Raw genomic sequence first — 72,089 nt, forward strand, 5'->3', positions numbered from 1 at the left:
TTGCACTGCCATGTAAAGCCTTCTCCGTGGTGGGAGGGGAAAATGGTTGGGGGGGTTTGGGTGTGAGCTGAACACAAAAATGATGAAAAAGGAAAGAAACAAACCCAAAATGCGTCCCTATAGAGAGCTGGAGGACTCCTTAAATGTGCTTTTTTAAAAGGAAATATGGTATCGTTGAGCTGCAGCCTTAGCAAAACTAGGTATTGCTTGATGGTCCTGATTGAAATTTTTTAGTCAGAAATTAAATAAAAGACAGAGTAGGCCCCAGGGGCAGTGCTAAGGGAGATGTGACCATATCCAAGCTGTGAGAGTTGCTGTAAGGGGCAATGGAAATTCAGTGCAGGTGGTGAACTTAAAAAATAATAACAAAAAACAATACACCTCTGTGTTATAGAATGTCTTTCATACAACAAGTATCCCACAATGCTTTATATAGAATTAAAACCAGATTTAATATGAAGAACAGGTAATTTTGTTTACTTAAGGGAAAGAAAAACACAGGACATTAGACTGGACTAAAGCTGGTATAAATCAAACACGGTTCAACTGAAGTCAAGTGTCTGTAAAATGCACAGGATTATAATCTGACCCATAAAATTTATATTATGTAATTTTGGTCCTTTGTAGGAAGTCAGGTAAATGGTCTCCCCATTTTAATTGTACTTCCTTTTTGTCCTTAAAATGAATGTATTAATTTCTTGTGTTCCTTTATTTCCGCACCTAAGTTTGGAAGTATGTATTTGAGTGGTTTGAAATACACAAGACGTGGGCTGAACAGTAGTTTAAAATGAAAAAAAACCTAAATACCAAATAGCTTGTTTCTTTACAAGCATATCTATGCATTATGCTTTTGAGTTTGGAAGTCTGTATTTGAGTGGTTTGAAATACACAAGGCGTGGGTAGTTTAAAATGAAAAAAAAACCTAAATACCAAATAGCTTGTTTCTTTACAAGCATATCTATGCATTATGCTTTTGTTAAGAAAAAAAAAAAGAAGCTCCTCCCCAACACAGGTTTAGTGCTCTGTCCATCTACTTCTGATTTCTTTGGTCTGGAGCAGCACGTTGGTCTGGCAGCAGTTGGGTTGTTGCTTCCTCTGGAGGGAAACGTCTGTCAGGGGAGCAAAGCAAAACCTGTTTCCATTTCTTCAGAGACGCCGCAAACTCTCTTCCCTTCAGAGCAGTGAGTTACAAGATAGGTCTTGCCCTGTTGGAAAGGTACCCATTTCCATTCCCACTAATTTTAAATTAATGTCTGGAAACGTAGTTGAATCCAGCTGACTGATGTACTTCATACATAGCTGAATCCAGACTGATTTGAAAAAAATTAGTTTGGGCACCTGTTGTGAAATACCTGAAAAGCTTTGAGCATTCCTCCCTAGTTTTCTTCACATTTCTAGAGGTTATGAATATACGGAGACTTTGTTATTTGCATCTAAGGACTTGGAATGTGGCTTGCTTTTAAAATTTATTAGTTTAATAATTTTAATAAAGTATTAATAGATGTAGATTTAATTAATTTAGACAGAGTCTGCTTACAGCTTGGTCCGTTAGGTGCTGTGTGCTTCTCTTTAATACCACGCATGTCCATTTATTTCAAGAAGAGCTGAACAATACTTGCACAAGGTCATCACGTTGTGTTTTCTGTTGTTATGGATTCTCTTTGCATGTCTCATTGGTTTGTTCTGTTCTCTTAGCAATCCTCCCTTTGTGATCTTCCCTTATTCAGAGCAACTCTGGTGGAGAAAGCTCCACCACTGACTTAGGGATTTCTGTTCCTTCCTATGTAAAAGAAACACAGGTGAGATAAAAAAAAAAAGTTATAATTTGAGGGAGGTTGTTATTGCTGTCTCCAAAGTTAACAAACAAGGCAGTTAACAGATTCAGAGTTAAATGCACCATAGATTCGGAGTTGTATAAAGCGTTTTGGAGGAGGGGGCTGTTTGAAGTGTGAGTTAACACAGCCTCCTGTGCATTTTGATCAATAGTCCAGACCCACCTGTAATTTTATCAAATGTCTTAGGGGCGAGTAAATGACATTTTGCTTGTCCAATTTTTGTGGTAATCTTGCAAAACATGCCAACCTGAGTTTTTTTATGAAGTTTACGAAGCAGGGCAGATCAGGGCTGAGGCTTTATGGTGGCATATATGGACAATACCAGGAAGAGAGATGTGAGATTTAACTTAGGTGTTCTCTGCAGTGTATTTGTCCCCAGCCAGAAAACACAATGTGATTAGGGCAGTCCATAGCAACAGGAAGAGAAAATGCAGGATTGACTTCTTATTAGAAATTAGGAAGCTGCTGCCAGGTTGTGTTTCTCCAGCTCAGCTTGATCCTGCGTGATGGGTGGGCGGACACTGTCCCTCCTGCACACGTGTGTATATACGCTGCGTGTGCGTGTTTGGGTGGATTGCGTGTTCCTCTGTGGCTCTGATTTTACCAATTTTGTGTGCGTGTGTGGTGTTCATAAGGCGCTCTGCCAACTTTCTATGAAATTATCTGTTAGAGCTTTTCCTGTGGCCCTGAGAGCTGTTTGGGAGGGGTGAAACACCAGGAGGGCTGGGTGTCAAAAGTCAAGTCAAAAACAAGAAAAAAGGACTGGCTTTTATCACTTCCTCGTGAAATTGCAAATTGCTTTCTGATCTTTGAGAAACTTTTTCCTTACAAATGTCTTCAGGAATTATCAGGGATTAAGACAGAAATGTAATTTTAGTTTGTTTAAGGCTGCACAAAGATGGAAAAAAGGGAATGCTGTGAAGTAGGTAAATTTTTTTTTTATTCCTTACTCCTTGTGAAGCTGAATACAGAAAAAAGTGAAATTTCAATTCTGAACCTAATTTTCTGAAATCAAGTACTAATGAAATTGCTTCCAGCTTCAAAACCAGTAAATGTGAGCTCATCTGAAGCCCGAGTTAGAGCAAATGCCATGCTCTGTAGAGCAGTTTAGAATCCAGTCTTGGGAGCTGATGTGTCATTTCAGTTGTTACTTAAAAAAAAAAAAAAAAAGTAGTAATCCCCTAAAGTAAGAGGTCATCAGGTAAGACAAAGAAAAATCCGCCCTGTGAGATGGGACTAAATCCTCACAAACGATTCTAAGTTTTGAGCTGTGAAAAAAGACATAATATAGTCTTGGCTCTGTTTAATATAGTACAAGCCCTACCACTAGGACACAGTGCTAGCAGTCGCGTGGTGATAGACTTTAAAAACTTACCCAAGATGGTGTGGTGTGCGGAGCATTCTCTGCAGAGAGCTCCTGAAACCCCAGGAGGGCTTCTGCTCACTGTGGGCCGAAAGAGCACACCGCTTCTCCCTGGCGTTTCTTGCCTTAGCCACTGCTTTTTGCACTGTTGTTCATTTAGAAGAAATGAAATTTCAGGTGTGCATTTCTGCTTCACCCCTTCTGCCGTGTAAAGAGGTAGAGTAACTGCAAAGGATTGATGGTTTAGAGGAGGGACCTCTCAGGAGAGGGAGAAAACATGAAAATTCTCTGTACTCTTCCCAGCCAAAGCAGTATTCGTACATGAACACATGGGACAGCAAGAGGGCTGTTCCTCTCCCTGTCTTTTTTTTCCCTCCACCCCACTTTCACATGTCCAGGGGAAAGGCGAGGGCTTGCAGCTGCTCCGCTGCGGTACCTAAGTGCCCCACAGTGATGTTCTCTGCACTCAATCTTTTGCAAGTAACAGGGGAAAGAGCTGGGTTTACCCCAATTCTGCTAATTTTGTGTGCTGTGTCCCTGTTTACCTTCCTTTTTCTGAAATACTGTGTTTTGGTGCTGTGGCAGGGAGATGCAAGCGCCTTGGAGTGTGTGGGTGTTGTTAGCAGCACCTGGATGTTTCACAGCAATTGGATGTGTGCTTGTGCCAAGAAAGTCGAGAAGATGAACATGAAATAAGTCTCTGGGGTTGGTAGTGGCACTGTGGCACTGGGGAGTGTCACATTTAGGAATGGCACAGTGCAGCATCACCGCCTGGACAAGCTCTTTACCCAGGCAGGGGACTTTGCAGGCTGGGGTGTGAAGATGTGGCAGGATTTGTGTGCCAGTCCCAGACTTCCCCAGCACCACAGGACTAAATTTCTGAGCCCTTTCGGGGAGCTGGGGCACACGCTCCAGTTTGGCGGCGCAATTCAGGGAGCCCATGAGGAACCACCCAGACCCTTCAGTGGGGCTGGACCCCAGGCTGCGGGCTGGAGAGCGGGGTGGCAGTGGGGTACAGACACTTGAGAGAGGGGTCCCACCAGGCTGGGGGGAGAGCAGCCTCCGTGGGGGTCTGGGCAGGGGGGAGAGAGCAGCTGCGCAGGGTGTCCTGTTAGGGGAGAGGGGACACTCGCTGCTGGTGGCTGTGATAAGGGGGGGCAGTGAGAGGCTGACAGAGACCCCCGAGTGTGGGGGTCTGCCCCCGCTGTGGGTGGGGGCTGGCCCCGGGGTCCCCCTGCCGGGTGCCCAGAGCCCCTCGCCCCGCACCGGGGGGGAGGAGGAGGAGGAAGAGGAGGCGGAGGAGGAGCCCGGGCGGTTTCTCTCCTGCTGGCTGCGGAGGCTGAGGGGAAAGAGAGAAAAAGGAGGAGGAGAATAAAAAGTAAAGAGACGGGGAGGGGGGAGAGAGAGTGAGAGAAAACGAAGCCCAGCTTTTGCCGGTGCTGCTTGGATTGGATCTGGTTTGAGTTTCCTCTCTGCTGGTTTGTGCAAGAGAGGAGGAGTGGGGGGAGTAACTCACTCACTCTGCCTCTGAAGTTCCAGCAAACCTGCTGGTGGGGAGCTGCCGGGGTGCAGTTGTCTTGTAGCTTATTGCTCCCAGTTACTAAAGACTTGCCTGGACTTCTCGAGGACCTGGAGGAAAAAGCCATCACTTCTCAGGCAGTTGCTCAGTGCCTGTAGACTTGACACGTTTTTTTACCTAGGGGATTCTTTTTTTAATTCTTTTTCTCCCGTGTCTCTCAGAACAGCAGTTCCTTGAGTGTGTGGCATTGAAATCCATTGCTTTGTGTAACAACTTTGGGAGATATTTTTAAAAAACTTTTTTTGCCTCTCTTGTTTTCTTTGCCTTAAAAAAAAAAAAAAAAAAAGAAAAAATATAATCCTTTTGGGGGGAGGGGAGATGATCGTGCTGATGTGGAATAAGCGCTCCTGCTGTCTCCTCTTACTAGCCGCGGTCCTGATCGTGGAGAGCTCCCAGCTAGACAGCTCCAGCTCCAAGGTGAACTCCATCAAGTCCACCCTGATGGGGGAGGCTCCAACTCAGGCAACCAACAGATCTGCAGGCATCCACCAGGGACTGACGCTTGCTAGCAGTAAGAAGGGCAAAATGCTAGAGCAGCTGGGAAAACCTCCCAAGCACTATCACCGGCAAGGAGAGGTAGGACATCGCTTCATTGCTTGAGTGTCTGTCCGTCTGTGTGCTATATGCAAGTAATTGCTCGTCCTCCCCTCACGTTGTTTTCAAAGCTTTACTATGTTAAGTTGTCGGGGTCGTCTGGGACAATATCATCTCATAATTGGTGTTAAGAACTGTGCAAGTGGGAGTTGGAAGGTTTTAAAGCTTTCATTTTTCTCTGTAGGGTTAATAACTGATAGAAGAAATAGTAATCTAAAAAAATAATCTTCAGCATTTCTTTATTTGACTCCTTCAAAGGGCTGCTAGAAGTAGAGGAGGAAATGTCTTGTTAGCTCTCAGTCACTAAATGAATTGAATTTGAATAGGTGAGGAAAATTTGAGCATGAAGTGAAAACTGTGTTTGCAGCAGTGAAACAAGCTTGGTTTTAAAAATGATTGATATCTTTCTCCATGGTAAGAATCAAAAAGCATGCTGTCCCAAGTGGTTTTGTTTAGGGCACATTCATTTTCTTAATATGACAGAAAATAAATTCTAGGTTTCTTGTCCAGAATATGCTCCAGTGGTTGAGGAAGTTTTGCTTGGTTATGTCCACTTGAGATAAGCAGGGAGTAACAGCCCTGAATATGAAGTTTGAGCATAAGGAAGAAAGAAAATGTTAGAGAAACTATGGAAAAAAAGACCCTGACTAGTTTATGCAGTCTTCTTTCCTCTCTATCCTGCTTGGAAACTTGGAAGTCTGATAGAAAATTATCTTCATTCAACTATCTTTGTGGTAAACTATAAAGCTGCATTTTAAGCCATCAGTCCTTTACTTCCTATCAAGTCTCAACTTGGATGGTATGAACGTTGTGCATTGTGGTGTTGAAGGAGGTAGACTTCTTCTGAAAACATAGATTTTATACTATTGGGTATTATTAGTGCCTCCAAATACAGCTGCTTTTCATAAGCAATAAACAGCATAGCAGCAAGGGAGCTGCCAACATTCAGCACTAAAAAGGCAAAATACTCGATGCCTGAAGGGTCTGTATCTTGCCTACATTTTCCTTAAAGCAGCTGAGGAGCTGCAAATGCAAGCAATCCTCTGAATTGGCTAAAGTGTTTCCCATCAGCTTCCTAATAATTGAGTGTTATCATTTGGCTTTGTGTGCAGGCGTAATAACAGTGGCGGCAGTTTTGGTTTTTGTGTGTGAGAAATTTGCTTTTAAACTCCTCCATGTTTTCTTTCCCCAGCCACTCAATTGTTTTCTAATTTACCCAGAATTTGGTTGCCTCTCCTTACCTCTGAGCAAAGTTTAGTAACAGATGCTGAGCTGAAGTTTCATATTACTGTGCTCTTTCCTAGTGCACATTGTAATAATTACTGTGTTAAATCACCTTGAGAAAATACAGGAGCATGATGTGCTTTCTTACATGTTCTCCTTGGGTTTTCTTTTGTTTTCTATGTATTCACAAAAAGTAAGTCTATAGGACATATTTTCTCACCGAGTGTCATCTCAGTCTCATGAGTTTCAGTGTCGGTACTTGTGGGGCTGCACTGTACAGCCCCAAACACATATGATTTTTCCTTTTTGGGGAAGTCTAGCCACCTTTCCTCCTGTACAACATCCTTAGCACTTCAATGTATATTCAGCACAATGTTGAGCATGATTGATTATAATTCACCCAGTCCCTGGAAAACCAGTTGCGCTGGCCACCGGTTGCATTTGCAAGATTTGGGTTGTTCGCTGGGGACTTCTAGTTACTGACATGAATTCAGAGACCACTGTGAGACTCTGTAATGGTAGAAGAGATGTCACGCACGTTATGATGTACACACAAAGACCCCTGGAGAATCAGTGACTTTGGCTCCCAAGAAGCAAAGCCTGATCTTCCGCCAAGGGCTGTGGGTGCTGGTTTCACTCTCTCTCCCTGGGACTCCGTCTCCTCCACAGTTTCACACAGATGTAGTCCACGAAAACAACTCATTTGCTACCATTGATTGTAGATGTTACTTTCAACTGTCAGCCTGACGCAACACATTTAACACAGAATTGCAATAAAAAGAAAAAAATAAAAGAAGTAACTTCTGTGATAATATGTTCTCTTTGGTGATGCTTCCAGTTGCCCGGTTGGTAAGCTGGTACATTTTTTAACAGCAGTGTCACAGGTCTCAACCAATTAAGACATGACATTTTCATATTTTTTTTAATGTACTCTCTTATTAGACTAAATCTTGATTTATTTAGATTAGGGGACTTTGTGCTGAAGTTTTGCATGCCACTTGCTAAAAGAACAGGCCTATGCTTTTCTTTCTAAAACTGTCTGTTGCATTAGTGGGATTTATAATGTGTCAAAATAGGAGTTCCTTTTATATATTGGTAACATTAAATGGTGAGTCAAGTGTCGTCTTTGCAACTAGGAAACAGTTTTAGTAAGGATGAAGGGTGTGCAACTTAAAGGAAAATTAATAGAATTTTGCTGTTGGGACAGCTCTGAGCTGTGCATTCAACTCTTTGCAGATACACATAGTAGGAATCAGAGGACTCTCACCGAAACTGATGAAAGGACCATCAGCCAGCAACCTATGTGCTTATTCAGCTTGGTAGAGTAATGCACTTTCAGAATGTTTCTTTCATATGGTAATGTAACATTTTCAATTATGTTAATTCTCAGGACTAGGAGCAACTTGGGAGTCTTTAATCAGCAATAAATCTACGGATACAATAGTTCATGGCTTATCTGGAGTGTTGATGTATTTCAGCTGGTAGTTATAGTGCTTCTGCCCAGAATGGGAAGATCCCGCGCTCCTTTGTCAGGCAAAGTTCCAGTTCAAATTAATGAAAATACTCACATGAGCAAAGCAAGCTGATCCGGCTTGCTGGAGGGACTGGCAGGGCAAATGTGGATTTTAGTAAGACTTACGTTTTTATGTCTTTCTGAGGAATATTATTTATTTTCTGTTCTTATTCCCTTTACTGCCTTGGATCAGCAGAGAACGAGAAGTACTGACGTGCTAAATCGGTGAGATTTCACTGTCTTCACTGTTCTTCGCTGTCTCTCCTATTTTCCCCTTTCTGCGAACTGTTAATGTTTTCCCATTTGCACAGAGAATCAGAAAGTATCTACAGCATTTGCACAAGGGGAAAATATGCTCAGAAATAGGACTGTACAGTGCACGTTAGACTATGTTACTTTTTGGGGGGTCAGTGCTATACACTGTCTGCCATCAATTTCCTTCCAAAGCCTGATTTAGAGAAAGGGCTTCTAGGAACAGCTAACACCTCAGTAGTGTAGCCTCTCTAGGAAATTGTTCTGGACGTATCACCTCTCTAAATAAATACGATACAGTGAATAGAGTCATAAATAAAAAAGGCCAGATGGTGGATTAATTTTTCTGCATGTTAGGTGCAGCTTCCACTGCGTTAAGGCAACCTCTCCCGTGTGTGTGCTCTCGCTCAATTGTAGGGATGCAACTTGAAAGGGAAATCCCATGTATCATAGCTGTGATTGAAAGGCAGAGCCATTCTATCGATTGCTGGATGATGGCTCTGTAGCCTCTTTGATTCACTTCACCATCTTTTTAACTTCTTGCCTTGGGGTTATAGTCCTCTTTCCCCTCTGGGGCTTGCCCCCTCTGTCAGTGCTGGCGTTTGAACTCCTTCGCACTCAACCGTCTTTAAATCTGGTAGGCTGAGACCTACCAAACTTTATTTCCAGCCAGTTTCTTTAATCTATGGATGCTGTTATCTTCTGCCCTTTCCAAGTCCTGGCCACAAGCCATTGTGTCGGCTCTTTCCCCGGCAAGATGTGTGTCTCGTTCCCTTTGCTGCTGCGTAGATGGTTGGGTTTATGCTTCCCGCTGGGACTGTTCCTCCCACTTCCCCCATGTGCATGGCGGGAGCAGCAGCGAAGGGAAGAACTGGGACAGCCAAGAGAGGGGACCGGCACTGCTGTGGGGCTGACTACAAGATAATGAGGTCTGGAAAAGGGAGAGGGGAGTGAAAAGCTGGGACAAGTTTTAACATTGCAGAGGCACAATAGACAGATATCGACTAAGCCTTTGTATTCCAAATGTACTCGCTTTAATTTTAAATTTTTTTTAAACTCCATCACAGCTTGAGCTAAGAGGCTTGAGACCGCAGAAGCCAAACCAAAAAGGCATTAATCCAAATGGCTAAATTGACACTGATCTCATACCTATCACCGCATGGACGTACATGTGTTTCTTGAACAGGACGTAGTTACCCACAAGGACTTGCTAGAAAATGCTTGGATGGTGCTTTGTAGCAAGTAAAACAGCATGAGATGTAGTAATTGCTGCAGTGCCTTGAGAATGTTACAATAAAATGTACCAAAGACACCAAAAATGTGACCACAGTATCTTGAATAGCTAGCAACCAAGACAAATTATTTCTCCATGGGATTAAAAATAAATTAATTACAATACCTAGAAATTACATCCAGCAACAGCTTCTTCTTTTATTTTTTTATTTAAAGAAAAAAAAATATGGAGTTGCTAAATCTGCAGAGGTCACCAGAGAATGTGTTCTTTGCTCTTGCTGTTTGCTGTTAGGAATCTGGGAGACATACTGGTTTACTGGCAGCAGTCTTGCTAAATAGCCGAGCGGCTGGTCTCTTGATTGCAAAAATAGGATGCAGAGTATTATCTTCTTCCTTGGTCATGCTTGGTGTCCCCTTCAATTTCTTGTTATTATTTGACTTCTTAATATAGAGGAAAAGCTCCTGCAGAGTGGCTTTACTACAACAATTTCCTATTAATGTTGCAACAATGCCTAGAAAAATTCTAGGAGTCTGATGTGCTGTTGGGTGTGCACATAGGAAGAGTCAGTTTCTGGCTGGAAAGTCTGTCGGAGTGTAAGCACAATGCAAAAGATGATGAAGCATGATTACATTTTGCCCTCAGAAAAATGAGTCTGATTAACTCATTATGTTTGATTAACTGATGATTTACAGATGCAAATAGAGCACAAGTTTAATTTTGATTTTAATTATCTCAACACCGGATGTATCTTGCAAGCGCTCCGTATCTCATGGTTTGTCAGTTGAGCCTTTGGTCCTTTTACAGTTGTACTCACAACTGCCTCACCCTGGAAATGTCACTTAGGAGCAATTTAACTCCGCAGAGGAGGAGTCCCGTGAAGCTTCTGCTTCTGTTTGTTTCTCGAGCGTTGCTTTCCTCTTCAGGCTTTGTGCATCTGAGAATTTTTGGAAATATATCCAAACAAATTTTATATATGTGCAAAAACGTTTGCTTTGAAGCTGTTCTCCAAATTGAGATCCTCCTTTCCTGCTTGGGCTCGCAGAAGTCCCTGCCAGACTCGTGCTACCTCCAAATGCACACTAGTGGTGCCTGCAAAAGCCTTTATTTTCCTTAGAGAACAGGAACATTCATTTCTTCTTTTTTTGATCAAATATAGGATGTGCAATAACCATAAGTGTCCCCAAACTCACTTTTCTTCGGTATAATTTTTTCCCTTTTTGATTGAAGAGCAGATTTATTTTAATGGAAAAATTCATGAATACAAAGCAATTTTCAGATTGCAATGAAATGTGAAAATAGGTGAATTTGTGATACTTCCAGGCTCATTGCAGAATCCTTTGCTCTAGAAATAGCTACAGAAAATAGTGTTAGAGAGAGATGGCATAAAAGGATACATATGGTCATACTAAATGCCCAAAGCACAGCAGTTTTCAAATAAAATAATGAGGTTTGTTCAGCCTAGTTACAGTTTTCTTGGGATCAGCCCTAAATCCATCAATGTTTTATACATTTGTGTTCACACAAATGCAACTTTATGTATGAAAATTAATGGCTGGAAACACACAGTGGGATGGTGGGGTTCACTCATTTAGCAGCTATTTTGTTCTTACTAAAGGAAGGACTGGGGCAATGCTACAAAAAAAAAAAAAAAAAAAAAAAAGCTTAAGAGTTGTTGGCTTTTTCCCTCTCAAAGCGCATAAGCACACACAGTTCAGCCCCTTGGGACTTTCTTAAAGCTAAGCTTTGATATGATTGAATTTTCCTATGCACAGTAATGAATCTTGGAGACATGCATGTTGCACATATGCGGTGCAAATGGCACTGGTGGAGCATTGTTAGCGGTAAGCGAAGGTGGACTGTTCTGCACATGCTCGGGAATGAGGTGTTGCTTCACTCTGCAAGCCCCCTGCCTCATTCTCTGTGCATCATGTAAGTGTGAACCAGGCTGTGCATGCTTTTAAAAGCATATTTATCGGTCCAGTGAATGAGAGGACAGGGTTCAGTTCTGGGCGTTTTGGCAGCTTGCGTTGAGTGAAGCAGTGACTTGCTGTCAGCGTGATCTCTTCCCTGCGGGTCTGAAACGCCTAAAGAGGTGATCTCTTAAAGGAATTGCAGACACAATATGTTTATGTTGCAGCAGGAAACTTTTGTTTTTGGAGTCTCATTCTTAACTAGAACAGCATCAGGGAAAGGCATGTATCTGATGGAGGAAAAGCTCCTTTTGCACATAGCGGGGTAGATTCCAGACTTGTTTCTTTTGCTCTGTGTTCCTACAGAAAATGGTGCACCTCTTCCTTGACAGCCTGCAAAGATCCTAAAGCTGGACATTTGGCTGTAAACTATGTCTCTGGAAGTGAGTGAGGGAACTGTATGTAAAACCACTAACAGAAATGCAAATACTAAGCCTAACTAATCTAGTTGGTGTTAATTCATTTTCAGAAGTATCAGAAAGATTTAGACTGTGTCCAAAAAAAAAAGGTACTGACAAATGTGCTACCATCTTGTATTTAATGTTTTTGCTTTCATATGACTTTCTCCCCTCCTTTTAATGTTTTGTTGTTGTTGTTTGTTTTGGTTTGGTTTTTTTAAATGGCAAAACTCTAGTGTTTCATGAAGTACAGCCATGGTCGCCTGGACCACCAGTGTCAAGGGTTCATGTCAGCTCAAAAGAAGCCTTAGAAATCTAGGTCCTGTGTTTAGCTGGGGCTTGGGTCCCATCTCAAATAGCTTGGGTTGTTTTCTGAAGTCGCTACTGAAAATAGATTTTGGGCTTCCCAGTGCTGCAAGTTCTAAGGAAGACTCCACCTGCTCTTGTGGCTCAATTAACTGGTGTGCCCGAGTGCTTTCCCTGATTTTCTTACGGCAGGTGTGTTGATGTGGTGTGTAACACAGAGCTGCTTTGGCTTGAAAATGAGAACAGAGCCTGCCTCCCGTCCAGCTCATTGTGAATTTCTTGGGACACTCAGGATCCCATCTTCTGTCTTAGAAAAGTTTGTCTTTCTCTCTCTGGTACAGTATTAGGTTGTCCAGGACACAGAGACTGAGTTGTGAGTCTCCTACTTCTCTTTGGTAGGAGTATTGGGTGGATACTTATTTTCTTTTTCAAGCATCATCTTGCCTGTCATTCTTCAGGAGGGAGAAAAGGAGAGAGGAGGTGCCAAATGGCCATTTCCCCTTTTAGAGATAGACAGAACAACAGCATTCCTTACCAAAGAAAGAGTTACAAATTGTGATTAAATAGTTAATACATAGCTTTCATATAGAGAGACCATATGGTGAGTAATGTGAAGAGATAATAACGGCAGAAGCAGAAGGGAAGAAAATGCTGTTTACTATCCTGTGTTTGCATCAGGGAACTGGTTGCCCATTTGGCAGGCCAGAGAAGGTGGCATGGCTGGTGTGTTATCTGATGATAAACTCATGAGCGCTTACAGCAATAAACAGGCTGGCATCATTAGTCTTCCTTTTGCGGGGAGATTACCTCATTGACTCCCTGGGATGATGGGAGCCACCAAGTAAAAGTGAAGAGTTTTTCATGCATTTAGCAGAGCCTGAAAGTTTTACCAGACCTGTCATTCTTAAATTTCAGTTTGTCATCCACTCGGGTCATCATAACGACACCATCTGACCCACATAACCAACCACATGCCGTGCCGTGTGAGCTGAACACTGCGAGGTTGCCCAGCAAGACTGGAAGTTGTTCTTCCAGACCCTTTCAATTCCTGGTACCCCCAACACAGCTAAATTTACAATGCATGCTATCCAGGGAAGAACTGGTAGACCAGGAGGTTGCCATCCTCTCCCCACACCTTCTCCAGGGTGGAGCCAAGTGTTGATGATGCTTCATATACCATCTTAGGGTGAAAACTGCCTACCCAAAGTTAGCTTTAAATGTCTAATTTATATTTTGGTGGAGGGGCTAAACTGCTTAGCTGCATAAAATGTTTTTGTAATTGTTTGAATAAATACAGGGGTTTTAAAATGCTCTTCAGGAATGCTTGTAAACTTCTCTGCTTGGTTTTGTCCCCATTGCTATCTTCCAGACATCCCACTCCTCACCAAGGAAATGGCTTTTTAACCAGAAGAATCCTCTGGAAATTACTTTCTGAGGGGGTCCTTGCCACAGCAGCTGCAACAAATTGCAACTGAAGTTCAGCCCCGACTGTTTTTTCTTGCTAAAAGGATAAGTGACCAAGTGAATACTTGTATTATAGCTTCACAACAATTTATTAAGTATCAAATTGTAGTGTGTGATGTTGTCTAACTAGAAGATTAAGGTTTTTCCTCTGTGGAGGGAAATTTCTCTCAGACTTTGTACTAATGCTTAAGCTGAAAGAGGCTGGGAAAGTCTTGCTGATCCCAAACTGTCCTGTGGTTAGGCCGATTTAGGGTTTTTCCTTCCATGGAGACCTCGGCGCTGGGGCGCAGCCAGCGATGTCAGCGCAAGCAGAATATAACCAGCACGAGGCAGCTGAACAGAGAAGTCACGGCACTGCAGTCTAGTGCGTGCTGATCCACTCCCTGCTGGGTAAACAAGTCTCCGGGGGGCATTTTCTGAGCAAGATGGTTTTGAGTTGCATAGTTCAGATTATGCTAATTGGGAAGCATTTCTGGCATGATTTTCCAAATAAGCAACACAGAGCCCAGGGAGGTCAAGGAAGGATGGAGCAAAACCTGGGGATGGTACAGGCTGCTTCCTTGTGTCTTTGAGCAGGGTTTGCCAGCTGGAAAGGAGTCGCAGGTCTGTTTGCCTTCCCCTCAGCCTGCTGCTCCAGCTTCGGGGCCAGTACGGAGGGTAGGGATGGCGCTGTCCCTTCATTTCTCTAGAGAAGTGACTAGAATGGGAAAGAAGATGCATCTTGTATTACATGGGAAATAGGAGGTTCTATATTTTGGTATTGCAGAAATATAGAAAATGTGCTAGGTAGTGCAAAATTTTCAAACATTTCAGGCACAGGAACCCAGGCTTTCTTAGCTTATGTGGTTGTCTATATGCATGTGAAAATCTTGGTTTAATTATCTAAGCCACAGTGGTAGACAGAGATTAATTATAAATCATAAGTTAAAAGGCGTCATTTTTATTATTATTGAAGATGCAAAAGCTTTTTTTTATCCTTGGATTTCACTGGAAGTGTAGAAGAAACAACTGTCTGGACTGCTGAAGGTGGACAGTTATTGGGTGGCTGGAAGAATGAGTTTAAAAGTCAAAGTTTCTTGCTTAGTTTTTCCCCGCTTGCTTTCCTGATTTGCCAAATTAGGAAGCACATATTTGGCCCCACATTTGACAGAGATTTTGGATGGCTTCATTAAAAAACATTTGTAACATGTTTAAACACCTTCATGCATGGAGATGCCTGACAGGCAGAAGATGTTCATTGGAAATGCCAGTTGGGGTTTGTGTTATTGGTGCACTTCAATGAACTTGGGTTATGGAGGGTTTAAATATCAGCGAGCAAAACTAGAGACACCCCTCCGTCCCTGGAAAAGCAGATTTCTGATGAGCCTTCCTCAGGCACGCTGACCTTACTGTCACTGCTGTAGGTTTGAGGTTTGGATTTGTTCATCACAGTCACAAGGATGGTGCCTTTTCTTAAACACTGTCCTCTTAAGTTATCAGTGCAGGATAGATAAGAGAGTCTTTATTACAGCTACACATGTGCACCGCAGGTGTGAAGGCAACTCTTAAACTGTTTATGAGCACACAAAGCCCCACGAACAAAGAGGGCAGAAAAGAATGTTGTCATTTTAAGGAAAAAATATGTTTTAAGGCCGTGTTAAAAATAAAGCCAAAAAGGAATAGCAAATGGGCTGCAGATTGTCTGAGTAACAGGGATTAGCACTGGGAAAATCTTTCATTTTTCTGACCAGGCGTGTACCAAAGATGCACCCAGCTTGTGGAGATACCACTCGACACCTGGAGGGGGTACCCACTTCAGGCTCTTGTCTCAGTGAGTTATCCAGAAAATCCCCCTTCAATAGGAACAAACAGATGGAGAGCAGGATAACACTGTCTTAACTCTGCTTTAAAGGCTGTAGATGAGCAGAAGCCGGTGTGCATGTTGTATGGACAGGTACGATAGCAGTGTATGAGTTTTGGGTGTGGGGTGCTGTTGTCACTCTTGATTTGGTGGGACCGAAGCCTGTTTTGCAGCTAAAGGGTCAGAATGGAAGGGTCAAGAATGGGGAAAATGAGACAAAACCTATTATCTTCTATAACAGCCACATGATGATATCTTCACTTATGCAGGAACAGCTTTCAGGTCCACCGAGGGGAACATCCGTAATGGGTGGTGACAATTCAGTACCCAAAGAAGTGCTGTAACTCACTCCCCTCCAGCACTGTTTCCCAGCAGATGCACCAAAAAAATGCAGCCACAGACGCAAGCTCATGCTGCCCAGAAATGCCACACTTCATTTCCTTACTCTCCAAAACATGCTGCCTCATTGCCCGTCTTATCCAAGAGGTGCAACACGCTTCTGCGCAGAAAGCCATCTCAAAGGTTAGGTCCTGTTTATAAGTAGGACGGATTTAAAGAGTATTTATGTACCTAGCTCCCTGGATGTTTGCAGTGTTTTTTGTTTAGGTGTTCTGCATGCCTTTAGGGAGCGGGGTTGTGGCCTTTTCCATGCAGGAGAGAAATTCAGCTCAGAGGAAATCATGTGGCTGAGACTCCTTCACTGCAAAGCGTACTCATTGAGAAGGAGCACTCTTGCCTTTCATCATGTATGTCAGACAGTCAGTATTTGGCCATCAGAATAATTTGTTATAATTATTATTACAGAAAAAGATAAATCAGAATAATTTATATTGTCCCCTTGACGATGAAATAATGATATGAAATATGGGTGACAGATCTGTATCTCATGTACCAGCCACAGTTCCTCTGGCCCTTCTGGATGGGTTTTGGTCTCCATCCGGAGTAACCCTTTTCTTAAAGAAGTGCAATTGTTTTTTCAGTGTAAAACTGGACAAGGATGTAGAGATGTTGCAAGCAGAGCTGTAGCGTTTCTCTTTAATGAGCCTTTTCCTGACCCACCCTATGTAAAGCAGTTGACACATCATGTGTTGTGCAGCTGGGACGCCTACCCTGGCACATGTATCCGACACAGGAACGTATTGACTTCGGCCTTTTGGAAGCACCGGACCCATGCTGTTCTCCGGAGATGTGTCTAAGTCATTTCCCAGATCCTGTGAATATAGCAGCGGTAGGAGCAAAAGCTGAAGTGGAATTCACTAATTCACGTTTAGCTGATTCTGTGAAAACAGATTGCACAACAGAGACTGACACTCAGTTTCTGGATTTGATTTCCTCTCTCTCTGGTTTGACCTCCAGTGCTTCTTCTGGCTGTTGGTCAGTATTTGGGTCTCAAATTGTAGAGCTGGGGGGGATTTTTTTTGTTTGGGGTTTTTGGGGGTTCTTTTTTTTTTTTTTTTAAATGCAAGATTTTTGCAAAGTAGCACTTTAAATTTGAGTTTTGCCCATTGCCTTGAAGGGCAGGCCAGGTTCTGTGTGATGCCAGCTGGAGGGCTTGAAGTGCTGCTTCGGTGGTGCAGGGCTGAATTTCAGCCAGGGTGATCCACGCTGTGGAAACAGCACGAGCAGACAAGACCAGCCATGAGCACGGTTTGTGCGCTGTCGGTAGCACAACACGTGTCTGCTTTACCGCAGGACAGGGAGCTCTGCTGCTCCTGGTGCCGTTGACTTCAGCGAAAGTCTTTGTGCTTGTGTCCTTTGACCACTTGTTAGAAAAATTTCACACTGGTTTTATTTCTGACCCCCTTTTGTCCTAAATGACCCTATTGTCAGGAAATTAATTTAAACGGCAGGTACTAGAAGACACTTTGTGAACATTTGCTTCTTCTAAAGTTTATTTTCACAGTATGTTTCACCTGAATATCTTCCAGAACAAAAAGTCTCTAATGTCCCGACAACATGTGTGAGGCTGGGGCTTCCCTCTTCTTTCCAGCCTGCCTCACAAAACACCCTCTTAATGCTCAGCCTTAATCATATTTGTAAAAATAATGTTAAGGTTAATGTTTCAAAACAGCACTCTGTTGCCAGGCTAATGACAGACCAAAATCAAACGACACCACTTCTGGCAAGTAGTTTACCACTGCTCTCCAAATACTTGTGTGAACAGAGCTGTAGCTCAAATACAAAAATTTTAAAGAAACTGAATTGCCAAGGGATAACCCATTTCATTATTGATTAGAATAACTAATAACTGATGACTAGACAGGAAAAAATAAGCACGCCAGTTTTCAAAGTGCAGGGAGGCTATAACCAAAATTTCATTAAAATCTTTTGTAGACTGCTGTTCAATTTATTGGTAAATTGTCTGGAAAATGGGGATTACTGAGTCACTGAAGTTTTTAATGAGATGTATTCAGAACAGTAAGAACTTAAATGGAACACAGAGTTGCAGTAAATATCAGTATACTGAGCATCTGAGAAATAAAAACCACAGTTAAAATTCCATTTCTATAGGTATAAAGCAATGCACATGGCATAATGGGGTGGCAGTTAGTGATAACTTCTAAATTAGAGTCCTTTTAGCTATCAGCTAATGGTGAAGCAGCAGCAGAGACAAAAACTAAGTATTAAAAAAAAAAAAAAAAGCCAAGCAGAACATCAGAAACTCAGAACAAAACAGAGGGTGTTTTTACACTACGAAGTTCATGGTGCTGAATAACTGTTAAAAGGATACAGAAGAAATCAGGATTAGATGAGGAGGAGGACAGCAGGGATGATCAGAGCAACCGAACTGCTTTAATACAGGAGAAATTAAATAGGACATAACGCCCCAGTTTGGAAAAGGGATGCCCATGGGAGAACAGGACAGAGAGATATAAAATAATGAAGGGTGAGGAAGAGGCGAGTGGGGAGCAGTTGCTCAGTATTTGCCCTAGAAGAAGAGCCAAGAGCAGTGGGAAATTATCAGCCAGCCAGGAATGACTTTTCCATATTGTATAGCTCATCGCCACATGATGCTGTGGGAGCCACATGGAACTGCTCAAATGGGGATGAGACAGATGCAGAGATGAGAGATTGCACTGGTAGGTACTAAACACAGTGGTAAAACTTCCAGTTTCAGATCTAAGCTGCTGCTGGCTGAAGCTGGGATAACATATCTGGGAGAAATCCTTCTGTACTTGCCTATTTTCTTACTCCTTGGAGTATTTGCAACTAGCAGGACAGTGGCCTGACCGCTTTGCTCTGGTACATTATGGTAACTTTTATGTACTTATGTAGTTTATCAATAATTTATTGTTTTTATAAACATAATAAATCAATATCAATTTATATTTTATCAGCATCATAAATAACTCAGCTTGTTACCTCAGTTCATTAGGAGACTTAAGCATACGTGGGTCAATGTGAGCATTTTTGGTGTTTTGTTTACCTCAGTTAGGATGTGCATATATAAATATTTGTCAGGCAAATATTCAAGTACTTTGCTGGACTCAATCTTTGGGTCTATGACAGTGGGTACTGATTTTCATATCCTCTCCCATGGCCATTGAAATCAGTGGGAATACTCCCTTAAACTTCAGTGGGGGTTTGTTACCCAGAGACACTCCTAGACGACATGTTAAATATTCCGAAGAGATTGCTGCAGCGAATGGAAAACATGACTATAATGAAAAGGAAATGGAAAAATGAAGAAATAGACAAAGAGGCTTAGGAGAGATTTACAAAGTATGTAGCATGCACAAGGCGGGGGAGACTTTTCAAAGAATTTTGCTACCATTTAGGCAGCTACGTAAGTCAATACTTTCCAAAAAGTGTCAGATTTTCAAGTCGTTCGTCACTCAGAATGAAAGTTTTTGTTTTGGGGGCTCTTTTTGCTTTCTTTTGTTTCTTCCTCAAGGTCTTTTGTGCTCATGAGTAAATTCTTCCCTCCCAAATTCTCATTTTATGTAGGGCTGAGCATATTCATACTTTATAGAAGTGTCATAAATGCATCCTGTAATTTTGTAATGAACTTCTATGGTAAATTCTGTACAACTCAGTGAATTGACTTAAATTTGCCTTCAGAATCCACCTTCTTTTTTCTGCTCAGATCTCTCAGCCTGTATATCGTACACACAGTTATCTTTGAAGGCAGATTTCACCATAGAGAAGGTCAGCAAACTTGGACTCGACAGCAAAGTAAGTGTCACTTCCTCGTGAGCTCAGAGCAGAAGCAGTCAATCCTTCCTCCTGCCTCTTGGTGACATGTTTTCTAAGCTGATGAAAATATATAACTCAGGAAGACAAAAGTGAGATTTTTCTCCTTTAAATATACTGTCTGTTTCAGTGGTGCATTAATAGAACACTTTACTTGTGCAAATTATATTTCTCACTTCTGCGGTTAGAACAACTTTACAGCTTTCTGAAAAGTCTAACGTTTCCAAAGGTGCTACAGTTTTGATGGAAACTACTCTCACTCCAGGGAAGTACAGGGTCAGTGGGTCCATCTACCTGCAGCTGAGGAGGAGCAGCAGCTCAGGATTACAGCCAAACCCATGAATCTCGTACTTTATCTTTCAAATGTATTTTACCAGAGGTTGTAGGGAGCCTAACTAAAAGTCATGGTGTTACAAGTGCTGGGGAGGTGTCTGTCTCCGCTTTCACCAGCTCTCCCTCTGCATCAGGCAAAAGGGGGAATTTGCAGAATCTAAAAATATTGTGTTTCCTCCACTGCTCCCCCTAGCTGCAGGCTCCAGTTACCAGCTCTGATTTAATTAATATTGTTTGTATTTAAAAAATAATAATAAATTAAAACTCCTCCTTTGATTCACCCATGAGTGGAAGCCTGGTGTTTTTAGTCTAATATTTAGTCTGTAGAGTCATCAGCTATGCTAAACTGTTATGTCATTGATTTGAAAAATTTGCCATTGTATGCCATCTGAATTTCCCCATTAAGTGTAAGTGCTCCTCTCTGAAATAACTATATGATATTTTTAAGGTGCTCCAAACATTTGGAAGATGATAAACTAAATACAAACATTTACACAAGTAGAGTATTTTCAGAGAAGAAAGACACAGATGAAATGAATATAGAATAGTGTTAAACATCATAAAGTTTAATAGGAAGTACACAGGTTGAAAATGATACTGTTTAAATCAATATTCCTTTAAAAACAGTTGTTTATCTAAACCTGACTTAGAAATATTTGTTTTAAAAAGGTGCATACCTAACATATTTTGGACGTTTGGAATTCCATTTTTTAACAAATATTCTGGCTCCAGAATTCCTGGAAACATCAGAACTTAGTGAATGTTTTTAGTGCTCAGGAGGAAACAGAACAAAATGTAATGGAAACTGTAAGATTTCACTGGGACTGCTCCATTTTCCCATAAAAATTCTTGGAATAAAAAGCTGATTTTTCTTTTGAATCCTTCAATGAAAAAAAAAAATCTGCTATATTCACAATTTGTACAGATTCTAAGCAGAAGAATGTCACGTTTTATTGCAGATAGGAAAAGTATTTGCTTTGGGAACCTGCATTTGCTCTTGAATCAGCAGGTTACTGCTGCGTTCATTTTCCATCCTTCTCGGCTTTCATGCTCGCTCATCCATCTCTTTGCGATATTACATTGTTCAGTTTAGTAAACTCTTGAGTGTATAGGAATCTAAGTTCCCAGGACTCTGAATTAGACTGAAACTCAATTAGTCTAACAAACTTTTGAAACTCAGGCTGTAATTCCCTGTTCATTTAGATACTTAACAATCATTTAACCTCTTGTCTGTGTTTGTACTTGCTGACTTGTTGCTTTCTAGGCAGTAGAAGTCAGTCAACCTTCAGATCAGAAGCATGTGGTGCCCCTCCAGCAGACAAACATTTCCCACCAACGTTTCAAAGAGAATAAAAAAAAAAAAATCTAAATAAATAAACCCCAAGGCTGAAAAAGCCTATTCACCAAATATTGGTAAAGTAATTCCACAGGGAAAATAAATGTTCAGCAAAGTGATCTTTCATTTGAAAATTGGATCCAGATTTTACAAACTGAGAAGGGTGAACAACTGTGTCAAATGCAGGGCAATGCAGTTTCTCTACAAAGTGTGTTGCCACAAGGTACTCGTGTTCTGCTTATGGAGAAGTGCAATCTGGGCAAAAACTAAACTGTTTATCAGCTAACTGGTGAAATCACGGTATCACGAACGCTGTCCCTCATATAATATATACAATTCCTGTGTACCTACCATTTCCCAGCTAGTTCAATATGGTACAGTTCAGGACAGACTCATCAGGCAACACAACATTTTGAAAATGAAGCTTTCTGCTCTTTGAAGAAAGATGGTAAAGAGTCATTACGTCCAGAAGACAACAAAAATAGAGCATAAAGTTAGACTTTTGGGAAAATCAAGCATTCAGCTCCCTGTTTATCTTTTGTTCTAATGTGGTTATTCCTTGCTTAAATTCATTATTGTTGCCTTTATATTCTCTTTTCATGAGGAAAATAATTCACTTCTACTGTGCAGCTAAGTTTAGTAGTAGTAGTATGTTATCCAAGCAGGGAGGGAAGGAGGGTCGCATAGGGACTTAATGGCCACTTATCCTGTTAAAATGCAGTTTTAAAACTCCTGCCTCTTCAAGCAACCATGCATTTGTGAAATCCAAGGTTGTTGTTCTGAAAAGAAAAATCACTCCAAGCTGTTATAACTTGGAAAACCTCATTCTCCCTGAACTGCACTGATTTTGCTCCACCTGTGCAAGTCCTCTGAATTGCAAGGAAATTTCAGCAATACCATACTTGTAAGTTTGTGATATTTATAAGAGCTAAATACAAAATCCTTGTGCTCCAGGCTAAGGTGAATTTGCGCTGCAATCGACTCAGCAAGTGGTCAGTCAGGCTGTGGAAAAAGATTTTCAGAGAGTAACTAAAGCATTTCTGCCTTTAAAATCCTTTCAGGATTTTGGCCAAGAACATAATTTTAGGGATGGTATAGTAAGGAGAATGTCTCTGGCTTTCTCACTGTAATAACGTATCCGAGTTTGCACCTGGATATTATTTTTTGCATTATATCTGACTTACATCTGCATACATATGTGTATATATATATTACGACTATTTATGGTATGTTGATTAAGCAGGAAAGTTATGATTTCTTTTCTATTTTTTACCAATGCTCTGATGTTATTAGAACTGCTTTTGTAATCTCTAGTACCAGGAAAAGAAAAAATGTCATAAAAGAACATTTTCTTGAGAAGTTTTGATAAAAACACAAGACCTTCAGTTCTTGTTAGGGAGAGAAACCTTTGAGAAATTACATCTCTTCAAAAGTAGATTATTCAGGTTTCTAATTTTCATTATTCAGTCTTATTCACTGCTCAAAGCATAACAAATTTCCTTTTCTAATATATTTTGAAGATAAGTTTGGAATTAAAGTAAAATTATTGTGAAACAAGTTTCTTTAAAATGGCATAGTGTGCTTTCATGTGTATCACTTTCCAAGGTTTAAATTTGGTCAGTTCACAAACAGGATGAGGATGATTTTATCTGTTGGAGATGAAACCTTTCCTGGGATCAGGCAATGCACTTTTTCTGGTTCACTGATTCCTGAAATTATTTTAGTCAAGAATTTTGCTGGTGATGCACATGGTAGAAGAGATTTCAGTTACTTAAGCTGGATCCAGGTTAGCAGGAGTGATAAATGGGGGTGGGGGAGGGGGAATATTTACCATATGAAAGAAATTCAGAAAGCAGCTGGTCCTAGATGGATCTGATGGGACAATTTAACATAATCTCTCATCTCAGCAACCTGATTTCAGGTGGCAAGACTAATTAAGAGTTTTTGTAGCACAAAACCTAGTGTTCCTTAGGTTAAAAAAGCCCTGTGACAACGGTTGTGTTTTTCATCTTGGAAAAACTTTGTTGTTAGTACGATGTCAACAAGAAAAAAATAATATTCACTATTTTCTTTCCCCTAGTACTTTTGTCTTGCCAGCTCTCCCAGCTTTGTGGGCTGGGCTTGTGTTGCTTCTGTAAGGTGGTGTTCCTTCTGTGCTGTCTTCACAGCAACACACACCTTTTAATGGCCTTTTGTCAGAGCCACAGGGTTCCCGTGGAGAGACACTTACCTGGGACTGTTTGGAGAACAGGGCATTTTCTCTGTATTAAGACTCTGAGAAAAACTAGAAGCAGTAAAAGGATTTCCCGAGCACTGTTGGAATCAGAACATGATTTCTAGAGAATTGCAGCTGTCCTATCGTTCTTGAGCTATAATGCCACAAAACAAACTTGCATTAACTATGTCCTCATGGAAGTGTGTATCTTGGCACAGCTGACACGGAACAGTAGTTAGGGATATCAGCCAGCCTTCGATGTCTGTGTTTGTAAAATTGTATATCAGTTGAAATGGCCACGAAAATATGTGGTGTCTTTGTCCTGCTCCTCAGTTTTGGAGACAAATTTTAAAAGACAGCTATAATGCTTGTTTACTTGTGTAGGTCTGTTAGCATCTGCTGTTTCTGTTGCACGTTTGGCATGAGAATGCATTGGGAAGCATGGTTGTCGGTTATATAGAATTATTTCTAAATATCTTCTATCTTGGTAAGGTGAGGATGGGATGATAAATGTCCATTTGACGTGCAGTGTTGTGACTCACTGGGTAAAACTATTTCTGTGGTGTGACATCAGTAGATTTTCAAACTACATCAAGGAGATATTTAGCAACACTGCTGCTTTTTTGTGGCACTGAGAAAAGAGTAAATAAGTGTAAAGGAACAGCTTTTTAATGTTCTTCTAGGAGAATTTAAATCCCATATTTTCCAACAATGTGAATGTGGCTACATTTGAATGCAAAACCAGAAAGGTTTATAGTACATATGGTACCTATTTGAATTTTTTAAATGTCTAATTTCTGCTGTGGAAATGGAGGCCAGCTTGAGTTATTTATTGTGGGATGGAGAAGGAAATCATGACCCTTTGCAGGGACACGTTAGAATCCCTGTGCCATTCAGCCAGTTTTCTCCTGTCACACCTACTTAAATTTTCAAAAAGACGCTTTAATGTATTGAGTGTGCTCTGGATCATACTAGTTCCTGAGCGCTTATGACAGCTTTCAGAGATTGCTGGTGGCTCCCAGTAGATTGTAATTCTAGAAACAGGAGCCTGATACTAAGCATCACCACCTGTTCTCCATTATTTTTCTTCAGAAGAAAACAATGCAAGGATAAGATTACATACTAATGGAACCCATTTTCACTAAATAGGTACGTTTGGTCACATGTAATTTGGTGGCCCATAAAAGAAAAAAAGAAAATAGTAAGCTGTTTTCAAAAGAGAGAAGCAAATAAAATTTAAATGAAGAGTTTCCTAACTACGTTAACTAAACCCAATTCTTACATGGCAGGTACGCCAATGTGCAGTGTGTAAGTACATACAGATCCCCTGTTGGAATAGCTGTGTTTTCAATTTGATTTGTTGACATATCCTAAAAGACTTTGGACCTCATTCAGCTCTTTGTAAATCCACTACAGAGCTAGATTTGAACCCTTCTGGCATTTACACTGGAATTCCTATTTCTCCTTTGCTTAGAACAATGGAGGTCTTGTCTGTAACCGAGGTTCCTCTGCTGCCTCTCAGTAGAAGAAAATCATATATAACATTGTTGTAACAATCCTTGCAAATTATGCAGTTGTTTGTAATGTTCTGTTACCATTTGCCATATGCCAGCATGGTCCCATGTTGTATGCCTGCTGTACATTCATTGTCAAATATCTAGATGAGTGAAGGAATTTAAAAATGAAATCATCAATGCATCTCTGTATAGGTTTTAGCATGTGCATGGGGTATAGGTAGATGGTACATTTTTCAAGCATGAAAGCATATGTGTGTCTCCTTCTCTTGAAATCCTGAACATGGTGGAATTCATAGGGAATCTGTGATAGCCTGGCTCATGGTAGTCACTAGTCCTGGATGTGGATGCAGACCAGTCTCTAAACAGTACCCAAATGTGCTTCTTAGCGCTTTTTGTTGCGGTTTTTACTTTTGCCAATATGTTATTCCCAAGGCTGTTATAAAAAAGCCCATTTCTTTTTTTAACAAGTTTTTTCCTGCTTGTGCTGCTTGGTGATTCTCCTCTGAGAGTACACATCAGACTGTTGGTGGCCTTTCAGTAGTTCTGCTTCTTGCAAACTTTGGTAAAAAGCGGTTGGGGATTTTTGAAATAACATCTGTTTTCTGAAGTCTGTTAGTTCCTGAATTTTGAAATTTTTTTCAATGTACAGAGCTCCTGTGTTCTGCCATGTAGGGCAAAACCTTCAATCAGTAATCCCATCAGGATCGATGGGGCCATGCGTGTACTGGACACTTTGCAGGTACCTAGGTCATTTTTCTAGAGTAGGTTTGATGGCTGGATGGAGCAGCCTAAATGTGAGTGCTGTCTTAGCCATAATTACATATGGAGAAAGGCTTAGGATCAAAAAGTAATCTAGTTTGTTCTCTCAGAAGTGTTTGTTCTGTAGTATCGAACTGGAGTCTTAACTCTGAAATTGGAACAGGTTTTGCTCAGAGGAAGCAGAAAAAGTTTTATGGAGTGCTCTACAGCTGCTTTTTCTGAATGCAGTAATGGTTTTTAAAGTATTTTTAGATTTGCAAATGTGTCTAATGACTTTAATATTTATAGACTTGGTTAGTCTACAAAAGCAGATTACTTAAGCTTTGTAAGAGTTTCATTTCAGATGTACAAAATGGATTTTTGAGGACATTGTCAGACCATGACATTACTCTGTGCATAGATGAGCGGATGTGGTGTTTCAGAAAAATTGACACACACAATCTTAGCTTTTCTGTGAACAAACCACACTGTTTGTGTGCCTCTTTTCGAGAGTTTGTCCAAGTTGCTCAAAAATAACTTAAAGTGAATGTTTCCAACTACCACATAATTTACATTTCATAATATTTTTATGCTGTCATGTATTGATGACATGCTCTTCAAATCTTTTATCCTGTGTTGAGTATTTAATGAGTAAATCCATTGTGAAGCCCAGCAAAACCATGGGATTATATATCACAGCGAGGACTGCTCGCATTAGGGAGAGATTGCAAGATCATGCCTTTGTAGCCTTTTGATTTCCTAAATAAATTAAAACCTTTGTTCTGATTTTGGCTGGGAAAGCCCCTTTGTTGGCCAGACACAAAATTTCCATTCATTTGCATGAGTTTTTTTTCTCACCAAGCAGATAACAGCAATGCTGGATGGAACATCTAAAAGACAGCGCACCCAAGCAACGAGCGCTGTACAAAGAGCTTTGCTGTTATTCACGGAGCTTGCTAATGAAAACAATGATCCGGGAGAGTCATGAACAGAGTTCTGCCTAATGGAGTCTCATTAAAACAACAGTTTGCTGCTTTTCTTTTGAACTTCTCAAAAGTCTTTCTTGACTTACACCCAATTGGAATGATAAGGGTACTACTGCACGTTCCTCAGCAAATCGGTTCCACGCGGGCGTTTTTCCATTCAGATGTGTGTGTGTCTATTTACATGAAAGACGGGCCTAAGACACACTCTCATTTTCAAACCAGATGTACTTTGACTTGAAGACTTTAAGATAATTAACTTGAATGTTTTGGTATATGGTAAACAACTGTGGCTTAGCCATGAGTCAAAAGAAACTGATACTGAAAATAAATGAGGAAAGAAGATCAGCAAACATTTATATAAATAGCTGAAAGAGGTGCTGGGGAGAATCCAGGTGTTTTTATTTTGCTCCCAGTACGCAGTCCCTACTGACCATCACTCTACAAACAGCTGGGTTTTCTTGGTGTGACAGATTGTTGCACTGCTGCTAATGCTGAGATTCATCAGTGCCTTCGATTTTTGCTTCACTGAGTTGTATAATGAGGACTTAAAAATACAGGAGAGAAAGAGTGAGGTCAGTGATTGCAAAGGTGTGTGTGTAGACAGACTTGGTCCTGTGTTTAAAGAAAAATGGGCTAACTGCATTAGCATGTGCTGCTTCCTTTATTTTTCCAGACCTCATGATCAAACATAGTAAATCTTGTTAATAGAAGATGAGGAAATATGTGAAAAGATTTGTAGAGGGAAGTTTTGGAGCAGAGTGATTACATTCTCTCAAAATGTTCTAGAAAAATGTTAAAATAGCAATGGAGTTCCATTTGCATGTAGGAAGAGACTGGCTTAGAAAATGATGGCTCCACCTGGCATTTAGCCCCTCTCCCCTGTATTCTGGTGACCATTTTGCATTGACTCCCAGGAAGCGAAATTCCTGAATTAATGAGGCAGCAAGTCCCTGCTAGGGTGTGTGTCCCAGTGCCTCCGTTTTGAGAGATCTTAGTAGGCAAAGTGCCATTTTCTCCTGTCCCATACGGTCCTTTGAATTGTTTTCAAGGAAAATGCACTGAATTTAGGTGAGACTAACATTTTAACAGTGATACCTTGTGGGCTGATCTTCCTACTTGGGAGAAACTTCCAAATCCAGTGGGAATTGTCCCTGGTTTGGGACTGAGTGGTCTGTGGGAAAGGGCACATTTTCAGTTTTTTTTTTCTGTGTGTTTTCCCAAAATTTGCAAACACTCAGGTGAATTTAGACACTTGGATACGCCAAGAGCTGCCTCGCGGTTTTTGCAGCTCTTTGAGCAGAGTAACCGGCGCTGAAAACTGTTGGTTCAGTGCAGGTGGAGAGAAATCCCTGAGCCTGAGTGCTCTTCAGGGCATTGTGCAAGGACACCTTGACAGAGAAATGTGCTGTCTTGCTGGTTTCGAGTACAAAGTATTCTGTGCAGGCCTGTCCCCTGGAGAATTTGAGGAGTGGGAAAATGAAAAGGAATTGGTTGACTTGGGAAAAAGCCCTTCACATGATGGAGGAAAACCATCTAGTGTTTCTTCATTACTCTTCTGTGATGATGTACTTTTCATTCATGTTGGTCTGGTCTGCTTTTCTGCCTCCTTGCAATGTAACTAGGAAAATAATCCACTGCCTATGAGATGAATTATGCTTTGTGTACAGTAAAATATTACAAATATGCTCATAATCTCACAAAAGTAACATCAAGCATTTGAATAATTCCACTGCTGCTAGTTGAACTACCCAAGAATTAGTTATAATTATATATATATATATCTGCCTAATTAAGACTTCCTTTTTTTTTTTTTTTTTCCTCCTTTCTTCCTCTGAAGTGGCATGTGAAGTACAGGGCAAACAATAAATCATTTATCCTTTACATCTTCCAGCAAACTCTCTAGCAAAAATGTAAGGAAGGAGATCTTCCTTTGCTGTAACCACACAGCGTTGGTCAATGATTGGTTTTGGTGTGGGTTTTGAGAGCTCTGCACACATCCATGCTCTAAGAATTGTTTGGCAGTTGTTAAATAGGCTAAGTTAATCTGCAAAATATGTTTTAGGCGATCAATTTATTTATGTAAAGTATGCTTCTACGGGTATGACTAGAAAGTGGGACCACATTTTTTCATACTTGACTGGTAAACGTGGCCACCTTGATTTGTGCGTATAGATGAGATAATTGTTAAAGATACAGTCACATATATTTAGCACATCTGAAAGGAAGGGTACAAGTTCAGAAAAAGGAAAGAATCAGACAGTTAAATGGATGAGGACTGAAGAAAATTCCTTGTGTATTGTGGGCTTCTTTTGTGGCCTTGGCCAGCCATTTAATCTCTACTACCTTGGGTCCATCCATTTAAAAGAAAGAAGGAATTTTTAAAAAGGCAAACAAAACCAAACAACGAAAACCTTCAACATCTTTCCTACCCTTGTTTGGTCTTGCTTATGTAGACTACCTAGCAGTTAAAGTCACCCAGACACTGCCTCTGGGCATGGATATAACGCAAATAATACCAACAAGAGAGTTCAGATATGGGTTGACTATGCGTAAAATGCTTGCTAACGAAGCGTGAAGTGCCCTGGAGAATCCAACTCATGCAGAATAAAAGTTGTCAAGAAGGTGGTGCAATATTACCGTGGTTCCTGTTTGTTTGGCTTTCCTAACGAGTATCAGATATACGCGGAAGTTTTCCTTACAATAAAGTTGCGTGAACTAAAAAGTAGTATCAGGTTGCTGCATCTGGCTTAGCTTTAGAAGTGGAAATATAGTAATGGGATAAACGAAAGGGCCACCCACTATAAAGTGTGGGTGACCCGTATAAGGGGGAAAAAAAAAAATCTTTAATGGATATTTATTCCAAAGGCTGTTACAAAGAAACTGCTCTCAGACTGATGTAGTGCCAAGCATAGAGGATTAAACTTTTTAATGACTTTTTGTTGATCAACATCCAAGATATCTAGGAACAAAGGAGAGGTTCTGTAACTCCACATAAAGAATATTATTTTCAGACAAGAAGAGGGTGCTTGAAAACATAAGTTCAGAAGATACAGTAAAACGTAGCAGGGAAGAGGACAAATACAAGTCTCAGCTGCAGAACAGCTTATTTTGAGGGAGGAGAACAGATTTATAGTTAATGGTAAATGCCAGAATCCTAGGTAATTGCATGCTGACGACGACTAGAATAGGACAATGTCCATTTTGGCTTGATTCAGAAATTGCATTGGATTATTTCTGTTTCTTTGGGCTTTTTTTTTTTTTTGGTACCTTTATCAAAAAATTACTGTCCCCTGTAGGTAATGGACCTGAGTCTAGTTGGGTTTTTTTCCCTCTCTTTTTTTTCTCATTCCTATGACATTAGGTGTTTTTTTATGAATTAGATATTTTTGGAAATCCTATTGTCCTCTCTCTTCTGTGTTATGGTGCCTAGTGCTGAAGGAAGTCTTGCTTGAAAATGGAAAGGGGCCCATAAGATCGAGAAGAGGATGTAGTCGGAGTACAACATCTGGAGTGAAAGATGGTCCCTCAGTGGCTATTGCAGACTGAAACTAAGAGCAGTCCCTACTAACTCAGGGGCTGCAGACGTAAATGTAGTCTGAAGCCACCCTGTTCTTGCCTCCTGGACTGCATGTGCTCAGCTCGCTCTGCTGAGAATTGGGGTCTGGGTTTGTTTGAATTAATAGTGAAGTCATTACACTATGTAAATATGTTAGTGTTCATCTGGTTTTACTCACAAGTTATTCTTGCCTCGCTGTGTTGTTCCTGTTTTCTTGTTTGTGCAAAATTAACCAGGAGCCTTTTAAAAGAAAAAGGGTAACTAGTGTTGAAACCTTGATTGCTATGTTATTTACCACAGGCTGAAGTTGGGTAGGCAGCTCTAACTTAATCATGTAATAATAGTACAATTATTTTTTTAATGATTCTGCTAGGGTCCTTTCCTTTTCTGCCATCTTTGGCCTCCTTTGAGTAAAGTGTGATAATTTGCCTTAATAGCCTAGTGTGATAATTTTTCCTTTTACTCTTGCTGAGGAGACAGCTGAGCAGCAACATGAGCCCAACCACTTCACAGAGGTTGCCTGTGCCCTCAGGGGGCTGTGACCGAGCCCTTTCCCAGCACAGCTGCTCTTCTGCAGGTAGTCCCGCTGCCTGAGCACTGCTGGCTCCTCGTACAAGCAGAACTGCTCCTAGAATGCATCAGGACGAGGAGCCGTGCTCTCGTGCTGTAATTCTCCCTGTTGGTATGAAGGGGAAAGCCTCACGCTCCGTTATTGACTCGTCCTGTTTCTCAGGCTCACTCACGCTGATCAAATGTAAGAACTTAAGAAATATCGCCACTTTTTTTTTTTTTTTTTTTTTTCTCCCTGTCTTTAAAACTCATTAACCTCTGTGGCCATGTCTGTGAATTCTCTGTGGGGCATGAGGCTGCAGAGCAGGAGCCAGTGCAGGTACCCCAGTGCTGTTTGTTCTGATCTTAAAGCTGCTCTGACTGATTTTAGATGTCTGGTATCAGTCCTCTGTAGGTGCTTTGGCATGCAGAGGACTTGGTACCTCGGTTCCTCTTGTGATGGATCAGTCACAGCCATGGGGCTCACATAGGGCAAGAAAGGAGGGAAGGTGAATATCAGAGGGCAGGGGTGGTTTCTGATACAGGGGAAAGAACTGGGGATTGAAAGAGGCATATGAGCCAGGTGTTCTCACAGAAATGACCATCAGGGAGACAAACAATAATGCTGACATTCAGTAATGATGTTAGATTGCAGTCAGCAGTCTGCTGAGGTGGAGACTGTGGTTCATCCTTCTCAGACATACGGCATCTGGCTGTCTCTCCCGCTGACACGAACTCATGTGTTCAGGGCTGGCCTTTCAAACATGGGGGCCAGAGAAACTGCATTTTGAAAACTGGTGTCTTAAATGCTTTGTATTCTGCAATGCAAAGCATATTCTGCAAGGAATACCTAAGGACATTTCCAGGGTGAGGACTGCAGATGCTGCACAAATGTTTATAACCTGGGAGCATTCTCTCTGCAGGCGCTGTCGCAGACAAAGGGAGTTTTTGCACCGACTTCAAGAAGATGGGGTTTCTCCCTTGCTTTTTCTAGATTTTGTGAATGTTTAGAAGCAAAGGAAGTTTGTACCCTTAGTAGCTATAGTACAGAAGGCAAAGCTGTCATCTCTTTTTTTTTTTTCTTTTTTTTTCTTTCTGTGAATACATGGTTGCAGAGATGGTTCCCAATAAAAGCTCCACCTTGCAAGTGCATCATGATTTGGGGGTGTTCAGTCCCAGGTGTTAGAACAGTAAATCACTGCCAGTTTCCAGCAGTGTTGTTCTACTCCCAACCACAATATCTGAGTATCTACCTGTGGTTTAATGCTTGGTGCTTTGTGAGCCATGGGATCTGATAGTTGTTTCCATCTGGATAGTATTCTTAGATTAATAAAAAACTGCATACTTCTAGAGTTAATAGATCCAGAGAGAAAACTGGTTTTGGCAACCCACTGTTCATCTATCGTAGTAAACATGTTGATCAAAAAGCCAGAAGAATCTTACTCTGGAGCAGATGATAAATAGCCAGTTAGAAACTAAAAAGCTAAACCATCAGAAAAGGGGTAGGGAAAAGGCAGAGGTAAAAGGGCAAGAACAGCTTGCTGAACAGGCTGGACATAGACCAAAGTGTGTGCTAGCAAACCTTTATTCTTTGAGCAGTTTTTGGTGAGAGGCTTCCTGTCACATTGATTCAGTACTACATTGTTGCCTTCAAAGATTACCTAACGTTGTTGTGACGCTCTCTGTTGTAATGCTGCTGCTGGTAGTTCACCAGACAATATGAATCATATGCTTTGAGACAAAGTCCATAAAATTTTGGCTCAAACTGACTGTTCCCCAAACTTTTGAACCTTTAATTATGTCTCTGGTAAGGTACCAGTTCCATGGAGTAGGAAGCCTCCTTCAAAATCAAGCAGCATAGGAGGGTCGTGGTCTCTCCAGGTGTTGAGAACAAAGCGCTGCTATGTGATCCCATGGTCATGATACAAGGGAGAGAGGGAAAACTTGAGCAGCGGTGTATGCACAGTGTACGTGGGGCAGGAAACATGGTATGGTTCCTTTGCAGTGGTGTGATTCGGCAGAGTGACACCAACGTGGATCTGAGGTTGGTAATTTGCCTTAAAGGAGTGATAGGACAAGACCTATGGCTGTGCTGCCTTGGGAACTACAAGGTACGTGCTGCGTCTCGGTGATAGTTGCATGCTGTTCTGTTGTATAAACCACATACATCTGTGCATATTTTGGGCACAGTGTGCTGCCCTTTAAGTCATTTGGAAATAGAACTCATTCGAGGTTTTGCCTAGATGAGGAATTGAAGGTGAATCAAGTTGAATAAACCTTGTGAGGTAGATCATTTTAAGTGCCTTAAAGCTTTGAGTTTATACATACATAACACATGTAAAATTAAGGACAATTTAATTCAGACAATAGTATCTACCCAGGAATTTAATTGATGCACTTGCAGTCTTTCAGATTATCTTCTCTGTATGTCCTCCTGAAGCCAGGGCCAGCTTCAAACAGACAGTACCTCCTCCCAGTAAGACACAAACCGTAGGTAGTTCTGTAAGAAAACACGTTGAATTGTAAGCTGTTTTATAAGAGGTTCTGCTGTAGATCTAAAATGCTCATTGAAATCCACCACATGGGGCCACCGTATGAGTGAGATTTCATCCAGGAAAATCCTTTGGAGGTTTTCTGTCTGCACTGGAAGAGGCACCACTAGCGCTGGCTAGCTCTGTGCGCAACAGGGCAACGCAGCTCCCATTTTTATGTTAGGGTGTTTGACTCTTTCCTCCAGGTGCAGCTACACACTACCCCTAATGGAATGGGAAGTTGTTTTCCATCACGTTTTTTTTGGGAGAGGAAAGCCTCAGTCAGGACCCACGTGAGTCCCACAGCCTTGTCGGTTCGGAGGGACGTCAGTGAAGTTTGTTTTTTGGTTGTTAAGATCTGAGTTTTCTTTGGCTCTAGCAAATCATGAGAGCTGGACTACTGCACGTTTTAGAAATGCTCTTCCCCTGGTGGTCTAGCAGTGGATTGAGTCATTACTTTGAAACATGAATATTTATTGTCTTACTAATGCAGGCTTCTGGGGCCATTAGCCACACAGTTTGAAGGAATGATCTTTGGAGGTTGCAGTATATGTATCCAGTCTGTGAATCAGACCTCATGAACAGCAGTATTGTTTTAAGTTGAAGAGCTAAAAATAAGTTATTGCTAGAAGGAAGTGCCAGTGCTTCATCTAGAGGTAGAAGATGGTGCTTTTCTCTCTGGGTCTGTCAGAAAAGTGGGTCAGAGATGTATTATTTTAAAAAGAAGGAGGCTTGGTGAGAAAAATTGAATCATTAAATTTGTCATGGCAACTGAATGGAGTAAATCTGTTTCATTGAGACTACTGTGAGTTTTGCTTTCAGGAATGGTCTGTGCCACAGCAGTCACTGAGAGTTGAGAGCTTCTGGTGAGATCTGTCTGAGACAGGATCCATGTCTGGAGCTGTCTGAGAGCACAGCACGATTTCCTCCATGGGATAAATTAACCATGGCTTTTTGCTTGTGCACAGTGAGATCCTCGCTATCATCTATGCTTGTGTTCGGCTAAGAATAGACAAAAGCAACATCAGCGGTGCTGTGGGAAAACTGCATTGCTCCAGATGGCTGCTGATAAACTCTTTGCTCATTTGGGATTAAAACCAGTAGTAAATGACGGTCATTTCCCATCCACAGCTTAATGTACACATTTGTTTAGCAGCTAGGAGAAAGCTAGGCTGGAGTTTGTCAGTTAGACATGGATTTGTCTGGATACACTTGAGAAACTGTCAGAAAGTAGTTTATTTGCCTTGCAGGGGAAAAAAAACAACCCACAAAGATTTGTAAGTTTATTGTGCATGTGTGCACTCATTTGTTTGTTTGATAAAAAGCTTTGACCTCTCCCTTTTCCCCCTCCATTTCACTTTATCACATTTATGTGGTTCTGAGTGAAGAGCTCTTATTTCGCTTACTACAAAGGTTTGTATCCTGTGAGATCATGCTAGGTTTTCTCCTTTCATTTCATAGAGAGGATCTTCATTCTAGCTCCAAAGAGGTGAGTGGGACAAATCCCATATGTGATGGATTCATCTAGCCCTACAGGCCACATGTTGCGTGCAACTGTCCCACCAATGTTGATCTGCTAAAAGCCAAAACAAATTTGAGATCCCAACTCAGAATCAGGCCCATCCAAGGAGCCAAACAATGACTTGCATTCTTTGTAATTAGTCTTGACAGCACGCTATTTGGTTAAAGCATATGTTTGCATTTCCTAATTCATTGGCATGCTTTTACTTTGGATTAACTAATTCTTCAGAGAGAGAGAAAAGCAAAAGCAGACCTGGCATCCCTGTGGCTATTTCAGATGTTTGCTCTACGGGGACCAAATCCTTGCTCCAAAAGATAGTTCTGTCCTGTCCAAAGCAGAATAGGAAGGAGAGGCTCTTGCCATGATTGAGCCAGTTGGTTGCTTCATTGTGCCTGATGGCTGTGGAATATTAAGCAATATACACAGTCCCGAGGCTCTAGGGCAAATAAGCTCTATTGTTCATCTCTTACATGGAGGGTGGAAACTCTTTCCTCTTGCCTATAGTTCAGGCCGGTTTTGATCATCTAGTTAGCACCGTGGCTGTAGAGAGGTCAGCTGCCACCTCCTTTACAGTCACTATTTTAAAATTTATAAAAGTAGAATTGTTTGAAATAGAGAAAATAGCCTTTTTTCCTTAAGTAACAAATGAGTAATGGACTGAGTTGCAGGACTAATTAATTTGTGGTAAGCTGTCTTTACGGGTAGGTGTAAATATAAAAGATAATATAGGTGTGTTTTAAAAGCGAAGTCTTCTGACAGCAGAAAAAGATATTTCTGATGGATGTGATTGCATAACCTAGTGGCACAGGTATTTGCATGAGGTATTAGTAACTAGGGATTCTCTATGTACAACACTGTGTGTAGGAGCCTAAATTTTATTTCTAGCACACTGGTACCTAGGAAGCAAGACCATTCCTGGGGCAATGTATGTGTCCATTTTCTTGAGTCACTTGTCTCACCTTTGCAATAGCTACTGCCTCTTTGCCAGGTGAGTGATGCATGGTTGACCTGGTAGCTCTACAGTGCTTTTACTTTCTGGCTGTACAACTAACTGTGGCTTTTGTACTGTTCTTCAGCTCAGTCCTCAGTACCATCACAGGATGATTGTATGAGACAGAAGCTGGCTGAGCATCCATTACAGTAACTGGTGATATTGTCATTTATGTGGTACATGAGACTTTAGTTCTCTTTGTGAGCGCTGCTCAGCATCCCCAGTAAAAGCGTAATGAATAACCTCCATGCTGTTTCTTCTGCTGGGATTGGTAGAAGCTATAATCTCCTGCCAGGACTGACTCTGCACTTGGACTTTATGATGTGTTTAAATAGTAAAAAAAAAAAAAGTTAACTGCTTTTGGGGAGTCACTACTGATATCTGTTCCACCAAATCACTTCTTTAGGCACAGCTCCTCTCGGTGTTGAAGGTGGGTCTGAAGCCAGCAGTGTCTAGGAGTGCTTGTACTGAGTAAGTGATGACACAGCCTAGGTAAAGATGCCAGTGGCTCTTCCTACCTTTCTCTGACATAGCTACTACAGGGTGGAGTAGCTTCAGCATAGAAACAAATGAGACATCATAAGATGAGCAGCTGAGAGCCTGGTGACTAACACACTGGCTGGGAATATTGTCTTCAAATATTTGCTGGAGGCCATTCTGAAATTCAAGCCCTTATATCCCAAAGCTCAGTAAAGTGTGTCTCTACTTACCCTGCAGTGCATTACAGTGCCTGTCTTACTCTCCCCCTGCAGTGCTTCTCCATTATGTTTTATAGTGCCAGGCAGAGACTCAGACTGACTGACTCCATAGCACAACAGTCCCACCACTTAGTACCGCTCCAGCTTGCAGCGAAACTCTGTGGTTCAAGATAGCCATGTAAAATATGTACAATAGTAAGTGACGCCAGCAAAAATATCAAGAAAACCTCATTGTACCAAGAAAAGGTGCTAGGTTAGATCTCCTCTGCCAAAAGGGGAAGACAAAAGTAGAAATAAACCGCACTCCTCAAATAAAGGGAATGGCATTGCCGCTTAGTCGCAAGTTAGATAATCAGTCCCTTCCTCAGCCTCACAGTGAAGTTAATAATACAAAAGGAAGAGCCTTAGTAGGACTCCTGGAAGGACTTGTTCAACTATAACCCCCCCCCCAACTTTTCTCTATCATCTGCATTGTTTTCATTGAGTATCTCTATCATGCACTCTTGGCATTTTGAATATCAATTCAGGAAGTGCAGGAATGGAGGTTCATATTTTCTCATTCAAAAAGAAAAGTTTAACATGTACATGTTGTTGTGACCTGGCTGCCAAATGTTAGTCTTGGTGGGCTGATGCAGGGGACATCCTGGCACCGCATGAGCAGCACCCCTTTAAATATCCAGCCTGAACCCTCCAACATTGCAAAAAATCCAGTATATCTTTGCTATACATGTATCTTTTATACAAGGGTACAAAAGTAATTGGAATGACTGAGGAGAAAACATCTCGGCAAGCAATGCTCTTAATCAGACAACACATTGTGAAAATGGGACTCATTATCACAGGCAAATCTAGTTTGTGTCATGCTACGGGTGACTTGATCGCCTGTAATCCTGGCTAAAAAAAAAAAAAAAAATTAAAAAGATTGTTTAAATGCAGCTTCAGGGAGTGCTACATATTTTATCTCAGTTTCATCTGGTTTCCCATAATATCAAAGCTGTGTTTAGTGGATAGAGATTTACGACCAGAAAATGATATGTATAGCTGAAGAATGTGAAGGGATGATGTGCCTTGTAGAATTAGTTATCATTGCTGGGGAAGTAGAGCTGGTTTACAGCTTGCTTTTTCCCTCTCCATCTGGGACTGATTTGTGTCTTTGTGTTGTATATAGGAAATGTTCTCTGCAATTCTCTAAACGTAAAGACTGTTTCAGGCACGGTGGCGTAGGAGATTTTGAAAAACTTGACTCATGCATAGACAATTGTTAGCATGTACATTTTTACAAGTATGTTTTCTTTATGCTGTATTTTAAAAAAATATATACATATTTATACATAGACTGACTCAGCTGCTGCCAACAACGGGACAACTATGAACACATTTTCCCTCCTGTTAGCCAAGGCTATGTACACACTAGATTATTTTATTTTTGTGTTTTAATACTGAATGCTGCGCAGCAATAGAAATTACTTTCCTGGGAGCAGGAGTTATTCCAATGAATGTCTAGTGACTAGGAGGCAGACACAAGGCTATGTAGGCATTTTTGTTTCGAGCCCTCTGTGATTGATAGCTAGGATATCAAATGGATGGTGGTTTTTGAAGAAAGATCAAGGCACTGATGGCATCGGCATTTACAAGAGGGTTTTTTCATATAGCTGGCTGGCAGCTGGTCTTTGGGGGTTTTGAATGGATTTGCTAGTTGTTGTCTGAGCTACACAGAACAAGGAAATAATTTTTTATGTGCTGCAGTCACTTAACTAAGGTAAGTGAATGTTTTGGCTTATTTTTTCATTTCAAAAGTGTCATCTTTATTTAGGATGAGGCTCTAGAGTGGGCTAGAGCCCACTTTCCTTGGCAATTTTTAATGTAAAAATTGTCTTTGGTTACTTTTACCATTCTTAAAGACAGAGTTGGGAGTTGGCAATTAGATGCATATCTTAAAATATCTTTTACATGTCACTCAGCCTAAAAGCCAAAAGTATAACAGACGCTAGATATGGTATGTGAGAGCATTCATTAGCACCATTCAGGATCAGGGAACTCTTCTTTTAAAACCTACTTGAGGAACCAAAAGAAAACTGCAAGTAGGCTTCTTGCTGACAAGTTGCAGGTGTATACCACATGCCCATATTGGAAAAAAGATGTGGTTATGAAGGTCTTGATGACAGACAAGGGTCTAAAATGCCTTCATCTCCAGGTTTTAGCTAGTTCATCTGGTTTTTATTTGCATTTCCCTCAGCCAGCAGCGTTAGTATTTTCCAAACTCGGTATAACCATGTGCAGGTCTATATAAAATCGCTTTTCTGCATTGTAAGATCTTTAGTAAGGTCTCATTTAAGTTGGGGAAGCCTTATTTTTATGGTAACAATATCATAAATTTTAAATCAGTGTTAGTGATTTCTTGCTGGAAAGGAGTGATGAGACTGAGAGAAGTGCATTTTAGTTCCTCTTTGCTAGAACAGGTAGAGTCCACTTATGCCTGAAGAGAACCAAACAGGTGAGTGCTTGCGTTTGTCTCTTACTGCCACTCCTAGCTAAAAGAGCTGGCCGCCTTTGATGTTCTTCCTCTCAAGGATGAAATCAAGAGGAAATGTTTATTCTCAAGGGAGAAAGACTTACACATACGTCAGGTTTCTCCCAACATCTGCACTCCGGAATCATTCTTCAAAGACACGTATTCAGAGGGCAGAAGTAATGGGGCAGCAGCACTTGGGGAATATCCAGACAGCACTTTTGGTACTGTAAAGTAAATTTGGACAAAGAAAACAACTAATGAAATCACATGGGAAACAACATGGTTCCCACTCCCACTAACAGCACTAGAGAAACTTGCTTGGTTTTATTGTCAGACTTCTTGTTTCTTCTGCGATTCTCAAGAGAATGGCACAAAGAGAAACAAGAATTTCTCCATCTATAAGAACAATTTTCAGAGCAAATTCTCAACAGCCTCCAAGTTTTTCTTTTCTGAGAACAATATAATCAAGCCTTGATTTAAAATATTATTAGAAAAGTAATCAGCCACATTAAAAATTATTCAGTTGAGCTTTTTTTTTTTTTGTGAATAATTAATTGCAAGAGTCATTTTGAAAACAGGAAAAGCAGTACTTTGATTTATTTAAAATGCTGGAGAAAATTAGTTGGAGAAGTGTAAACATCATTTTCCAGACAGGGCTCAAAATTTTTTCTCATCTTTTTTATCTAAACAGATTCCTCAAGTATAATTTTGGGGAATGAAAAAAATCTATGATTAATTTAATAGGCAGTAAAATTAGATGCAGACAGAGAGCATAGTTGTAGCTGTGTGGGAGTCAGCAGAAAGGATGCTGGAATGTGGCAGTGTGTGTTCTCGTGTCTCCCTAAAGCATCATGTCTCTTCCTTTTGTAGGAATAAGTTTTTCTTTCTGTCTCTTTATGGGAGAACACAGTGCTTTCACACTCTTTTTGAAAAATTCATTTTTCCTGTAAGAATGCTCGTTTTGATGAATATGGGAAAGTTGTATACATGTGTGTCTGCTTGCAGGGAGTTATATGTGCAAAGCAGTTTGTGCTCTGTAATAGTCCATGCTGTTGTTTAGCGGGTGACAAGTTTAAGGTGTATACTAAGGCCCTAAGTGAAGTGAAGGTTATCAAAGTGAAATGCTGACCAGGGATGTCTGTTCACTTCCAAGGAATCCAGCTGGTGTGGGCCACTGGGCAGTGGTGCAACTGCAAAGGGGCTGGTACCAATGTGGTGTAGACATTCACTGTGACAACAGTGAACTATCAAAGGAAAATACCTCCTTGGAGTTTAAATTAAAATGTTACCTATTGAAGGGTATGTTTCAGGATTTTTACCGACTGAGTGGAGTTTTGTGACTCTGTTTATTCTTCACTGTGGAGTTTTAAGCTCTTGCCTAGGAACCAGAGGCCTGAACCCACAAAAATATAAGTTCTTTTGTGCCAATATATGTTTAACACAAGAAAAGATGAAACCACCAGGGAGCTGGCTGTATCTCCCTGATTCTTTAAGCAGATTCTTCACCAGCAGCGTAAGCTTAAAGATTGCTGTACGGCTGCAGTGAAGCATCCCCCCTGCATCTCCTGGCCCCAGGGAATGGTATCTCAACTCTCAGTTTCTTTCTTTGGGGGTTTCGGTGGTTTTTTGTGTGGTTTTTTTGTGTTTTTTGTTTTGGTTTTGTTTTTAAACAGGCTGCATACACACCTTGTACAATGCAGTGCTTCACCATAAACCTTTCTTTTACCCATCAGGCCTATCCCTGTACCAACGATAAGGAATGTGAAGTTGGGCGATACTGTCACAGTCCTCATCAAGCGACTTCTGCATGCATGATGTGCCGGAGGAAGAAGAAGCGCTGCCACAGAGACGGCATGTGCTGCCCTGGGAACCGCTGCAACAACGGTACATCAGCCATTTCTTGGTTTTCTTCCATAAAATCAGCATTTTGATAGCATCTATTTTTCTGAGTCTTCCCAGCAACAGTATTTTTTTCTCCATGACTGTGCTGCTTCTTTTTCTAAGCCAAGAAAGCTTCATTTCCTATATCATTCCACTCCATTTTATTTAATATTATTTCTATGTTTAAGGCTTGTGTACTATACAGACTACTGTGTATGTCTCTCGATTGCTTTTCCTCTTGTTCAAATCTTTGACTGACTGTTTTTCCTCGCAGGTATTTGCATACCAGTAACCGAAAGCATCCTTACACCTCACATCCCTGCTCTAGAGGGGCCACGCAACAAGAAGAATGGTCATTATGCCAGCAAGGATTTGGGATGGCACAACCTCGGGAGGCAACGCTCCAAGCTCTCACACATAAAAGGTAAGATGGCATTTACACTGCACTGCTTCGTTCCTTCAGGTTACGAATGGTTTATGGTTGGGCTTGATGACCTTAAAGGTTCTTTTCCAACCTAAATGATTCTATGCTGTTAAGATCAGCAAAGCAAACTAGAAATAGACAGTAATGTCACAGGGGGTGAATGTCTATCATGAGAATCGACAGCAGGACTCAAAAAGCGATGTAACATCAACCAACAGTTCCTGTGATTGAAATAGCATCTGCTTTCTTCTCTGTATCAGGGGTGGACTGGCAATCCATTTTTCAGTTGTGCAAGATTGCACACATCATCCTCTTGTACTAGTCATGTAATTAAGCACTTGTAATTCTGCTTACAGTCCTGTAGATGAATTTCTCCTTACTCTTAGGGCAGGGCTCATTCCTTACCCCCTAGAAACTTCCTAATTCATTTCCTTCCCTTGTGTTTACATCCTTCAAATAGCCCCAGATGGAAATATAATCTCTCTTGTGTTCTGAGCTTCATTTGCATCAGTCTGCACTGAATCTTCTGTACTCGCATGTTTTCCCATGAGGTAAAATAGTTTGGTTGCTCTTTTTAGGACATGAAGGCGATCCCTGCCTACGGTCATCAGACTGTATCGAGGGACACTGCTGTGCTCGCCATTTCTGGACGAAAATTTGCAAGCCTGTGTTGCATCAGGGGGAGGTATGCACCAAACAGCGCAAAAAAGGGTCCCACGGACTGGAGATTTTCCAAAGATGTGACTGTGCCAAGGGGCTGTCTTGCAAAGTATGGAAAGATGCGACCTCCTCTTCTAAATCAAGACTTCACGTGTGCCAGAAAATCTGAACGAGGATTGGGAAGATAGTATTAAGTGACTGTGGCTTTATGTATTTAATGCATGGCACAGTGGGAAATGAGGACTGCAAGTGAGAACAGAATGGCTAAAGTAACAGTTAGGGTAGGAGTAGAAGTCACATCAAATGCGTTTCTTTTTGAGCTGGTAGTAACCACCCGTGCAGCTGGCGATCTCCTACTGTGCAGCTCTTCTGTAAATAACTTCTACAGTTTGTGGGAAATGCTAGTATGCAAACACGTCCAGTGGAAATTGATGTTACTTACCTTGCTGTGTTGTCCTATGATGTTTCAGGGGTTCAGTATTAGGGCTACAGTGGGTTTCCAGCAGGGTAAGGACTGCTAAATAAATTGTATACATTGTATTCCTATAGGAAGCAGTGCATGCCAGGAAGACTCATCTGTCAACACATTATTGGTCACATTGCAGGTGTGAGAAATGGAAGTAAAGTTACTGTGAATGGCTGCGCGCCCTTGTCATTCAGGGCTGACCCTTCAGCAAAGAAAGCGCTCCTGCAGGACAAGAGTGCTATGGTTTGTGGGCCCTCGTGAAAGAGGTGGAAGCTTGCCATCTCACCATTTCCAGAGAGCAGCAGTTTCTCTAAGAGGAGGCATTTAAACAGGGTTTTGTTTCCTATGCATAGGTAAATTGAAATGCTTTATGTAGTTTAATGTCATAGTATGGCTCTTAATTGCTTGTATTTGCCTCAGTCTACTGCTAATATCCAGTGGGTTGAACAGATGAAGCAAATATGTGCATGCTGAATCCAGAATTATATACAGACGGTTGCTCATTAGTCCTAAATATACCCTATTTCCCTAAGCATACTTGCATTATAGACATTTCCAAAGGAAGTAGCAGAGCCTTGAAGTGCCTTAAGACGAGGAGCTATGAAGTTGTGTCACTGTTGCTGTTTTAAAAGTTGATGTAGACATTTGGTGACGTATTTACAGTATACTGCTACAAACTCAAATTTTTAGATTTTATTAGTAGCAACAGGCTACTGCTGGCCCTCTGCAGTAGTATAACAAAGTTGTTTCTTAGAGGCAGCAAAGAAAAAGCAGCTGGCTCTTGTGAGCCCATCCTCTCCTGCAGAAAAAGATGTAAGAAGATAGATGGTACGACTGGAAATGACTTGTTAAACATCATGCGATGTCACAGCATACCAGCCTCCAGCATGTATTCAGCCTGAACTTGATGTCTTCCCAGTCTGGACTGTTCTGCCAGGAATGATGGAGGTACATGGACTGGGGAAACAGCTGACAACTCTCCCATGTTTGTGTGCTGGTTGAAAGAAAGGACAGTCTATCCCTTGACTTGTCTCCCAGGTCTTTTCAAACTTTTTTCATTTTACTACTTGCAAGTATTCCTTTGTATAGACATTGGTAAAGAGACTGATATTTCTTTAAAGTTGTCTGATTCTATAATTGACCTACTGCTAAGTTGTAATTACCCATTTATAATTACCCAGTTTCATGTTTTGTAGTACAAGGGACTTTTCTGTTTAATCAGTTCTGAACAATGCGGGTACAACCAGTATGTAGTTTCACTTTTGAAGACCATATTACCCATATCTAAGACACCTTTTTCCACAGATATATCTCCACCAGTGGTTGCTTTAAAGCCCTATCTTAGCTACACCACGTGACTCGGACTTCCCAATTAGAGCACAGACCTCCTCTTGCCTTCATCTTTCATAGGAGTGTAAATAAGAAGAGTATTTAACACGCCTCGTTCCCTGCTGGAGTTAGTTTCTATTGACCTAGAGGGACTGCTCAGAGGCAAGGTCTTCTGGTTTTTAATAGTCTCAGTCAGAGTTTTATCTTGCAATCCTATCATTGTAGCTCTGCTTATTTCAGAGTTTTTGCCAATTCAACTGAAACAGGAATAAGGCTCAGAAATAGCATAATTTCAAGATACTAAAAAAAATACAGGAACCGATTTTGCAAGTGTTATTTACACTGACACAACACATACTCAGCAGAGGAGCTCTCATTGTGACTACACATTCAAGAAAATTATATCCAGAGTGAGCAGGGGCGTTGCAGAAATGGGCTCTCAGCAATTTTTAGCTCTTCTTATTATTAGCCCCCCCTTTTCTTCTTGCAAAACATAGTTATTTGGGATAATTTATTTACAGGAATTGTTTAATAAAATGTATTTTCTTATAGAGATATTTCTTACACAAAGCTTTGTAGCAGAATATATTTGCAGCCTGTTGACTTTAATGTAGAAAAATGTATAATAAGATTAAATATATTAAATGTCCTTTCCCATTCCTTCCCCAATATTTTACCTGTATTCTTTTCCTTACGTGCTGCTTAAGAAGAGTAGTTCTTTCTGGAAAGATATGCAAATTAATGAAAAAAAAATACACCTATTTTAGCTATACAAGAAGGAGGACCTGATTATACTTGTGTCTCAAAGCACTATTTGGTCGAGTTTTGGTAAAACACATGAAGGTCATCTTAAAATCCCCATGTGTCACTTCTACAAAACTGGTTTAAGTAGCAACTATCTATATGCTTCTCTTGGGACAGTTTACACCTAAATATTCAAGAATAAGTCTTCAAAATAATGGGCCCGGATGCATAATGTTCCATCAACCCGGTTAAATAGGAAATGTGCCCAGCCACATTCCCTGGATAGTGATACGTACCAGAGAGACTCACACCGGGTAGAGCTGGTATTCAGGTTACACGGCATTTTGCTATAGGTTACACCATACCAATGCATTGCTGCAAGATCTATAACTACCAGTCCTGAAATGGCAGATCACAGCATTCAACTCAAATAACATGAAACAATCCATATATCACACAGCTGAAAATATTGCTACTAAAACCAGCCAAGTTCTGATCCCAGGAAAACCCCTGCAGAGCTCAATAAAGATTGCAAAATAACGGCTGTGGTTATTGAGCAACGGTCCAATACCCTTGTTACTTGTTTCTGGTAACCCTTTGCTCAAACAGATGTGCATTTGTACGTGTTTGTATAAAATGAAAAGGTTTTGCTACTGTTACTTGCAATATTTTGTGGGTATGCCTCTGAAAATTCTAACACTTTTTAACAACAACAACATAGAGTTATGGGCATCTTCAGAGCCCAATGACTTCACCAGAGCTTAGACCGCCAAAGCCCTCAGAGATTTAATCTGGGAACAAAAACAATAGGCACAGGCGGGTCGTTGCACACCACAAATACCGAGCAGCATAGCTGAACTGAATAGCATGCAAGCAGTTTTGCAAGACTGAAGTTTGATTGTTTAGAAGCCACTCAGTTAATATTTTGGGGTAATATACATCAGTTTGAGAATAAAAGAACAGCTAAATTTGGAGATAATTGCTCTCACTCACTGTGTCACTCATCAAGGGAATTATTAAGAGTGACTTTGGCTCGGTAACAGTTCAGAAATCTGCTGTCATGCCACAAGTACTGAAGCGATCATTGCTGAACTATTCAAATACTCTTCCTATTAGTCTAGAATGCAATGCAACACCTCTTTGGAAATACTGATTAACTTTCCTAAAAACAATGAATTTCTATTCTATAACAGCCTATATTTGATTTACAGGATAAATGTGGGTATGTATCTATTACTGTACTATTTGCTTTATCTTGTTACTTTGCAACCTATAGTATTTATGATTTTAAACATTTTTAATGAAAACAATTAAAATAGATTTATGCACTTAGTTGTATAACAACACTTTCAACAGCATACATCCAGCACCAGACACCTAAAACACAATTCACTGGAATTCAAGCCATCTTCTGCATATGATGACTTTCCTGAGCATTGTCTCAATAACAAACACCATGAACTGTCTTGGGCAGAGGCTGAGAAGAGACATTCCTGAAGTGGTCCTTGTCAGCAACCCACCAGCCCTCTCTGCTTTTGCTTCAGAGCCCTGCATCATCACCACGAATAGGAAAGATAAATGCTATAAAAGAAAAATTTGTGGTTTTGATCCCTTCCAGCTTCCTTTCCTTATAGGAAAGCCATTAAAAAGATATCCTGAAGGTGAAAGCCAGCAGAAACTCACATAGCAGATGATACTCTAAGCCAAGGCTTTTAGGAGTCTTGAGAGCTGCCCTCTGACTTTCAAAAACTTCATTGCTAAGAGAGTTAAGTAGCCAATAAGACTGCACTTACAAAAAAAAAAAAAACCACACAAACAAAACCAAAAAAACCACACCTTAGCTCTTTGGATCGTCACTTGAGTGTTCTGAAAAATAACTGTCCATGGAGTGGGGAGGGCACCAAAAAAACCAAACCCCCAACACAACCTCACCTGTAGTCCCTGACAAAGGGAATGCAGGTGTGTGATGGGGTTTTTTTTTGCACTAGGCACAGTTTTGCTCCACACAAAACCATCATTAATTTTGCTTTTAAATCACAATAATAATAAAGTTATCCTTTCTTGCCTCGCTCGCTGGTCTGCTGTATGGCATCCTTCTGATGCTGCACTAGACAGGAGTGAAGGGACAGAGTCAGTCTGGAGGTCTGCGCTCCCTCATTTAAATCATAATGTTTCACTGAGGTTAACAGAAACTTCCTGCTCAAGTGCCATAGTATCTAACACAGATTTTAACATGCCCGCTACTACCAGAGAGTGCTCACAGCTCAACACAGACCCTACACCCATTCTTACCTTGTTTTGTCTTCAACTTTATACAATTTGCCAGCTGCTGAATTGCGGCACGTCCGCTGCCACCCCTTCTTCCCTTACGGATCTGCCAGCTTCTACCAGAAATACAGGAGGTAAGGTCAAAACATGGAAAACGGTGGCAGTGGGAACGGGGGACTGGAGAGTGCCAGCTGGAAGCTTGAGATGGCAGGGAGAGGGAGAGCTAACTCAAAATTTAATTAGATGTTCTTGCAAAAACAATGAATGTTCATCATGTCCCACCCAAGGACAGAGGAAGGGCAAACATCCTCTGGGTGTTCTGAGCCACATCCCCACAGCACTGACCCAAAGTGGGGGAAGCCTGACTGAGTGATTCTGGTCCTGCAAAAGCTGAAGTGTTGAGCCCGTGTCCCCTGGGCAGCAGCATACTCCTTACCTTGGTCCTCTGTGTATCCAAAGCCCAGTAATTCCAGAGGCTTTGGCTTGGTCACCAACCTTCAGACACATTGTTCAGGCACCGTTGCACTAGCTCGCAGCCTGCCCATGCCTAGGAATCCCACTGGAAAGCTGCAGAGAAGGAAGGAAGAGACAAAAGCAGGAGCCGGCTGCTGCACTGCAGCAGAACTCCAGCTGGCCCCAGAGCTGTTATTTTGACCACCACTGATGGGACTGACCCTGATGGATATACAGCCTTGGACGGAGCTCACTGCAAACTTGTTTATTCTGGCAGCTCCCTGTTTTTTTTGGAGTTGCTTATTGTTATAGCATGAGTGTCAATTACTTATTTACAAATGTCTGGTACCAATAAAATCTTTGTTTTTTACAGTACCGGCTTGCAGCTTGATTTAGAAGCAGTTTGCTGCTTGCCAACGTCCTAAAGCAGAGGAAATAATCCTTTAAAGGAAATTAACATTTTAATAAGCACAGGCGCTTTTTTTTTTTAAGGAAAAAGCTATTTAGAAAAAGAATAGTAGAAATTCATAATTAATACAAAAAAATACTTCCTGACACAAGTCTTAGCCTTTGCGTCCCTGGCAAAACTCATACCGTAATTCTCCACTGCTATTATCAAAACTGGCCAAAGAGTAGTTAACAAATCAGAAATGTATACCTGTGTGATTGCTATCTCATGTGTATTCCTGTTTTTTATTCCTTATAAACTATTCTTTATTTCTGGACTCTGTTTTTCATCAATATTCACTCAATAGGCTTGCGTACTTTTTTTTTAAATCAACTATCAATCAAACATTCAGTAATTCAGTACAATTTAAGCATAGTGCTCTCAGATATTGTGCCTTTCCTTAATGACAGGACTTTTTAATGGAGTCATCAAGGTATGTAGATACATACAAAGTAATGAATGACATGGCTCTGGAAGAAATTTAACAGGAATTTTGGAACGCATCATATCAACAAATCCAATGACCACTCTAAGCTTTAGAAAAATCCACTTCAAAATTATTTGGACAATATCTTTGTCTCACTATCTAAGCAGTTATGGATATTGTAGCACAACATTTAGAACAACGGATGATAAAATCCTCATCTCTGTGCTCTCAAGGAACTCTTCTCTTTCAAATAACATTTAACTCTTCCGTGGAGGTAAGTTCAGAAGAGGGTGATGATGCCTTTCCCAATGCAGCACACTTACCTGGCAATATTGTGTTAAGTTTGGAGAGCTACTGGATTAAGCTATCAAATTGTTTTCATTACCTGAAAGCTAGTGATGTTTATCCTGGAGCTTCCTTCTAACCTGTGTGGACATCAACATTTCTGGGAGGAACAGTCTGCAAGTCAGAAATTGTCTCCATTAGAAATTAATCAGAATGCCTGTAAATAACTGTGAAACAAGAGGTACTCCCTCTGCTACCACAGCATCCAGTGAGACATCAAAGTGTGTCATAAACTATGAATTTATCAGATCAATTTTCATTTCTTTGCACCTCTGGATTTTTAGTTCTGGCGTAGGCAGATGGGGAAACGCCACTACAATTCTCATAGTATCTCCAGCCTGACAACAAATAGAATCTTGCAACAATAACTCCAATTGCAGAGCCTGTTTCCATGAGATTCGCAGCTCAAAAAGTATACTTCGGAAAAGAATCCAGAATTCTTTATGTTTACCCAGGTACCAACTTTCAAGCATTTTGAGAATCACTTATTAAAAACTCTTGTAGAAATGCATGGGTATACAATTGCAATTACTTACCATGTGCAATTTATAAAATATGTCCATCTTCAAAAAGCAGAATAAATCAAATGAAGAAACTTTCCCTCTAAAATTTAATGCTGAAGACTAATTGTTACCCATGACAGAGTGCAATCATTTAGCACTTGTATTGCTCAGAGACTATCTTAATGATTTCAGCTAAAATACATAAAGGCTCTAGCACAACTCAGACGAATTCTGGAGTGACACCAAGACTGTAAAATCATCATCACTGTATTCATTGCACTGCTGTATAGCTTTCAGCATTTCCAGCAATAAGATTTCACTCTGGGTGTGTTGAGATAATTACTGCTTGAAAATAAGTAGTTATAAACAGGCAATTTCCATCACGATGCCATAAATCTGAGTTTGTAGCCATACAATTTCTGTATCGAGGTTTGTCATCACCATTGGTGGAACAACTCTGAACGAGCGAACAGGAAGACACTCATATTAAGAAACCTTGCTTTGCATGCAAACGTTTTAAACATGATGGAAGTACTTAAGTTGCATCTTACCTTTAATAAGGGTCAACTTCCTTAGTGTTGTCTTCTCCCTATGAACAAAAAGGTTCATTGGTACATGAATAAATATGTATTTAATGAGCTTCTTAGCTGGCAAATGCAAGTGTCGTCAGAGTAATTCTACACGTCCTGGAAACAGCACAGGAAAGTAGTTTTAATCCAAGAGGTTTTTTTGGATTTTACTTCCATTCCTGCCTTGGCTACTAGAATTTGCAGAACTTTTCAGGAATATTCCACCTTTAACAATCCAATTGCAGAATTTAAATCAAAGCAATTGCATGAAACGCAGAAGAACGCAGAACTGAACTGTGGTTTCTAATATCTACTTATCTACAAATTGAGTAGACAAACTGTTAAGGAAACATAAGATGAACTTCAGAACAGGTTGAAACAAACATTGAAATAAATGTTAGAATTCCTGTTTATTTCAGTACAGTCTGAGTATTTCCTAAAATACCTCTCTGAAACATAAACACTGAGTATATGGAGGTTGATTTACCAATGATCCAACAGGCAGAACGTCCTACAGAAGTCAGCGGGAGCAGTGGAGGTGCAGCATTTCGGTAACGTTATCTAACGTCCTTGTGTCACTACATGGCACCGGTCACCTTCCCTGAGAAATAAAAGCAAACCCAGAAAACACTCACTGCAGAACTGGAAAGACTTCAGAGATCAGCAGTAAGAACGTTGCAGGAATGGAAAACGGTTGCAGGAAAAGAGATTCACAGAAGAGAACAAGGAGGATTAGTTTGGGGGTCAAGGGTTTATTGGATATTTTAGAAAAACAAAATCACTGTGAAGATGACAATTAAATGCTATAAAATAATGAGAGGTTGAGAGAAGGTTACCTGATGCAATAATTTAAAATTCTTCCTGCCAGAAAGAAACAGTAGGTCATCAGAATATTCCTGTGCATAGTAAAATACTGTATTTTGCTCACTTAGCCTGTTTAAACACAGTCATGAACATTTTCCTAAAGCACAACTTGCACACAGTGCCAAATCATACTTCCCTCGAATTCATCTCAATGGGAAGTCACAAAGAGAGGAGGTGGCTTGTTCTGTATTTAAATACATCTGGCTTATCCCCATTTGTTTTTATCTGGATTTTTTTTTTTTCTGTCAGATAAAGGAAACATCTAGTACCTACTAATTTCTCCTCATTAAGGTACTTCTACCCTGAAAGCCACTCACATTTCGATCTTCTTAACAGTCTTTGTATCAGAGTCCTTTTTGCTGCAAGCACCTTAGCATTATAGAACAGCCGAAGAGAGGTAGGAGGAGGTTTTTGACAGCCGTAGTGGGGACACCTGAGGCTTTTGCATTTAGGGAAACTGATGAGACTGCTTGGGATTTTGCGATAAGTACAATAACTGCTAAAGTGATCAGCAGTTCAATGCTCATATCCACTTTGCTAACATTTAAATTACTACCTGTGGAGACAAATAGATGCTGTAGTTTAAAGCTCTTCAGAACAAGAGCTGGTGGGAAAACCTGGGCAAACAATTTTTTTATTATTTTCTTTCACTGCTTCCATTTGGGGGTAGAAAACATATTTGATCATGGTTTTTTATGTTTGGCCAAATCTAGATAAGAATAAATTTTTACTGCATATTTTTTGCAAAAAACAATACTGCAATCTTGATATAAGAAAATTTCCTCAGCTCATAGCAACAACTGTAGGCTCCAGCCTTCCTTGTCTAAGCTCCCATCTCAGAACTGGTTTCCAGTTCTTGCGAGGGTAACATTGGCAATGGGGAACAGAATGTAACTTTCCTTCTTCTGTTCTGCACAAGGGTCAGAAAATACATCATCTCTAGAAATAGTAGTTTTGAGTACCCCTGGGAATTGTTTTGTTTTACCCATTCCTCCACCCCAGCCTCCAGCAATCTGTCTGTACTTGAAGTCTAAAGTATTTGGTGCTGGGACTGACTTTTTGTTCTGTATTTGTACAGCACTTAGCACAAGAACATGCTAGTCACAGCTAAAGGTCTATTATCTTTTCTGTTTTTATTACCCAACGCAACCAAGCTGATGGCAGCACTGCAGTGTCTTCTCCTGGACAGGTAGAGCTGCTTTCTCTGTGGCTGTACATTTCCATCTACGATAACAATGCTCTAAAGCGTATCTTGCCATCACATCTGATATCATGCTAACAATTTTAACACTCCCATCCCATGAAAAACATCTGACTTCTCTATGCTGGGATTACAAACTGCTCCTAAAGTGATGCAGCAATTTAAATTCCATTTCCCAGATGGGCAAGGCAAACAAGCAGTAGATGGACCTTCCAGTTAGCCTTTTTTTTTTTTTTTTTTCAATAAATTATCCGTGGCAGTCATATGTTAAACTCATTTTTTAATTTTTATTTTTTTTTAATCTGTTGCCTGGAAAATGCAGCAACCTAACCCTGGGCTGAGGAAGGAAGCCTTCAGGGCTGTGAATTAACCCCAGGCTCTTAGGAGGAGTGAGGACAGGTGCAGGCTTTGGCCAGCTACGGAGATGGGGGAGTTGATTGTGAGAAGGGTCTAGACAGGACCATTAATTAGGAACGGGGAAGAACAGGGCATTTTGTCAAGCCAGTTTTAGAAACCCTGACCTTTCACCCGAAGCAACCTGGTCCAAGTCCAGCCACGACCAAGGGGACTCCAGCTTGTCCCGATGACGTGATGGTAAAATGCTCTGCGCACATGGTGGCTGGTGGTCTTGGACCTATTCCCAGAGAAGTAGAATTCCCAGCTCGGCTCAGCTTTGGTCCAACTGGCAATCCTTGTTTTGTTATAATGAGGCCCAAGGTGGATATAAGCTGGAGAGGCGCATTCTCTCTCTCCTCCTGACAGGTGCCTCTCCGAGGACCTGCTCGCACACCGGCATGACCACATGCATTGGGCCATAGATATCAGCTCAAGCCACACCACGCTGAGCTGGGTGACACAGCCTGGCCACCGCACAGCCCATGAGGAGGGGTCTCCTCGGGAAAGGAAGAGGTCATGCACACCTGCAGTCTTATAAAAAACCCAACAGAAGCATGGTGCATCCCATGCAGAAAGGCAGAGAGAAGAACAAGCGCCTGCCACATGTAGAAGAGGTTATGGACACGTCCTTGCTCAGACAAAGGGACAACCCTGACGCTCACAGACCCGTATGGGTGTGATTCTGCACGAGCCCCTAATCAGCTGTGCCATCACACGTCTATTTACATCACCCTTTCTACCGAAAAACCTAGATGCCACTTTCCTTTTTTATTCGCTTCTGCTAACAAGTTCATTTCTCTCAAAAAAGGCCTTAAGGATCATGCTCCTACATAATTCAAACAATTTTCAACTGCTTTTTAAAATTTTCAAATCTTGATATCATATTTCTAACACAAAGATATAATTGTAGTTGCAACAATTTTGTCCCTTAGAGCCCTTTTCATTGTTTTTCAAATGCATCCGAGCTAAGAAAACCAAGGACAAATTTCAAGGATGTGTACTTAGTGGCACAAATTTTGAAATAATATTTTGGAATTGGTTTTGATTGGTGAAGGGAGTGACAGGAAAAATAACCACTTTAACATAATACATTAAAAAAAAATATGAATATACTAGACAACACACAGGATTAAGAAAATCTTTATGGTTCCTTAGCTGCTCCCAGGCAAGGCATGTTCTAAAAATAAAGATCCAACAATCCAATATCCATATTTTGAAATCTTAGGCCTATAAATGAATTTAATCTTATATATCAAACATCAAGGGATAGATTTCTGCTCTGTTTTTTTCCTATATATACAGTAAGATGAACTAATCTTCTTGCTTCTGAATGAGATCACATTAAAACACCTATAATAATTTAACTGAACTTACAGTTCTAAGAGAAGAAACAAACTTCCTCGTATTCTTTTCTACGCAATAAGTGCTTGCAGAGACAAAACAATTTAGGAATACCTATTCACAAGCCCCAAGCTGCATGTCCTGACATGGGGGACACTTTTGATTTGTCATTTGACTGAGATATCTAATGAGGACAGATCAAGTGAGATTTTCAGAGACAGTGACTAGTTAGTAATTTTCCTGGCTTTGAGTTAAACTTTTCAACAATTTTCATTAAATAAATTCTTCTGATGACTGCTGTAATTGTTACATTGTGGTTGCGACACTTGCACCTGTCATACCATTAGCAGACATCCTTTCAGAACTGCAATTTGAATTTAAATCCTATCCATAAACTTCTAATACACTGGATATAAAAAGGGTCCATTTACTTTTGTGACACTTATGAATCCTGCATACCACACCATACTTTCTACTCAGGCGCAAGATCTTTTCTATACATTTCAAAGCCTCGAGCTTTCTCACTCAAGCTGTGAGAACAGCTTCTCGAGGTCCAGCCCAGAGGAGGGGAGAGGATGGGAGTCCTGGCTGCCACAGCCTGTTCCTCTGCCCTGTGCCAGGGGCTCAAACAGCCCCCTGCCGAAGGCAATGGGTGTCCCACAGAGGTGACCACCTCTGACTCAAGCCATGCAAGCTTTGTAAAAGAAAATTCAAGGAGGCAACAACCAGGCACTGAAGCCAGCAGAGCAGCTGTAGAAAAAGCTAAAGCAAGGACTGCTGACGCTAAAAATATATTTTCTGGATTCTGACTGGACTTAAACTGCCCTTGATGAGTGTCTGCTTGATCCAAGCCTGTTCCACTCTCATCTCAGTCCCTTCCCGTCTGCTGTGCTCCACAGCTGCCCTTCTTGTCTTCCTCTCCTCCCCTATTGTTTCCCACAAATCTCCCCTTTTCCTTGTCTTTCTAATCTCTGAATAATATTCCCTTGCCAAAAAGGGAGAATTAACACGTCATTTATCACCACCACACTGATAGCTATGTACTACCCGTCTCCCTCCCCTTCCCATTTTACCTATTTATATTCTATCTCTTCAAGGCAGGGAGATGGTCTCTTGCCCTACCATTTGTACAGAGTAGAGCAAACCCTGCCTGGCTGCGGTTGGTCTCTCATAAATAACACAACCAGGGAAAACTCTGCAAGAAGAAAAGCAAGGAAGCTTCCTCTCCAAGGACTTTTGCCAGTGATGAGAGATTTTCTCAGGCTGAACTCTGACAGAAAGTACCATGGTTTCACCATGTAGAAATTTCACACCATTAGTCATTTGACTGAAATGGGACAGCTGTCTATACTCCTAGCACAGGCTATAATTCTTCACGCATGGCCTAAGAAGATGCTTCCGTTTCTGAAGTTTACTACCTTTTCTCTTTGAATTTCTCCTTACTACTCAGACAGTACAGCTACAATACTTGGTTTCTGACAAACCTGAAAAACACAACCCGGACTTCCATTTCAAACTCATGAATGTTGTTGCTCAACGGTGTTTTTAAACTGAATAATTACAGCAAGATCCAGATAATCCTTTTAATGTAATTATAGCAGCACCTCACATGATCTCAGCTATGCCAAGAACATGCTTATCAGCATATACTTCTACAGAAACTCAAAAATAACCTACTTCTTAAGATATGTGGGGTAAAGTCACAGCTCACTAGAATGCTACAGAACTTTTGCCCCAAAGTCACCAGAGTTTGCCCGATTATTGGAGAAATCTCTGGTTTATGTTCAGTTTATAAGTTAAAAAAAAAAAAAAAAGAAAAAAAGAAAGAAACATAATGAAAAATTAGACAGTATGAGAAGAGCACAGCATTCTGGAAACCTGGGAAGCTTCCTTCAATAAAGCTATAAAACAAACCCCCAGCAGTGCTTGCCAGGTTTTGTAATGTTCTTACCCATTAGTTTTTCGAACAGGCACTTACGGGCTTTCAGGGCGTCCAACGGCACCGACCATCGTTCTTCTGCATGGTCCTATGCAGCAACAACCAAGGCGCCTGTATCGACAAGTGTCAGTGCAGATCCATCAATCGGTCACCATGCCTTCCCTAAGCCATCACCGAAACGTGCCTCAAAGCCTCCCATGCCAGACACCTCCATCTGCCTCCTCAGTCTTCTGGTTTCTTGACTTGCCCTTCCCTGAACCGTCCCTTTTACCCTCCTATGGACACTGTCCCTGTGGGTTTTATGCTCTTGGCTGGGTTTCAAGTTCCAGCGCTTCCCTTGCTTTTTGCCCTCCACGTGCTAATCAGGGGTTCCCTTGGGGGGCCCAGGATCTAGATGCCTGTTTAACTTCTGTCCTCAGCATTTCAAAACCGTTAGTCAGGGCCTGGACTGTGGCCATCAGAATACGAGTATTGTAAGGTAAACAGTAACTCCCATATTTTCCTCACCCCCTGCATCTGGAAGACAAATAATGAGTCCCACAGTGTATTGTTTATCCTCATCCCATATTAATTGTAGTTATAATGATAAGCTAATAGCTGCTTCCTGGCTATTAGGTGGAGCACAAAGAGGTACCACAAAGCACGAAGATGGGTACCCTAAAATGGGAGGATGGCAGACCTGTGCCTTCATGCACTTTGACATATTCTGAACCTTCCAATTAGCAAGCCTGGTCATTGGCACTCTAATGAGCTACCCATGACAGTCTGTATTATCTGCAAGACGAATACTTGATCCAGGACAACCTATTGTCAGTGCAAACTTCTACGAGTAAAAACTCATTAAATCCCCAGGTGACCGTGCCTCTAGCTGCATTGCTATAAATACACATCTCTGCTATTAAGTAGCCCAACTGTTAAACTCATCTGCAAGTACCGTGCCTTCGGCTCACCACTGGTAATTCATTCAGGCTCCCCTCGTCTTCATTTTAGATAATCTCAGGCTGCTTCTCCCTTGAGTGAGATTATACTTCATTTACTAACTCCCAGTCTGTGGGAAGGACAGAAGACAAGAGCTCATAGAAGACAGAGACAGCCAGAGAAAACTTGAAGACAATCTGCAGCTCTCCTGTCAGTCTCAGGCTTGAGACACTGGGGTCTATTAGTTTGCTTAAATTTTCTTTTGACAGCAGCAGTTTCCTGAGGTGTCCTTTATATTCTCAGATCACTGATCATATAACTTCACTTTTATACGTACAAATTATAACATTCTCTTTCATTTTAACTCCTCTCTTTGCTTACCACCATTAAATTTTATTGCAGATCTGCTTTTTACTCTGTATTGTGTAACTTGAAGCACTGACGTTGGAAAAAAGACAGTTTACCCAATATGCTGCTTCTTTTAGCTTTGTTTCTTTGTTCTTATTTACACTTTTCTCTGCTACCTCACCTCAAAATCTGTAGGCTACAGACATATCATCCTTTCATTATCACTGAATCCTTATATATTTTCAACTCACCTCATTATTAGGGACTAAATTTCTTCTTCCTTCCCCTCATGTTTTTTGGGCCATTGTTCTCAAGCTTGTTTTGGTTGGTCAATATTTTTTTCCCAAGTGTCTAAAAAAAAAAGAGAAAGTGCAGAAAGAGAGCTGTCACACATAGGATTAGACCTTGTCACATCAAGCAGTATGTTTGACGTATCTGTGACTATTATGAAGGTTATCGATCATAAAAATCTTTGGATCTTGGTTTGTTCCCATACACCACACTAAAGATTTCCTTGGGTTGCAATGGGAATCAATCCTTTTTAGGACTATTTCTTTATGGACTATGTGTTCATTTTCATCATGAACTGACACTGGAGGTTGCTTTTATAGAAAAGCAAAGAAACCGGACTTAAAAGGAGTAGAGAAACAGAACTATACCTAGTGTTTCGCCAAGATACAAAACAAAGACATGATTCAAGGCACTAAAATCTACAGTCACATCTTACTTACTAGATCAATATGCAAAAAATCCTGAAGAGTTTTTATACCACAGATTGAATAATACCATAATACCACAGATGAAAACAGCTTTACTGGGTAAGTTTTGCACAGAAGAAAGCTGTTTGCAGGAGAGGTTTGAATGACACAAAGAGAGCTCCTTGATATTTGATAAATTGAAAGTGCTAGGAATCCTGTGGGATGGCACAGTAGGGATGTTAAGCCATGAAAGGGGAAAACAAATCAGAAAAAAGCTACTGAGGAAGGTCAGCAGGGAAGATCGAGCAAGTACTCTCTAGGGACGTGTGCCCCCGAGCCCCTGGAAGTTAACAGGAGATTAAATTAATCTCCGTGTAACTGAAGGATAGAGTGAAGCCCAATAATTTCGCCCTTAGCTTCAGTGCTGTCAGGATTTCTGCTTACATCTATGCATCATAAGCCCAACCATAAATTTAGCCTTGGTGGTAAACTGCTCGGTCCACACTAGGAAGCGCCATCCAGAATCAAACCCGATACCGAGCTCTGCTGATTTACAACGTGTGTAGATCCACCAGTTTCAGACGAAAACCTTCAGCTTGGAAATACCAGAGGAATCCATGCATCCTACAAAGCATCTAGAGACCAAGAAGCTGGGGTCCTAACAGCCCTGGGGGGAAGCTCGGCCCGTAATTCAGGTGGTCTGAATCATCCCCTGGCAGGTCCCCCGGCTCTGCAGGGAGCACCAGCACCGAGGCACGGCAGCACCGAGGCACGGCAGCTGCTCCACCGCGTCCTTGGAAGGCCCTCTACACAGCCACAGAGGCAGCAGGGCATCACGCAGATCCTCAGGTTTTACTGAATGCCATTGCTTTCCCTCTGAGGATCACTTTCTCACTCTCACGCCATAAAATTAAAATGCATCATTGAAGAAACCTACATAAATTAATTTAATAGGGAAGAGAACTGCAGTCAGCTCTCAATTGTACGGTTCAAGTGTTATGTAGCTTGTGCACTGAGCAGAGAACAACTCTGGCACAAGAGTTGCATTGGATTTCCTCCCCTAAGCAGCAGATTCATTCCCTCTTTACTCCCCCCAAATGGATGTAGTAATGAAATAAACTATCCCAGGCCAGAAAACGCAGATGTGCTGCTCTGCGTGCTATTGACACCCAATGCTGCATCCACCGAGAGCGAAGCCAGAAATGTCCACCACACCCAAGCCATCTCTGCAGAATTAGACAATTGTGCCCTTCCTCCACCAACTAAAGCATGTAAGAATTACAGGTTTTATTAACTGTTTTATCTGTTTTCTCCTTTCTTCCCTATCAGACTATTTACCTGAATGAAAGCCCCACCAAACTTCATTTATAATGAAAAATATTTCTTCTCAGAGGCACTTAACATTTTTTCTGATAATTACACTTGGGCGCCTGCATTAGTCCATTTGCTGTTTTGCACACATCTCATCTTAGATCAAGCAAGAAATGACAACAGTTGTGGGGAAAGGAATGGCAGAGAAATAGTAAGGGAAAAAAGTGACTTCCAGAAAGAAAAATAAACTATTTCTTGAAGTGTAAGTCCAGGCTCTCCCCTTTGCTCCCTCTCCCTCCCTGCCTGCTTCTCTCACACACACACACCACACTTTGGGTAAATTGCAAAGCTTTGCACGGAATAAAGAACAGTTATTCTTACTGACAGTACTATATAGAGCCAGTAACTGAGAGTAACTGGGGTCAGGCCATTTGGGAAAAAGGCCGGTAGGATTCCAGGGTATATTTTCTTTCAGCACTAAGCAACCTATAGGGAGTCAAAATTTATCATTATCCTGCACTCATGCTTGAACTTATCAACTTTTTCTTCCAGGAACTTTGGTCCATATATAAAAATAGACTAAAGATATTCTCACACGCTGAAATGCTTGGCTTTTGTTTTTGCCACAGGCATTCAAACACAGAATGAACATAAGCACACATGGACATATAAGCAAGAATGTATAAGACACAAATCTATGGTCTAAGTAAATAAATTTTTTTCTAACCATGTGTAGCAGCATGAACCTGATAACTGATAACTTGATAACTGATAACTCGATAACTGAGAAGTTATATTTACACATTTGACATTTGCATGCAGTATTATAAAATTAATTTAAGTTTCCTTATAAAATAAAGATAATTATTCAGCCATAGGATTCTGTGAAAACAGATTTTATGGAGACACAGGACAAAAATCAAAGCTCTATGACTGCACATGGTCAAAAAACTAGAAGTTACACACTGGGCTTCATTGATAATAAAATAATGTAATAACAACAACATTAGCCTGTTGCTTCCCTTTTCACAGAGAGCAGCAGAAGTGACAAAAGATGAACATTGGCTGAAACACCCAGAAAACAAACACATCAACCCTCCAAACACACGCATGTTCCCATGGTATAAGGCATCCAGTTCCCCTGCGTACAACTGCCCCTCGACTTCACTCTCTTTTTTTTTTTTCCCCCCCAAACGATAAAACTTTTCTTCATGACCGAGTTGCTTGAAACATGGAAATTCACAGACAACTAATACATCCTCTCCCATTTTAAAACCAAAATCAATAGCCACAGACTTTCTCAAATTCTCAAGCGCTCCTCCTGAACCACAGGCACCAAAATCGATAGCCACAGACTTTCTCAAGTTCTCAAGCGCTCCTCCTGAACCACAGGCCAGTCATTTACTTTTAGTTCGGCATCAGTCCAGCAAAGCACTTACGCATGTAGTTAACTCTATGCACATGAGCAGTCCCATCGATTTCGGTGGGACTTCTCACAGGTCTGATGTTAAGCAAGGGCAAAAGTGACTTTCTGGACCAGTGCCACAGACTGAAAAGCCCTTACCGCAGAGACTGAATATTTTCATCCATAGAGTGCCTGTCACATTTTCTATGAATTTATACTTAATGATAATAATCACAAAAACCTCTGCTATTTCAGGTACGGTAGGGAATGGAAGATTTTTGTTGGACAGAAGAGAAAACAATCATCTATCCAAACTGGTATGACAGCCGCTATCAGGTATTGTTTCTGGGTTTCCTAGGACAACGAAAATAACATTATTGTGTTTCCACAGCAACACAAATTATTATGTCGTGAAGCAAAATACATTCACAGTATGCAAAAGAAAAAAAAAGTCTTTATATATAGTAACATAACAGATGAAAGATCCCTATCCAGCTCAAGTGCAGTTTTTCCTCCCAGTAACCTGCATAATAGAAAATCAATCTAGATTTTATATTTTTCTGTTTCTGCACTGTGCACCATCACAGAGCTACTTCACGTCAATGAAGCAACCCACAGTTTGTTGGGTTTTGAACACAGGATCTTTGCATTGTGTGACTAATCATGGGTATCAGCCAGAAACTGCCTTCTTCCTCAGCTTACACATGGAGCTTGGAAATGCTTTTCTGACCCATTCATTACTTGTTATTTGATAAATGTGTAGTACTACAGAAAGGACAACAAATTAAGCTTGAAACTGGAGGCACACTGGTGATTGTCTGGGTCTTGGCTGTCAGACTCAGGCCTAGAGAAACCACCACTGCTCGCGTACAGACCAGCACCGCGGCTCACACACACGTAACCTGCAATGTGCGAGGAGCGCAGTGCACACTAGCTGTGCTAAGCCTCCTTAGTACACCAAAAATAAACCCACACGACATGGAAAAGACTGTTCCAGGCTGAATTTGATGGACTTGTTAAAGCCACCTTGCTGGGACGATTTACACATACAAAGGCTGTGTCACACTTATGTAATATCTCTTACATAGATCAGGTACACAAAGGTTGTTGGTTGTGTCCCACCTAGCGCAAGCACCTGTTCAGGATGTCTCTGACCGAAATAGAAAATCATTATGCATCACAGACAAAAAACCACAACCCAAACTGTCACTCAATTCCTAGCAGAGGTGCCAGCAACTGAAAGGGTTGGAGCTGGAAGACCTGGCTTTCACTGAGCTGGATGATGACCCCTGGAGTTGGGCCAGCCAGTGCTACTCTAAAATCTTTGAAGACCAGGAGAAGTTGTGTTCAGCACCACTAGTCCACCCATGGGTGAACCTGTGCTCCAGCAGGATTGGATCAAGCATGAGTGGCATGTAACTGAACCAAATCTATCTCTGCTTTCATAAAGTCATAGCCAGCATCTTGCTAGCAGGACTCCATTCTTCATAGCTGTTTCGACAATGTAGAAAGGGTTGGCTGGCTGACCGGTTTGTGAAATGTAATTATTTCATTTTTGATGAGAAAAGAGAGATCAGGGTCACAGATACAAGTACTTACAAGTGCAAGCTATTATCTTAAGAACTCTAGGATTTAGCTAGGGAAAAATACATTTACTGGAATGAACACTGACAAGTAAAATATTTAATCCCCAAAGTTTTATTTCCCCCAAACATAAAATAATATCACTTTGAATGGTCCATAAATAACATTAATGGAGAGATTTTGAATGGGAAATCTCTAATGATATATGAGAGAGGACTTAAATAGGTTTAACTGGGCTCTCTCTCAAACTTGGCAACCGTCTTACAAATGGTTTTTGTTTTTTTAAGCAACATTATAATCCGTTATCTGTTTGGATCAAATCCTAAAGAAGCTTTTTGTTCCAAATTTGCAGACGTCTCCAACGCAGAAGCAACTACAGGAAAAATATTTCTTACTGCCCTACCAAGTTTAGAGAAAAGATTATTTCAGTGCTCGGTGCTATGTTGTGAGCTCTCTACACATGCCAATCGATGATTATGCAAAGCCTCATTTGTGCTTCAATGTAATGGACAGCAAGGAAACCTGCAGAGCTGCTACCCAAGTCTACATCCAGAGGGCAAATGGATTACAGTGTAATGGACAGCAAGGAAGCCTGCAGAGCTGCTACCCGAGTCTACATCCAGAGGGCAAATGGATTACATGCTGCATTTTTTTTAATTACTGTTCTAATACACTGCTATTAAAAAAAAAATTGAGATATGTAAGTGCTATCAATCACATTTTTGCAAATAAAATAAGAGAAGCAGAAAGTTGGACAAGCTATTTCTCCAAATTAGCATAGAAATGTTTCTCCCCCTCCAGCTGAAGCCTTTCTTAAAAAAAATTGAGATATGTAATCACATTTTTGCAAATAAAATAAGAGAAGCAGAAAGTTGGACAAGCTATTTCTCCAAATTAGCATAGAAATGTTTCTCCCCCTCCAGCTGAAGCCTTTCTAGCCATAACTCGAGCAAAAGTAGCAACACTGGGACATAAACCACAGGTCAAAATTTAAGCTCATGTAAATTGACAATATTCTCTCAACATGATGATTTGAAGCAAAATAAAAATTCCATCAATAATGAATCATCAGCAGAGGTTTGGTTTAGGATTAGAAACAGGAATAAAATAGTTGCTGGAGTGGGAAAGGAGACAGAAGCACTGTCTTTAAAAGCGTGCAATGGACTTATGTGGTAAAGACTTTAGCCACTCACATTCACAGCAAAATTGTGCATTCATCTCACATTCTGCAGTCTGCATGCTGAAAAATTTTGAACCCAATAAAATAACTGTTAACTTTACTGAACTGGTGATAATATATATATGCCATGGCTTACCCCATTGAAAATATAAAACTGCATCTAACATAATTTAGACAAACAATGCAGAAAAAGCATGTAGAGTAAAAGTAACAAATCTAAGTCTCTCTAACTAGCAACCACTTAAGCATATACAAGAAGAGAGTTGTTCAAGAGTACAACTATGGGGGAAATTTTATAACAAAATATTAGAATAAATGAAATTATTTAGATTTGTATTTAGCATGCACTATCTCAGTTAAAATGCATTATGAAGGAACTTGCAAGTCAATCATTAAGAGGTCTTAATTTCAGCATTAGTAAGAATCATTATTAAAAATATTCAAAGAGATTACTACTCTGCTATAAAGGTTCTGAGTTACCTAGATTTTATGCTTGACAAATATTTCAGCACCATGAATACAAATTAAGAAAAAACTCCACAAGCAGCAATTCCTCTGCTCCCCCTTCCTATAACTTCCACTTCCAACGTAACTTTCTTTAATCTTTAGCAAATGTTGTACCTGAATTTTTCTTTCCAAAACTATCTATGTTTTTGGAACGGGTTCTACCATATGATTCCCCAAATTGTGCATTACTCTGTGTGCATTTGTAGAAGTTTTTACACATAAAAACTGAAAAAAATGAACAATTCTAATATAGCCATGGAAAACATGCAGTAAAGATGTTGATTTAAGAATGCCAAGAACACAAACCTATCCATATTAACTCAAAAAAGCAAGCAATAAATATTGATATAAAAATAATCCTGTGTTTTGTGTTTGTACTTAATGTATTTTGTAACCAAAGACTTCTTAACTGGTGAGATCTTGCCTAAGGATTCTGAAGTCTGAAAGTTTTATATTTGAGTTGGCATTGTTGTGAAATAAATACTAAATGGTAATTGTAAAGATTTTCTGTTTACAAATCCACACACGCATGACAATGAGTATCTTTAAAGACTGGCCTGTTTGTTCTCTGCTATTTTGATCAAGTTTTGCAACAGCATGTTTAGGGTGGTAAGTAACAGTCATAGCGTAATGAACTTATGGAAAACACATATGTACACTAGTTAAAATCTTTTCCTACAGATCACATTTTCAGTGAGATAATGAAAGAAAGGATTTTTGAGCAATGTTTCTGACTGCTCAAAATTATAGTCAACTGAAATATATGGCCTTACTCCAACTAAGCACAGGCATTACATTAAGCACATAATTGCACCTTTCAAAATACAAGGAACAAGGTATATATTTAGAATTTAATTGCCCCTTTGCACAACCAGGAAAATACAGAATTTCTGTACAAATCAAACTCTTGTGCAATGTATTCTGTAACAATAACCATAACAGTCAATTCAAATGAGATCAACTTGTACTTTTAGTGTACAGATGTTTTCTGTCCCTCAATCAATAGTATTTTTTTCTATTTCAGTGTAATTAATCATCTAGATAAGATAAACTCTGTCACCAATGAAATAATTTTTAGGGGAGTCAAAATACTATTCAAGGGATCTGTTTCTCTAGATGTTTACACTCATAAAAAATAAGAATTACTCCTCTGAATAGACTTACCTGGGTACACAATCAGCATGAAACAAGACCCCAAAGGCAGTGTCTGAAAAGACTGTTTGCAAACAGGCTTTCACTGCTGCTGGTTTTTCTCATACCACGAAATTAAATTTGCAAGGTTCATTGTTCTTTAACAGCCACCATAAAATAGAATACGTTCAGCATCATATTTTTTTCTTGTGTTGAAGTGCAGTATGGAAGAAAAAAAATACTGAGCCTTAATTGCAACTGTTAGCCATCACACAATTTCATATGTGTATATAAGCTTCACTACAGCCAGTTTCATCAGTTGCTGAGCTTCATATAATAAGGACAGCAATCATTAGAAGACTCTTACCCCTCCCAGAACCAAAAACACCTCTCAGAAGCCAAATTAGAGTTATTGGAAATAATGTGTACTACAGCTCCTCTATTAAAAAGAAAGATTTTCTCCGTAGGTTTTAAACATTCTTATGACTTTTCAATCTACTTTTCACAAAGTTTTGTATTTTCTGTGCTTTTGCCAAAGTTCTTCCATTGATCTTGCTGTGTGTAGTGATTGCTTTGCTTTCAGAAAAGCATTAAGTGCTTTCAGAAAATTTAAGTCTCTAAATTAAAACTGCAAACACATGTCCCACTTCCAAAAAAGCTGTCTGCAAAGCCACCCAGGTAAACGGATTTAGAAGAGGAGTTACGTCTGGTCACGTTGAATAGCATGTTTGAGAAAGAATTAAAGAGAATGGGATTGCACATCTTTTGGACAGGTTATGAAGGATGCAGACAGAAAATGAGAGCAGGCAGCACACTATGCTTAATAAAAGAGCCATAGAGCTAAGGAAAAAAGTCATATTTCTCCTTCAGTCGAGGAAACTATGCATCCTATATTTGTTCTAATCACCAACGTTGCTTCAAAGGTCAATCTGCTACATGAATGTTCTCTCCTACTTAGGAGAACTTGTAATCCCTCCTATTTTTTACAACTCCAAAGAAACTAGGTTTCTAAAATTAATGTGTCCCAACATATTACACTCATGTTCTGACTTTTTCATCTTCAGTCCCTTCGGTGGAAAATACTGATTGTTTAATCGGCTGTTCAAAGCAGTGACCTTCCAGCTCCTTTTGTAACCATTTCAATGAAATACTTAAACAGAAAGAAACTGAATGAAAAATTAGCTACACCCATTCAGGCCCTTTTGAACCACACTAAATTATTACTGCACAAGTCCCGTGAAGGTTGTTTGCGAGTCTCCCCGCAGTAATAAGTGATATGATTAAAGCAGTTCCAAACCCTTTTGTAGAACAATTAAAGTCTTGGTTATAACTCTGGAATAAAAAAAATCCCCTTTGTTTTGTAAGTTGCGATCAAATTTATGAGACATTGTTATAATCCTGATGTTAATAACTCACTTTATGGAAAGTCCCATTAAAGTCACTTTCTGTGGAGTAAAGAAAACTGTTCTGCCAGAGGAAGATACCAGAATATAACTCTGATTTTTTCTCACAGTTCAAAGCCACTGTGAAGTGTTTGCTGAAGGTTCAACTTTGCAGCACCTTGAGCCCAATTCCATTGGAGCTAAATTCAATTAAATTTTACACCTTTCTTCAGAGAAGTGTTGGATCACATCCTATCACAAGACAAATTATTCCCTACGATTAACACTTGGGAAACAGCATTCTATTCTCAGTACCACAAAAAAAAAATTGTACAAAGGATTGAAATACTATTAAGACATGAGAAGTAAAATTTAAAAATTAAGCTTTGAACAGGACAAAGATACTGTTCATCAAGTATATTGTATAGCTAAAATCTTATTTTTATGTGCTTGTTTTGATTAATCAGAAATACTGATCTGGTATCCCAGAAGATTAAAGTTTCCTTATGTCTAACAATGGCAATAAATCATCCGCATTTTTAACACAGAAATGGTTTTTAAAAGTGTTGAGTTCCCTGTGCTTCGGTCACAGAAGTTCAGAATTTTCCTGCATTTAAATGAAGATCTTTGTCATTTCCAGCTTTCTTCAAGAATCTTTTCTCATAGGTCAGATTAAGATATTTCTAGTGTGCCAGAACCATCATTTTTTTTCGTTGTTTGTTTAAATGAGCATTCCTGTAGGAATTCTGTAAAATGTCAGAGTATAAAAAAGTTTATCTGTCCTTCGACTGGAGCAGGACAGCTTGAAAATTCCTAAATTCAACCGCAACCAGTAATTATCTTCCTGCAGGGATTCCTGCAGTGCCTGTATTCCTTGATTTCACTTCATTTTTAAGCTATTACAGATACTTTTTTATGAACGGATGTATCTTCACAAATACTTTACGTGCCTTTTGTGCTTCAAAATATTTTGCAGATTGAATCCTCCTCTTTCACTCAGAAGTTTCTCCCATCTTCTTGCATAATCTATTTGTTTAGCTTCCCAAAGATAATCTTGAACTATTTAACTGGAAAAAACCCCAAACACCACACCTCACAATGGACTAGAGTATGACCTAACTCGCACTATATAAATCATAGCTAATGATACTAAAATTACTGCAGTGAAACTGATATCAATTCAGTTAGATAAAAATGGACTCTCTTCATATACTTTGATTAAGTTACTCTCCTTGCCTGTTAGCTGATGGTTCAAGTTCTCTTTTTCTTGCTTTTGTTGTGCATTTTTCTTCCTCTGTCAGCCTATAAAGCACACTATAATTATGGGTATCTTTTGAGTGCACTTTCACTGGTGACTAATGATGTACTGATGAAGTCGAGCCTGAAGCCCACACTGAGTGCACGAGTGGAAGAAACAGTGCTGATAATCCTGACTGAGGGAGCCTCAGTCAACAGCACTGGTCTGCTCAACCTGCTGAGTTTCAGTACCCATCACAAAGCTACCACATAACCGGTGTGCTTACTCCAAACGTGAACTATTTCTCCCTGCTCAGAACCAAAGACTTCATGATTGGTCTGAAATGGTCAGCCCACTAAGAGGTACTAGTCATAAAAAGAAAAAAAAGAAAAGAGAAAGCAGGAAAAAAAAGGGAAAAAGAAAAAAAATTTTAAAAAAGAAAGTAAATGAAAAAAAGGAAAAAAGAAATAAAGAAAAAAAAAAAAAAGGAAAAAAGAGACAAGAGGGGCTCACAGCATCTAGCTTTATGTCCCTGGTCCAAAGCAGCTCCCAGGGTCACAGCTGCTCCAGCATCGCTTCTCCCTCTGCCTAATCGCCATGCCTCAGATAATTGCTTGCATCTCAGGGGATGAATCTCCCTTTGCAAAACAACAGGAATCTTTCCAGCGGCACCAACAGGCACTGGATGAGCCCCTTAATGAGGAAAACTACTAGAATTGCTAAAAACATCCTAAATTCCATCTCTACATGAAAGCCCTCTAAATTAAGGTACATTTTCTGCCTTGCAAAGGACTTGCTCAAACTTGTGTAAATCAGCACAGTCCTTGGCTCGCACTATTTTAATAAGACCCATGTGTATTAAACCAGATTATATGACACATGTTAAGGTTCATGTTTGATATCAAATTAAGTATCTGGATGATTTATGGAAAAGAGTTCACCTCCCTTTCCCCCACGTGAGGTTTAAGACTAATCTTCAACCAGATCTTCCAACACTTTCTGCACTTAGGCCTTCCCCACTTGAAACTTCCAATGTTGTTTTTATTATCACAAGAGACTGATACCCAGCCTAGCATCTGTTATTATTCCCTTGCCTTCTCTCCCTGGGAGGACGTATGAACCTAGCATATATCACTGTGATTACTGGATGCTGCTAAATTCCTAGAAGAAAGCAGCATTGCTTTCCTCTGCCTCGTAGAAGGATTTGATTGTGCTATTACTCTATGCACTAATGGGCTGCTTGGCTATAAAGGGAATTGTTGAGTACTTTCTTTAAAAAAAAACCATAGCAATAAAAACCCTACAAGTTTCATAAAATAAACGAACACCCACCATTAGCTCTTGCCCACAAGGATCAGCGTGACAGCTGTACTGACAATGACAGACATTTGGCTAGAATCACTTTGGGAGGCAAAAGTGTGAGTTACACCTCCCTCTATCCACCAACATGCTGTGCTTTAGCATCTGTTACAGAAAACAAAGGCAGGTGATGCTATAGGTCACCCACAGCCCCTCTTGTCATTTCCACTGATGGAGAAGCTTCACAGGTCACCAGGGATATTATCAGAAATTATCTCCTCAGGCTGAAACAGGAATTCACTACTTGACCAGATAACCCTCAGCCTGCCTATTTTACTCTTTCCATGTAATCAGTGCCATGCTTTGAAGTGCACTTACCCATTGCGACCCTAAAAACTCATTTCCATTTGTTCTTCATTTGGATGCTGCAATAACCTGATTCCTGATGTCTTTATTTAGGGCTTCCCACTGTAAATTCCAGCCCTGGCTCTTCTCCTACCCCCTTACATTTTCTTTTTGCAGCATTCTCCACAGTGCTTTTTTCTTAAAAATAAACACGTCTGTAGGTATTTAGCCGATATCCTAAATGAAACATGACTTTTTTTTTTTTTTTTTTTAACAGCATATGCACATTTGATTTTCCACTGCTTACCATTTTCCTCCAGTGTGGAAACCAGCCTGCTGAGGACCCTGATGCACAACTTTCCTTCTTCCTTGGAATGTGGTATAAGTGGGTACAGACAGGTATGCCACAAGCTCACATAGGCAATGATCCTATCCAGAAAAAAAAAAGTTTAAAAACAATAAATACACCTGAATATAAATACACCTTCAGGCTTGTGTGATGAATTTGAATCAATGCACAGACCTGCCGTTAATTGTGTGTCATTAGTTTCAACAGACACTGTCCGCAGCAGCTGCCAGCAAACTGTAGTTCTACCATTGTCTGAGCTACTACAGGCCAAAAAAAGGTGTTCTAGTAAGATTTATTGCCTGAATAGCCAGACTGCACTGAAAACTTTGGTATTTACACAGGATTTCAGTATATGCATATCAAAGGCTCATATCCCTATTTTACATATTGCTCTTTCAAAATAATCTGACAAGGGTTAATCTGACAAATTCCTCTCATGCTGAGACCACTTGCTGTCCTGTAGACAAATATTCTGTTATTACTCTCCTCTACTGTGTACATACATTTTTTCCTCCTCACATGCAAACATGATAAATTCTTAGAGTCACAGACTCTTTGTTGTGCATTACTTCAAGCAATAGGCACACACGGAGCAGCTAAGGGAGTACAGGCTAAACTAATTACTAATAAATAGAAAATTCAAATTGCTTGACTAAAAACACAGAGAAAGCCCAGTGAAAAGGTTGTGACAGCAAAACACCTTTATCTGTGTTGTACGTGTACATAAACTGCTTCTTTCTTCAATGCACCTGGGAGATTTGCCTCCTCTATCCAGTAACTTAGACTGAATTGCTCACAGACATACTATGGAAATGGTCTACTCCATGAGATATCAGTAGCCTTTCAACCTATGGAACCACTTAAAGCGGAATCCTGAACCTTTAGGTTTATCTGCTCTACAACTTCCATAAATATGTTAGCTTAAAAAAAAGTTAGAAATAGCCCAACAAAATGTTAGGAACATTCATTATGTGAGTGTTGCTTGCATATCTCCATTAAAAGCAGCTGCACAGTTCAGTGCTATCTATTCCTGGTCCTGCCTTTCATTCGACAGACAAAGCCATTTTAGAACAATGTTCTGTTACTGATAACATTTTTATTCTATATGCTTTACTGATAAGACTTTAAACAGAGGATGACAGTGCATATTACAGGCCATATATCCAAAGAATTACAGATGACATTTTATCTGTTCGCAGAATGCTCTGCACGTTTCTTTAAACTATCTTGGAGAATCTAGTCATCATCATCTAAGTATTTTTCAAAATCTTATTTTAATGAAACACATTTAGAAGCTCATTTTAATGAAACACATTTTACCTTCACATGCACTGAAATAAGTAGGGGCTTGCCGTGCTGCGTGCTCCCCGTAAAGGAATCAAAGGCAGAAGACAGTTTCATCACAAGAGCAGTAAAACCACCTGCACTTCCAGTTGTCTATCTCATCCTCCTTTCATTTCCTCTGCCTGACAGCAGGCCACTTTATATGCCCCCCAGATGAAAAATAAAGGTAACTGTTCTCATCCTTCGAGATCAGGACTTCATTTTGCGTACGTTCCTACGCGCTGGGCTTTCAAAGCCCGGTCGGCTAACAGAAGGTCTCCTTTTGCACTGATGCCCTTCTAGCCAACTGGGTAGCAATTAAGTGATAAGAGTGAAATATTTTTAAAGCATAGTCATGGCCATGGTGAAGCCACCTATCTCCTTCCACAGAAGAGCTGCTGACTGCATCTCCTCCGTACACAAGGTGCAGTAGTAAGGCAGGCGACTGTCCTTGTCAGTTGGGGACCTCATAGTGACACTGTCAACCAACACACAAATGCAAGACAAGTATGACAGCAGGCCCTCTACTGAAAAGTCTGCAATGAGTGGACCTCTGCTTCTTAACAAGCTAATAATGAGTTATGAAGATCTACTAAAAGATAAAACTTAACCAATGAATAAAAAATGAGAAGAGATACAAGGATGACAACTAGAAACAAATGCAATAAAAAAGATGCATCCTTACATTGCTCAGACAGGACTTCTACAAAGGTGCACAATGTTATCATTGATTTAAGTGGGAATTAGATCAGACCAACCAACATGCAGAACTTTTACTGATCTCACCCTCTGCAGAAATTTCCCAGAAAATTATTCCCTTCCTAGGCAGAAAAGCAATCTCTGGTGAACTGTACACAGCACATCTCAATTTGGGACAGTTCTCTGACATAATCTTTGTCTCCAGTCACCAAATATAAAAGATGGATAGACCTCATTTATGAAGGTCACTATGATCATTACACCCATTCTTTATAATACACACCTATTAGTTTTTATAGCAAGAATAATATGATTATAACTCCACCCAACCTTCATTATACAGTCTTGAATTTCTCTTATTGTAGGTCCAGAGGACCTAATCAAGGTCCAGGAAAGAAAGTTACCAAATTATTTCTGTAAAGAATTAAAAAAAAAAAAACCTAAAAAATCCAAAATCTCACTGCTGAACACACCAAAGAAATAATGGGAAACACATTTACAATGTCCTTTAATGGTAAGCCTATGCAACTTGTGATTTAAGAGGTCAAACTATTGGTTATTTTTTGCATTCCTGGTAATTTAAGCAGCAGTAGACTGGGAAATGTGCACTTGCAGGCCTTATAAAACTGCCTTCCTTATTTTGAATAATAGGCATCTATTATAAAATGCTTACTAGTGGAAAAGCTCCCCTCCATGTTTACACGCTTTGGCTGGACACCCCGCTGCCCATGAGGCTCACAATGAAGAATGAGCATTTAAAGAGACAAAAGAAATCAGCCACAGAAAATCCTGCCACCCATGTGTCCAGAAAAGATGAATTACTCCAAGAGTTGGGACGACAAAAATTGCTGACACCAGATGGTAA

General features: G+C 40.4%; 1 protein-coding gene across 1 annotated transcript; it reads left to right on the forward strand.

The window, feature by feature from the left end:
* The first annotated feature begins 5,095 nt into the window (after positions 1–5,095).
* DKK2 (dickkopf WNT signaling pathway inhibitor 2) lies at positions 5,096–42,384 on the forward strand. Its single transcript, XM_010072614.1, has 5 exons — positions 5,096–5,304; positions 17,089–17,098; positions 40,984–41,134; positions 41,406–41,555; positions 42,134–42,384. The coding sequence occupies exons 1-5, from the start codon at positions 5,096–5,098 to the stop codon at positions 42,382–42,384; spliced, it is 771 nt and encodes a 256-aa protein (XP_010070916.1).
* Positions 42,385–72,089: the final 29,705 nt, after the last annotated feature.

This window comes from Pterocles gutturalis, unplaced genomic scaffold (assembly GCF_000699245.1).
Source record: "Pterocles gutturalis isolate BGI_N339 unplaced genomic scaffold, ASM69924v1 scaffold15927, whole genome shotgun sequence".
Classification (NCBI taxonomy): Eukaryota; Metazoa; Chordata; class Aves; order Pterocliformes; family Pteroclidae; genus Pterocles; species Pterocles gutturalis.

Coding starts and splice junctions, on each gene's coding strand:
- DKK2 (XM_010072614.1), top strand. CDS start 5,096: ATGATCGTGCTGATGTGGAATAAGCGCTCCTGCTGTCTCCTCTTACTA. Junction 41,135..41,405: donor TGGGAACCGCTGCAACAACG/GTACATCAGCCA, acceptor TTTTCCTCGCAG/GTATTTGCATACCAGTAACC. Junction 41,556..42,133: donor CAAGCTCTCACACATAAAAG/GTAAGATGGCAT, acceptor TGCTCTTTTTAG/GACATGAAGGCGATCCCTGC.